Source organism: Eleutherodactylus coqui, unplaced genomic scaffold (genome assembly GCF_035609145.1).
Source record: "Eleutherodactylus coqui strain aEleCoq1 unplaced genomic scaffold, aEleCoq1.hap1 HAP1_SCAFFOLD_128, whole genome shotgun sequence".
Classification (NCBI taxonomy): Eukaryota; Metazoa; Chordata; class Amphibia; order Anura; family Eleutherodactylidae; genus Eleutherodactylus; species Eleutherodactylus coqui.
In genome coordinates this window covers 17,149-89,237 of record NW_027101878.1, presented here as the reverse complement: position 1 = coordinate 89,237, position 72,089 = coordinate 17,149, and the positions used below count along the sequence as shown (strand labels likewise).

Here is a 72,089-nt window from a genome sequence, read left to right as displayed (position 1 = left end):
CAAAAATTTGGACTTTGATATGCTAAAAGACTTTTACAGTTGCAAGCCAGCAAGGAAGAAAAGAATAAATGGACTAATATGGGAGCAGCAGAAACAGGACAGCGTGTGGTGAACGGTCAACAGTACTTGCCCACCACAGTTCCTGTATCCCATGATGGCCCAGCTGATGGACGGAAAGACCCACCTAGTAAAGCAGTAATGACGACGACGCTTGAAAGAGGATGGGCGACTTCTAGGTTCTCTGTAGCTGCTGCATCATTTGTCCGGTTTAGCATGATCTATGCCATGGGTGAGACAGGGCAGAAGTAAATTTGCCACATCACACTTGCCTAGACCACTCTACCCATTTCAGGGATTGCAAATTGACTACGTTCAGCTCCCACTTGTTGGGAAGTATGAATACGTGCTTGTTGTTGTTGATGTCTTTGCAGGTTGGAGGCTGACCCTGTTACCAAGGCAAACAAGTAGGTAACCGCAAAGAAGCTCATGAATGAGGTAAACTGTGAATATGGGGTACCAGAGGTGATTCAGAGTCAGACAGAGGTATAAACTTCGCAGGTAAATGTAACATGTCATGTCTGCTCTGGGTGTATCCCAGGCCTTTTACATACTCTACCATCTTTAGAGTAGTGGAAAGGTGGAGAGACGTAGTGGCACGCTAAAAAGTAAGATACTTAAAAATGACGCCACTTTGGAAAGACTGTCATCCAATAGCCTTATACAGTGTTAGATATGAACCCAGGGGGGATTATACATTATCTCCCTACGAGATTGTTTGGGCTAGCCCCAAGGCTAGGTTGTTACTATCCTCAGTAGTTACAATTACAATCTGATGTGTTGACTAAGTATGTGATTTCCGTTGTTAAAGAACTAACCAAAGCCTATGCACAGGTGTTCTCTTCCAGACTCAGAGGCAGACACTGGGACACATATCTTGCAGCCTGGGGATTGGGTGTGCGTCAAGAAGTTCCTCAGGAAGCACCCCCCTGAGCCCCGATTTGATGGCCCCTACCAGGTGCTTCTGACTACTGCCACAGCTGTGAAACTAGCCGAAAGACTTACATGGATCCACGCTTCATACTGTAAGAAAGCTTCAGATCCGGGAGACCAGTCTTAGTTGTGCCAAAGACATTACTCTGGTTAGGGCTAGTGAGAGAGGAGGGTAGCAACTGGAATCCTTAGTCGGAAGAATATGGGGGTATGGTAACCTTCTAGTATAACTCGTCCAATGCTCAAGTAGCCGCATATTCCTTTGACTATTGTACTGTGGTCCCGTGTCTAGGCGCAAGATCCCACCGCAGGCCAGATTTAGCTCAGTCCAGCTGGTTATATGACTTGCATACCCGGGGAATACAATATGTTTGCGCCACTGATAACGTCTGGGGAGAAGACTGCCGTTATTGGGGATTAGTGGGATGGAACGCAGGAACAGACTAGTCCTATAAACCGCGAAGTGCCTTAAATAAGAAAGATAGGAGCGGGAAATCCCTAATTAGTCGTATAACCCTCCTTGAGAGTAATAAGGACAGCAGGTATTGGAAGGCTGAACTTAGTATGCTGCTTGGTTTTAATGCGGTTGTTACACTAACCATGGGAGATCCAAGCCCGGGGGACGGAGGGACTTATAGTCTGGGGACATACCGGTACGGGAGGACAGATCCCTTAGGGAAGTTTAAAATAAGGGATATGGTAGATACAGCCGAATGGAAGCCTTCACTTAGTCCCGTGCCCATAATTTACCCCCTCCGCCATAAGATAAAGACCTTGACGAACATGATGATCATAGCCGACCCTACCTTTTGAGGAAACCTTGACAGTAGCGACTGGCTACTTTGACCAGAATCTCTGGTTGGAGTTGATGAGGTACAATGCTAACAGGAGCAACAAGTCTAACTGTTGCGTGTGCGGTAGTGCCCGACTACACTCGGGGATGGTCCCCCTAAATCTCCCTGTAGATGCTGAAGAGTGGTTTATTAGTCTCTTCACGAACATTTCCGCTAATTACACTGTCCGTGAGAAATGGAAGAAGGAATACTCTATAACTACTTAAGTGTTTTGCACCGGAGAGAGTGTTACTGACTACCCTGGAAACTACACCTGCCAGGCAATTAGGCAGGGTAGAGGGAGATTTTTGGGGAACTCACCAATATTTCCCTTGTTTAAAAAAGATGAAGAGCCAGTTCCGATAATGCCAACCACATACGCTACCAAAGAAAAGGAGAAATGTACTAGTACTGCACCTGCCCCGATCTCCTAAGATGGATTGTCAGTGGAATTCCCATTTGCCTAGGGATAGTGCAGAAGACCTTAAGTTCCGGCGAGGGCACACCCTGTGGGGTGTTAACTTGTACAGATAGAGGGTATGGATGCCCGGAAATGAGCCCAGGGAATCCATGGCCTCCCTCTGAGGTGAGGTAGGGATCCCCCCTCCTAGGAGTAGGGACTTACGGGCAGTGGGAAAACCCTGACGCAAGGGTGAGGCGACCTGGACGTGTTCACCATTAGGACTATCTCCAGGAGGGACATTGGTGTGGGTGAAGATTAGGGAGTCCCACGCCGTGCGTACCTGTGCACGCTACTAGTATTGTAACATTATACTAGAGCGAGAAGAGAGACCCCTGGTGGTAGTTTTGATCTACACGTGTACATTGACGTCATAGGATAGCCAAGGGGGGTACCTGACAAGTTTTAAAAATTAGAGACCAAGTTAAAACTAGAATCGAGTCCATTTTCCTGATCATTATGGTAAATAAACGTTGATTGGATTAATTATGTTTATTATAATTAACAGCGGTTTATAAATTATACTAGAGACGCCTTATAGGGACTAGTCGACCAATAGGACCTACCTCGACTATGACTTTTTTTAAAAAATAGAATGACCTTAGATATGACTTTAGCTAAAAAGGGGAGTGTCTGTAAGATGATAGGGGAGACTTGTTGTACCTACATCCTAGACGACACGTGACCCGTGGGTAAAGACGCAGTTGCCATTAAGAAGCTGACCGCACTAACTAAAAAGAGCTAACTTTTGGGACCAGTACTCGCCATGGATGAGCGGGTGGTAAAGGATCCTGGCACAGACGGGCGTTGCTGTTGTATGTGAACTGATGGTTACCTTTTCTGTTCTAGTCTGCTGTGTTATCCCCTGTGTCAGAGAGACCTGTGAAACTGATGCTGGAAAAGCCGCTCCCACCATGAGTTTGCTGAATGCATCCCCAGAAGGAGTGGACAAGTCCTACACCCCCTTGAAGACCCTAAAACGAACCTTCAACGCGCTCCAGTTATAGGCTCATGCGCAGAGAACTGTGAAAATTAGATAGAGAATTAGAGGATAGACATTTTAAGGGGGGATTGTGATAGACATGTTGATTATTTTGGTATAAAATGTCTATCGATTTATATAACCCAAATGTATTTTGCTGTTGTAATGACTTTTAGCTCTGGAGTTTGATCGACACACAATCTAATCATAGTATTTGCTAGACAATGGATGTCTGATGTAATGTTAGTTAAGTACATAGAAGTTACACAAGTTGCACAACCAGCCTCTAAAAGTTAAAGGGCCATAGTGTCGTGTATATCCTGTGTTTAATACTGAGTGTTTACCTAGCCCCCTTCCACTCCTCATACAAGCTAGTTAAACAATAGGTTGCCACATACACAGAAACTGCTTAAGGTTGTCTGCATGCTAAAGAAGACAAAGTCCATACTATGGCGGACGTGAGGGAGGGTGGGCCGAGAGGTGGGAGATTCTATATGATCCGACAAATGAGAATCCTATATGTTACTGATGTAATCTGTTGCACGCCCATTAAAGGCGGTTATCATGTGTTATAATAAAAAGCCTGAGCCTCTACACATTGTAGAGACTCTCCCAGTTTTAGACCAGCACTTGTGTCTGATCTGGTTCGATGATGTGTGCACACGATATAATTCGGAAGCGACAAAATACCCCAAAGCCTGCTGGAGAAAACTGTAATCCAGCACAGAAGCATTAGATCAAGATAGAAACCTTATCAAAGAAAACCAAGAGAAAATAGAACAACTAGAACTTAAATTAGAAGATCAAGAGAACAGATCTAGAAGAGCGAATCTTCGTATAAGAGGCCTGTCGGAACGCTTCACAGCACTTAAAGAAACGGCAATGAATATATTCCAAGCCTTAATACCACAGGCAAGCCCAGATCTCTTTAGAATGGACCGCATACACAGAGCACTCAACAAACCCCGTAACCCAAACCAACCCCGAGACGTGATCCTAAAATTCCATTACCCAAAAGCGCGTAACATGATCCTCACAGCAGCTAGAAACATATCTCCAATCCCGGGAGCCGAACAAGGAGTGCAATTATATGCAGACCTAGCACCATCTACCCTTGAGCGCCGACGACGATTAAGACCCATCACCTTGGCACTACAAAAGGCTCAAATAAGATATCGGTGGGGCTTCCCATTTATGCTATCCTTCCAAATTGAAGACCAAACTCATAACATTCGCACACTAGAAGAAGGACAAGAAATTCTCCAAGCCACAAATATACCAATAGAGGACCCCACAACAACCAGACAAGTGCCAGGCATGCACCGGACTATCATACATCAGGCCAGTATACAGGTGCCAGGCATGCACTAGACTGATATATGATAGTCCGGTGCATGCCTGGCACTTGAATACGGGCCTGATATATGATAGTCTGGTGCATGCCTGGCACCTGTATACAGGCCTGATGTATGATAGTCTGGTGCATGCCTGGCACCTGTATACTGGCCTGATGTATGATAGTTCGGTGCCCGCCTGGCACCTTGATATGTGAGTGAGCGGCCTGAACTAAATAAATCACCTCAGTAAAATTCAAGTTTACATTCAGTCTGATTGGTAGAAGGAAAATAAAAGCAAGCAGAGTTATTTCCCTAAATATTTTACTTCAGAAAAACATCTAACGTTTCTCGAGTCATTCCTAATTATCTCAGAAGGAAACAACATCTCACTAGAAGCCAGATCAGATAACTACTGGCCGCCATTTTGGGATCGGTTATTACACTCAGTGTCAGTGGCCATTTATCGTTTCTATGTTTGTACAGTGAAATCTTTCAGGGATCCTTCTCTATCTAATCAGTCATTTTAGCAGTATTTTAGCATTTCTATTTAGTCAGTTTTGGTCCATCGGAGCTGCATATAGCATAGCTACTTTAATATCTTCTCCCCTGTATTGCTACATACTACAAATTTACCACTACAAGTCTTATTGCAATGTCTTATACTCCTCTGTAATTGCTGTGAAGAAAATCTACCTCATGAACCGACACAAGAATCATAGTAAATGTTTGTACCTTTGAATTTGCTATCATGTCTTTATTTCATTCACACTAACAAAGGTGCTGGTGTCACAAGAGACTTTATTTTATATTACAAACCCCACTCCTCAGTTGGATCCTTTGAGTCCTGTTCATGCGGACCTACTGGCCCAGGTGTGTTACTGCCCCATGACAAAGGTAGTGACTACCTGCTCCTCTCCAGACAGCTGCCCAGTTCACACACAAGGTTTCGCACGAAGCACTATAACAATCATTATAATCTTTCCACATTGGAGAATTTGGAGTTCTACAAGGTTCTTTTTTTCTACGATTTTCCTTTAGAGTCCTTTAACCCCCTTTCCTTATACATTCTCCACATCTCATCTGTACGGATGCCTTCTTTCAACAAAACTAGGAACATATATCTTTCCTTCTTACTCTATCTGGATCCACTTGCGTTATTAGATTTGAATTGGGATTTTGATCTTGTCAGCACTCCCCCTTTTCCTGTTTTAACTCTTTCGCCAATGATCTTAGATCTAAATAAAAATCCTCAAGCCCTGAAGCAGTGGCTTGCTTTAGGAACATGTAAGGAAGGGCGCTTTTCTTGTCACAGGACTCACTACACCCCCACTGTGAAATTTCTGAATCTTTAATCATTACCTTTTGATTTTGGGACCCTTGTTTCTTATAAGTCCCCTTTTCTGGTGTACCCTCCATATGTCTCCTCTGCTCATACCATCTATTGTGCCTCTCATGGCCTCATCTTTCAATAATGCAACAAACATTTATTTTCTAGTAACCTCAGCCTTATCACCAGTACTCTGTTCCCCATCTCCTGGTAGAAGATTGCTTGGCACCCCATTCTCCTACGTCTTCTAGTTGTCTGACAGCCTCCAGGATGGCTTCGGTTTCCTGTGCAGTTTGATTGACCAATAAAGCCATAATAACAGACTTGTACACTGGCGGGGCACATTTAAATTATTTTATTCCTCACACCTCATGGAAAGGATAGGTGAATGAACTGAGATCAGAATAGCTCTCCCACAGACATAAATGGTCGGAAATAAAAAAAGGATGAAAGGGTTTGGACTTACCCGGTACTAAGTGAGGTCCCACAGTGCGGGGGCCTCACTAGTACCTCCAGGTCCAGGAGCGCCTGTAATATAGATAGTTCTTCCTCCCAATCCTCAATCAGAGAGCTGCTTGGATTCTTGTGTCCACCCAGTGACAGGGGACCCAAATATAGTACAAACAGGTGATAAAAGAAAAAATGATCCAAGCGCTTCCCGGGATAGACAGATCCTCTATATGGAAAGTTTCTCCTTAGTTTATTTGCAACGTGTTTCAGCCCATACAAAAGGGCCTTTTTCAAGCATATAACACAATACATAGCAATCCTTTATATGCCTCTCTAACTGCTTCACAGAAACATTCTGCAGATGAAGAATTAATAGAGCTTGATCAAGCTAAAACATATGGTATCTTCAACATCTCTAACCATTTATTAAAGAGGAAAGAGGTAGAATTACTGACAAAAGGGCTAGGGCATAGGCGGACCCAAGTAACATTTCTGTAGCAAAAGTATAGGCAGACCACAGTAACATTTCTGTAGCAAAAGTATAGGCAGACCCATGTAACATTTCTGTAGCAATAGTATAGGCGGACCCCATTAACATTTCTGTAGCAAAAGTATAGGTGAACCCCTCAAACCATTCAGCAGAAACTGCATAGGCGATGCACAGTAACATTTCTGTAGCAAAAGTGTAGGTGAACCCCTCAAACCAGTCAGAAGAAAAGGTATAGGCAGACTCCAGTAACATTTCTATAGCAAGAGTATAGGCGGACCCCTGTAACATTTCTGTAGCAAGAGTATAGGCAGACCCAGTAACATTTCTGTAGCAAAAGTATAAGTGAACCCCTCAAACCATTCAGTGGAAACTGCATTGGCGGACCCCATTAACATTTCTGTAGCAAAAGTATACGCAGACCCCTGTAACATTTCTGTAGCAAGAGTATAGGCAGACTCCAGTAACATTTCTGTAGCAAAAGTATAGGCAGACCCCAGTAACATTTCTGTAGCTGAAGTATAGGCAGACCCCTGTAACATTAATGTGGCGGAAGTATAGGCAGACCCCAGTGACATTTCTGTAGCAAGAGTATAGGCGAACCCCTCAAACCATTCAGTAGAAAATGTATAGATAGACCCCAGTAACATTTCCGTAGCAAGAGTATAGGCGAACCCATGAAACATTGGTGTACCAAGAGTTTAGGCAGACCCCTGTAACATTTCTGTAGCAAGAGTGTAGGCGAAACCTTGAAACATTGATGTACCCAGAGTATACGCGAACCCCTGAAAAAATGGGGTTACCAAGAGTGTAGGCACAGGCCGGAAAAATTAGTTAGATAACAGTATAGGCAAGGGGAAGAAAAACACAGGTACAAGTACAAGTGCACCCCTGAAAAATTACTCAACCACGAGGGCAGGTGAAACACATAAACATTTTTGAAAGATACAGCTCGCTGTTGCTTAATTTGTAACACAGCCTGGAAGCAGCCCTGTGAAAAAAAATTGGTGTCTGTTAAAATATCAATACTTTTGAAACATTGAAAAAGTGTAAAAAAGCTTTTAAACAGAGCCTTTTGGGCCGCGGAAAAATTGGCAGTTCAGCGTGATGACATGCTGTTTTAGGAGGAGGAATCGAAGGAGGAGGAGTAATAATATTCGAGGGTGATTGACAAAGCTAATTCCCCCTTCTTTTGTGGTGATAGAGGAGGCATTGCTCTCCTGTTGCAGTGAAAAGAATACTTAGGTTTCACTGCTTTCCGCTGGTGGAGAAGAGAAGTCTGGGGAAATCCAGCCTTTGTTCATCTTTATGAGTGTAAGCATGTCGGCACTGGCAGTTTACAGGCGGTTACGCTTATCCGTAATGATTCCCCCAGCTGCACTAAACACCCTGTCTGACAAGACGCTAGCGGCAGGGTAGGCCAGCACCTCCAGGGCATATAGCGCAAGTTTGTGCCACGGGTCCAGCTTTGACACCCAATAGTTGTATGGAGCAGCGGCATCACGGAGGACAGTGGTACGACCGGCTACATACTCCTTCACCATCTTTCTACAGTGCTCCCTCCGACTCAGCCTTGACTGGGGAGTGGTGACACAGTATTGCTGGGGAGCCATAAATCCGGCAAAGGGCTTTGGAGAGTGTTCCCCTGCCTGCACTGGACATGCTGCATGATCCCCGCTCCATCCCTGCTATTTGGCCCTCTGAACTGCATCTTCTGCCACTAGCGCTGTCAGATGGAAACTTTAGCATCACTTTTTCACCAGGGCCCTGTGGTATTGCATCACTCTCGTACCCCTTTCCTCTTCGGGAATGAGAGTGGAAAGGTTCTCCTTATACCATGGGTTGGGAAGGGTGTACACCCAGTAATCAGTGTTGGCCAGAATGCGTCTAACGCGAGGGTCACGGGAAAGGCAGCCTAACATGAAGTCAGCCATGTGTGCCAGGGTACCAGTACGCAACACATCGCTTTCCTCACTAGGAAGATGACTTTCAAGATCCTCCTCCGCCCATACACACTGAACAGATGAGAGACAAGCAGCATGGGTACCCTCTGCAGTGTGCCCAGCTGTCTCTTCCCCCTCCTCCAAAACGTGCTGAGATATAGACATGATGATGGTCTGGCTATCGAGCGACATACTGTCATCCCACCGTCTCCTGTTCCAACCACAAAGCGTCGGCCTTTATGTTTAGCAGCAAACTTCTCAGCAGGCAATGCAGCGGGATGGTAACGCTAATGATTGCCACATCGGCGCTCACCATCTGGGTAGACTCCTCAAAGTTTCTGAGGACCTGGCAGATATCTGCCATTCATGCCCACTCAGTGAAGAATTGTGGAGGCTGCTTAACACTCCACCACCCATGTTTCAGCTGGTATTCCACTATTGCTCTACGATGCTCGTACAGCCTGGCCAACATGTGCAGCGTAGAATTCCAACGTGTGGGCATGTCACACAACAGTCGGTGCTCTGGCAGCTGAAATAGACGTTGCAGGGTCCTCAGGGTGGCAGCGTCCATGGTGGACTTGCAGAAATGTGCGCAGACATGGCACACCTTGCCGAGCAGGTCAGGCACGTGGGGGTAGTTTTTCAGAAACTGCTGAACCACCAGATTGAAGATGTAGGCCATGCATTGCACGTATGTGAGGCTGTCGAGCTGCAGAGCCGCCACCAGGTTATGGCCGTTGTCACACACGACCGTGCTCGGTTGGAGACTCAGCAGCGAAAGCCAGAGGTCGGTCTGCTCTGTCAGACCCTTCAGCAGCTCAGGGGCCGTGTGCCTCTTGTCACCTAAGCTGATTAGTTTCAGCACGGCTTGCTGACGCTTGCCCACCGCTGTGCTGCCGCGCGCTACCGACTGCTGGCGACGTGTTCACACTTCTTAATTGAGAGGTAAAGGTGGCAGAGGAGGGGGAGGGTTTTTAGGAGGTGGCAAAAAACCCCACAGATACCAGCACCGAGGTAGGACCCGCTATTCTGGGTGTGGGTAGGACGTGAGCGGTTCCAGGCTCTGACTTGGTCCCAGCCTCCACCAAGTTCACCCAATATGCCGTCAGGGAGATATAGTGGCCATCATGTTTTTGAAAGCCTCCGTTTCCACAAGCCTGTACGGCAGCATCTCCAGGCTGATTAATTTGGCAATGTGCACATTTAAGCTTGTGCATGCGGGTGGGTGGCGGCGTATTTGCGCTTTCGCTCCAACGCTTGCGTTAGCGACAGCTGAACGATGCGCTGAGAGACCTTGCTGGATGGAGTGGAGGTGAGGGTGTGGGTGCAGGCCGTGAGGCGCTCGTGCCTGTGTCCGGGGAGGGGGATTGGATCTGTTTGGCAGGTTATGGCACAGGGGAACAGGCAGTGGTGTGACCCGAAGGCGGTGAATGGCCTTTGTTCCACCTTGTGGGGTGCTTGGCCATCATATGCCTGCGCATGCTGGTGGTAGTGAGGCTGGTGGTGGTGGCTCGCCGGCTGATCTTGGCGCGACACAGGTTGCACACCACTGTTCATCGGTCGTCCGCGCGCTCACTAAAAAACATCCACACTTTGAACACCTAGCCCTCTGCATGGAGGCTTGCCGCGAGGGGCTGCTTTGGGAAACAGTTGGGGGATTCTTCACTCTGGCCCTGCCTCTACCCCTGGCCACTTCACTGCCTCTTCCAACCTGTCCTGCTGCTGCACTTGCCTCCCCCTCTGAAGCCCTGTCCTCAGTAGGCTTAGCAAACCAGGTGGGGTCAGTCAGCTCATCGTCCAGCTGCTCTTCCCCTGAATCCTCTGTGTGCTCCTCCCTCGGACTTACTGCCCTTACTACTACCTCACTGACAGACAACTGTGTCTCATCATCCTCATCCACAAAAAGCTCTTGAGACAGTTGCCGGAAGTCCCCAGCCTCATCACCCGGACCCCGGGAACTTTCCAAAGGTTGGGCATCGGTCACGACAAATTCCTCAGGTGAGAGAGAAACCGTTTCTTCCCCACTCATGGCAGGGACCCGAGAACAGTTCCTGGGAGTCTGCCTCCTCAGAATATCTCATTTTCACGGAGTAAGGAGGCTGGGAGGAAGGAGGAGCAGCAGCCAGAGGATTCGGAGTTGCAGTCCCTAGGCCAGGAGTAGTGGACTGCATAGAAGACTGGGTGGTCGATACATTGCTAGAGGCGTTTTCTGCCATCTATGACAGAACCTGCTCGCACTGCTCTGTTTGTAACAAGGTCTACCACGCGGACCCATAAATTGTGATATGAAGCTGGGGAGCCTAGAATCTTGCCTCTCTCCTAATCCCTGCAGCAGCCGGCTGTGATTTACCACGACCAGGAACTCGGCCTGTGCCCACACCCTCACTTGCACGTCCGCGTCTTTCACCCTTACCCCTACTCCTCATCATGGCAGATTAAGAATAGAGCAGGGCCCAAATAAATTACTCCCCTGTACAGCACTGACAACTGTGGCTTAATTCACCGCACACAGAGACTTGTAGATAGCGGAGGCTCTATGCTGTGACTTGAAAAAATTAACCCGCTGTCTTGCACTGCTACCTGAATATACTTTGCAGTGGCCCCGGTAATATTACAGTACTGTTTAGCAGTGAGACCTCTGTCTAATGCACTGCAGACACAGAACGATATAACTGAAGTCATTTGCAGTAGGCTAGGAAATTTTAGAGTGCAGTTTCATGGTGCGAGCTGGTTGTACGGCACTGCAGGCTGAGACCGCTATTACTGAAAGGCTAGGAACAGGCCTAGATGCGTAATACAAAAATTGATGCACTACTACTCCCAGTCAGCCACAACTATAATGCACACGGTCAGATGTAGCCCTAAAAAGGACTGTTGGGGTTCTTGAAGACAGGATCCTACTCGAACACTTGCCCTATATAAGCAGCTCTTTGCCTCAACTCTGCCTACGGCACTGCAGACATAGAGCAGTATAGCTGAAATAGCCTGCACAGCCCGAGATGCTTGGGAAAAAAAATTGGTGCACTACTGCTCCCAGCCAGCCACAACAGTAATGCACACTATGAGGAGTAGCCCTAAGAAGGACCGTTGGGGTTCTTGAAGACAGGATCCTATGCTAACACTATCCCTGTATAAGAAGTAGCCTAACCCTAGCCAGCATGCGTCTGAAGCGAGCCGCAGGCGGGACCAGTTTAAGTACTCAACGGGCATCTGACCGGCCCAGCCACTCACTACTGTGGGGGGGAAGAGGGCTGGCACGTCACAGCAGGAAGTGGTAATGCCTTCCCCTCATGTCTATTGGCTAGAAAATGGCACTAAACATGGGGGGAAGGAAATGCAATTGACTCAAGTACCGCGTGTTGTTCGTCTCGAGTACCCTAATGCTCGGACGAGTGTGCTCGCTCATCTCTAGTGGTATGCAAGAATAGAGATCCACAACATCACATGCAAGCCATTCATATTCCTTTTCCCATGTGAAACCATTACACTGCTGTATGACACACTTACAGTCAATAAGGTGTCCTGGTGTTCTACGTACCACAGGTTGCAGAGCATGGTCTACCCAGACACTTAACCCCTTAGTGACGGAGCTTTTTTGCATTTTCGTTTTTTCCTACTCCCTTTTAAAAAATCGTAGTTCCTTTGTTTATCCATCGACGTCACTGAATGAGGGCTTGTTTTTTTTTTTGCGGGATGAGTTGTATTTTTCAATGGCACTATTTATTGTACCATACAATGTACTGAAAAACTTTTAAAAAATTCTAAGCAGAGATAAATGAAAAAAAGAAAAAAGACATTCCACCATCTTTCGGTGCGTCCTGTTTCTACGGCGCACAAACTGCAACAAAAATGACCTGATAACTTTATTCTATGGGTCAGTACGATTACTATAATACCAAACTTATATAGTTTTTTTTTTTTGCTGTACTAATTGTATTTTTTTTAAAGATATTTAATTTTTTTAAATTGTATTCTGTGTCCATTTTCTGCGCACAATAACTTTTTTATTTTTTGGGGACATAGTTACGTTAGGGCTCATTTTGTGCGGTACATCCTGTCATTTCCATTGGCACCATTTTCGCATACAATTGACTTTTTGATCGCTTTTTATTACATTTTTTCCCGGAGATAGGGTGACAGAAAAACTGTATTTCGGGCGTTCTTTGTTTGTTTTTTTTGGACCACGTTCACCGTGCGGGGTAAATATGTTACTTTGATAGATCGGACTTTTACGGATGCAGCAATACCAAACACATATTTGGTTTATTATTTTGATTTTTTTATTGCAAATATGGCAGAAGGGCTTTTTTTTTTTTAATAATTACTAAAACTTTATTGATCTTATTTTTACACTTTCTTTTAGTCCTCCTAGAAGACTACAACCAGCGATGCTTTGATCACTCCTGCAGTATGACATAATGCAGTTTATGAAGTCACCCTTTCAGAAGGCCCCCGGCTGCCATGACATCTGCATAGCTTCCCCGATCTCACCGTGCGGGGGGGGGGGGGGGGGTACGTTCGGGGGATTTAAATGCTGCTGTCAGAATTGACAACAGCATTTAAAGGGTTAATAGTCGCAATTGGCCAAACGGCCGATTGCAGCTATTGCCCGCTGTTGTCAGCTGTAATAAAGAGCTGATGCCCGCACTGTATGGAGGGAGATAGCAGCGGTATATCCCTCTATACACGTCCTGCAACAGCAGGATGTAAAAAGACTATAGGGCCGTCACTAAGGGGTTAAGGGGTCAGAAACGCTCTTTTCTCCTTAGGGAGAGCAACTATATACTATAAAGAGCGTTTCTGACCCCTGTCCCTGGCCTCTCACTAGCAAAAGCCAGACTCCTACTGTACACTGATGATGGGCAATAACCCGGAAACAGCTGTATGTACATGGGGTCTGGCTTTGCTTTTGATTCCCAGTCATTGTAGCAAGACTTGTATAAAAAGTCCCACTTTGACTCGAAGGAATGCTGCCTTTCAGTAGGTGGCACTGTGGAGGATTTATTCCATCTCCCTTATAAGGGGTTAAGTGCTCACAAGGAGACCCAATGCCTGCAACAATCGGACGCATAGGTGGAGGAAAAATGTTTTCATAGATTTTGGGTAATCCATAAAACATAGCAGTTATTGGGTGCTCTGGGTGTAGGAGAGTAGCTTCCTTATTTGTTAGAGCTTCCAGGGCATTGACCTTCTTCCAAAAGGTATGTAGTTTCTCCATGCATTCTTGTGTTGAATCTTCTTCGAGCCTTTCATTAGAGTTGATCATTGTCCAGCATTTTATGTATAAGATTTGAATATATTGTAGCCCATAAGAACTATATTTCCACCCTTATCCAACTTCTTTAGAATGATATTTTCATTAGCCTTTAGGATTTTCAGCATTTCGTATTGTTTTTTGATAGATTTCTGTATTTTGACTTCACTTTATGTAACTGTTTTTGTAATTCTTTTAGTTCTGTTTCCATCATTTGCTGGAAGTCCTCCACACATTTCATTCTTGCTGACAAACGGTAGAAAGAACAGTTCCATATATTCATGCTTGGTTTCTCTTTTTTATTCTCTATTTCTGTACTTGCACTCTCTCTTTCCAAATCCTGAAGATCTAGTAGTACCATTACTTCAGCAAAATGTTTTCTTTGGTATTCATTGTGTTTTGCTAATCCCTCTAGAATTAACATTTTCATTATCCATATTGGCTTCAAAGAAATGTTTTTTTGTAACTACAAGGGCTCTGATGAACCTATTCAGATGGGTAAAGGTTGGAAATAATGCAAAATCTTCACCCGGTACAAAATGTAGTCCTTTATTTAGAACCTATAGTTGTTCTTCAGATGTAACAACAGGGGTTAGAAGTCCTATGTTATTATTCATTTCCTCCCCACCCGACTCGGGTATCTCCTTTTTCTTTCTAGCTCTTCTAACCCATTTTTTGATGTTCTTGTTTTCATTTCTGATGGTGGAATCTTCTGAGCTTGATTGGTTACGGCTTCACCATTTATAATTTGTATCCCATTCCATAAAATCAGACGAGGAGAAGGTTACTCTTGTTCATGACTTGTTGTTCTGCCCTTTATCTTTCAAAATCGATTCCGGTTTCCCGTGACGGGTGTTACCTTTCCATTTGTAGATTTCTCCTCTGTTGTAATCTGTTTGGTCCCTCTCAAATTTGTGTTTCTTTATCAGCATGATGGATTCCTCCAGTTTAAATCGATTTACCTTGATCCTTATCTGCATATTTACATATTCAGTCAGACTGACTGTTTCTATAAGTGATTTCTCAGTTCCTCCAATGTTCATTTTTAGTTCTTGAAGCTCGTATTGTTCATATTTCATAATCAGCTCCAGAATCCTTAAGGAACATTCCGACAAGATATTATTCCATTTCTCTGTAAATTCTGTACAGAACACGGTTGTAGGTTTTTCTTATGTGTAACCCCTTGTGGATCATCATCAACTTGCTATACTTAGTGACTGTTTGCATGTCTCTCCATGCTTTTAGTTCTTTTCTTTATCCAAAGAGTTGAATAGAGACTTGGTTTCAGCATTAGATTGTAAGGCCTCAGGTGTAGAACTAAATACAGGTGATTATGGGCTGTATGTGTAAAATGTCAGTCTACAGCTTATCTATATATAGTTGTAGACCAGAACATTTGAATAGTTAACCTTGCAGGTGCCAATTAGCAATGAACAAATACATGCACAAAACAATTTATGTCTTAATGTAATAATAAGCACATACTGTCATTTAATTTAAGCATGAAACTAGAGGTTGCACAAATATTAGCCTGCATGGCAGGGGTTACAATTGGAAATAATTTGCAAGACCAATAAAATAGTTGTGAGCTGCGTTTTCATTGCGGCTTTGCTCAAAAAACAAATGAAGATGCTTCTGCGATTTTCATATGGGACAATTGTGTCAAGGAGAATTCTGATGAGATTCACTGCTTTGCAGAAACTTTCTCCTCCTGACAGAATCTGTCAGTCATATTCTAATTGGAAATTAAAAAAAAAATCAATAAGTAAATCTATATATATATATATATATATATATATATATATATATAAAAAGATGAAAAGCCCTCACTGACTTACTCACTCACTCACTCACTCACTCACTCGCCAAAAGTTCTCCAACTTCCCGATGTCGTAGAAACATGAATTTTGGCAGAGGCATAGATTATCTCCAAAATAGGAAAATTAATTGGGTCCCAACTCGATTATTATATTCTAGCGCAAAAGAATTAGCGTCGAAATTTAACGTACATAATCTAAATCTCTCACTTCCCAATGTCATAGAAACTTAAAATTTGGCACGGGCATTGAATATGTCATAAATAGGAAAAGCTAATGGGTCCCAACTTGATTATTCAATTCTATGCGCAAAAGAATTAGCGCCCAAATTTTATGTACGGAATGTAATTGTTTCACTTCCCAATGTCATAGAAAAGTGAAATTTGGCACGAGCATTGATTATGTCATAAATAGGAAAAGCTATTGGGTCCCAACTCGATTATTCAATTCTAGCGCAAAAGAATTAGCGTCTAATTTTTACGTACATAATCTAAATCTCTCACTTCCCAATGTTATAAAAAACATGAAATTTGCCATAAGCATTGATTATGTAATAAATAGGAAAAGCTAATGGTTCCCAACTTGATTATTCAATTCTATGCGCAAAAGAATTAGCGTCCAAATTTTACACGCGCAATCTAATTCTCTCAGTTCTTGGTGTCATAGAAACATGAAATTTGGCACGGGCATTGATTATGTCATAAATAGGAAAAGCTAATGGTTCCCAACTCGATTCTTCAATTCTATGCGCAAAAGAATTAGCGTTCAAATTTTACGTACGAAATCTAATTCTCTCATTCCCGGTGTCATAGAAACGTGAAATTTGGCACGAGCATTGATTATGTCATAAACAGAAAAAGTTAATGGGTCCCAACTCGATTATTCAATTCTATGTGCAAAAGAATTAGCATCCAAATTTTACGTACGGAATGCATTTTCCTCACTTTCCGGTGTCATAGAAACGTGAAATTTGGCACAAGCATTGATTATGTCATAAATAAGAAAAGCTAATGGGTCCCAACTCGATTATTCAATTCTAGCGCAAAAGAGCCAGCGTCCACATTTTACGTACGGAATGTAATTTTCTCACTTTCCGGTGTCATAGAAACGTGAAATTTGGCACGAGCATTGATTATAGGTAATAGGAATAGGAAAATCTAATTGGTCCCAACTTGATTATTCAATTCTATGCGCAAAAGAATTAGCATCCAAATTTTACGCATGGAATCTAATTCTCTCACTTCCTAATGTCATTTTACATAAAGGAAACGTCGCATGGTTACCTCCCGTGGTGTTTCCTGGGTAACGCAGAGAACTATGCAAAATGGGGAACATATGTTTTTCCGGTATCTCTAAAGTAACGACGACTTCATAAGATTTTCCGTGTGAAAACCAGATAAACACCAGTAGCAAATTAACTCGGGCGAAGCCGGGTACATCAGCTAGTATTATATATGTGGAACTTGTTTAAACTGTATCTGCTTGTGAGTATTTTATACCCTTTATAAAAATTGTTTTTTTTTTGTTTTTTTTATGAATAATGTCTGCATATAAGGATATCATTGGTCATATGTATATACTGAAAGGAGCTAATGATTGATAGATAAATATATTGTGTAAGATCTCTGAAATATCCCCCAGCATTTATAAGGTTAGCTGGGAGGAGGGAGGATCCCTAGTGAGCGTAATATATAAGGGCTATCAGCTGTTTTTAGAAGAACGTTTTAAATGTGTGTTCAAGCAATGGTATGTCAGATGTGACTGAGACCGCTGTGGCAGTGGAAATGTGTTACCTCTAAAGCCTGATCACAAAACTAAGGATATAGGGAATGCCTTTATACATCTATCTATACAAGTTGTAACTTTGAAGAGGTGGTACGGCACAATAGTCCATATCAGGGTGCAAACATGTGATTGTTCTCAGTTACATAAATCAAGTTACCTTGTAGATATGATAGCTTTTAATGGCTAACAAAAATATATGATGTTAAAGCGATTTTTGGACCTCTGCAGGGTCCTTCTTCAGGCTTATAATGGAACAAATCTATAGCCATATTTTCTAACTACACATGATCACATGGGAGGGCAGGAACATGGTAGAGGGTAAGAGGGCACAGACAGGTTTAGATAAATAGCATTTAGATAAAGAACATGGGAGATAACTAGAGATGAGCGAGTATACTCGGTAAAGGCAAATGCTCGAGCGAGCATTGCCTTTATCGAGTACCTGCCCGCTCTAGATTAAATGTTCGGGTGCCGGCGGCGGGCTGGGAGCTGCGGGGGAGAACGGAGCGGAACGGAGAGATCTCTCCCTCCCTCTCTCCCCCCCCCCCCCCCCGCTCTCTCCTGCTGACAGCCGCTACTTACCGCTCCCCCATGCCGGCACCCAAGCATTTCATCTAGAGCGGGCAGGTACTCGATAAAGGCAATGCTCGCTTGAGCATTTGCCTTTACCGAGTATACTCGCTCATCTCTAGAGATAACCATAACAGTAAATAATTAGTCCAGTAACAAGGAATGTGAATTTCTACTTCAGACCTGCAAACAAGGAAAATTGAACAACATCTCTGCAGTCCCACCTATTGGATGGAAGCATTCCTTTAAATTATGTATGAGGTTTTAAAAAGTCTGTAAAACAATAATTGGGAATAGCAAGCCTTCTGGGTGCTCTCCTTGGGGGAGATACTACATCATCCCCAACCCACTCACCCCCAGGTGTCTCCACTCCCCCCTTCCCGGTGCTCTTAAGGACACCCCTCTTGACCTCCTTGCAAACAATTACATTCAATCAGCGCAGAACTTGAAAATGTAAATCGCAGATCGGGCAGATATTGTCAGTACAAATACATAAGATTATACTTCTTTATACATTATAGCCATTGAAGGGGTTAATCCTCTCTCTCAGGTAGGTGATTGGCGCAGAAAACCTTTCCTACATGAGTCTTACTAGATTACGGAGATGTGTGTCCGGGTTTTGTTAGGCTTGAAGTCTAAGTAAGATCTTATGTATTTCTGTTGGCAGTATCTACCGGATTTGTAAATGTTTGCACCCTGATATGGACTATTATGTCGACCAGCTTTCCCAAGTTAATCAATTATGTAGACGGATGTCAGCAGCACACTTTCAAATGCCCGCAAGGGATGGACAAACAATGCACAAGCCACCTTAAAGATCCAGACCCGGTCAGATCCACAAGTTAGCAGGATGAAATATAAAGCGATGGCAGCATACACGGTGCTTTTTCAAAGAAGATTTCCCCTTTATTTCCTTCACAGATGGTTTACAATATTTCGACTTGCGTCTGTTTCAAGTATAAACTCCCCCCCATGCATCACACACATAACATATATATCATAACATTTAATTACATGTCCAATCATAACCTGTATTAGCGTGATCTCTCCTAATACAGATCCCGCTAATACAGGTTATGATATATATGTGTGTGATGCATGGGGGGGGAGGGGAGTTTATACTTGAAAAAGACGCAAGTCTAAATGTTGTAAACCATCTGTGAAGGAAATAAAAGGGAAATCTTCTTTGAAAAAGCACCGTGTATGCTGCCATCACTTTATATTTTATCCAGCTTTCCCAAGTTATCACTTATGTATAAAACTCTTGGCTCTCTTGAATTCTGTTAAGAGCGCACCTGAGTGTGAAACGTGTAGGTGGCTTGCTTGCGCCCCAAGTTTTGGAGTCCTGTATAAATAAAGTCTGATATGTTACACTGAAGTTGTAGAACCTTTCCCATGTGATCACAGCTGTATATTACTGTGTGCGACTCTTCCTAGTATATGACCCTATAGCGATGAGATGGAGGGGAGACGCCCTTGCTGGGCTCAGTGGTGGAATACGGTTCTTATAGTTATCATTTATGAAAGGATCATTCTCAATACCAAAAAATGTCCTAACAAACTCCACAAAGTCCGGGATCGGCAGTGATTCTCCCCTCACTACTTATACACATAATGGGTACCAGCTCTCCCTCATCTCCATCAGTTCTGAGGAAACATCGGCTAAGGGAAGAAGAAAGATCGGCCCAAATACAAACATGTAAGTTACACAAGTAAACTTTTATCAACAGTTAGAAACAAGTTTATATGCCTCAGTGTGAAATATTCTATGTACACGGGTGATATAAAGGCGGGTTATCTGGATAGTATTTGTTTCTGGATAACAGATGTTTATCAGTAATTACATACATTTCTTACTCATCACTTAGTGCCCTAAATTGCTTCCTTTTTCTTGTGTATGACATGTCAATTTACTTTTTACCTGTGTGAATTTTCTGATGCCGAATTAGCTGTGATTTAAATACAAAACATTTCCCACATTCTGAACAAGAAAACGGCTTATCTCCTGTGTGAATTCTCTGATGTGTAAAAAGGTTTGATTTCTGTGTAAAACATTTCCCACATTCTGAACACGAAAACGGCTTATCTCCTGTGTGACTTCTCTGATGTTTAAAAAGGTTTGATTTCTGTGTAAAACATTTCCCACATTCTGAACACGAAAACGGCTTATCTCCTGTGTGACTTCTCTGATGTTTAAAAAGGTTTGATTTCTGTGTAAAACATTTCCCACATTCTGAACAGGAAAACAACTTCTTTCCTGTGTGAATTCTCTGATGATAAACAAGGGTTGATTTCGCTGCAAAACATTTTCCACATTCTGAACAAGAACATGGCTTCTCTCCTGTGTGAATTCTCTGATGATAAACAAGGACTGATTTCACTGCAAAACATTTCCCACATTCTGAACAAGAAAACAACTTCTTTCCTGTGTGAATGCTCTGATGTCTTAAAAGGTGTGATTTCGTTACAAAACATTTTCCACATTCTGAACAAGAATATGGCTTCTCTCCAGTGTGAATTCTCTGATGTGTAACAAGGCTTGATTTCAGTGCAAAACATTTCCCACATTCTGAACAAGAAAATGCCTTCTCTCCTGTGTGAATGCTCTGATGTGTAACAAGGCTTGATTTCGCTGTAAAACATTTCCCACATTCTGAACAAGAAAATGCCTTCTCTCCTGTGTGAATGCTCTGATGTGTAACAAGGCTTGATTTCGCTGTAAAACATTTCCCACATTCTGAACAAGAAAACGGCTTCTCTCCTGTGTGACTTCTCTGATGTGTAAGTAGATGTGATTTAACTCGGAAACGTTTTGCACATTTTTTACATGAATACGGCTTCTTCCCTGTGTGGGTTTCTTGATGTTTTCCCCTTCTGTGACCTTTATGAGTGTGTGATGGATCAGAAGATGGGACCTGTATAAGAGGATCAGATGATGTATTTTGGCTGTGAAGGGCTGAGGGGATATCTGGGATAATGACAGGTTCTTCATATGTATCTTGTGTGATACCACAATCCTCTGCTTTAGTATCTGCAGATATCAGATCTCCCTCTGAGCTCCCGATACCGTCATCTGCAGAGAGTAAAGCTGATTATTCTTTAATACTACAAACCTTATAAATGATGCTGATATTTTATAACATTTCTATACAAATAACAAGTCATGTAGCAAAATGTAATCATCATCTAATGGTGCTTTTACACAGGCTGACAGCCACTAGAGTAATCACTGAAAAGAGCCATTACGGATGACTGTCAGCCCATGTAAACATGGATCCTGACAGAGCGAGTGAGTGAGAATCGCTCACTCATCGAAGTTGCTTGGTTTGCAGCTCACTTAAACACTAAGTGATTGTCGGTGCAGAAAACATCACCAGAAACTGCAGATGTGAATCGGGACTTACAAGCAAATTCTGGTTTTCATCAATAACATGGGGGTCCCAGGGGTCTGAAAAAGGGTCATGAAAGGTACTGGACAGCAGAGTCCTGTACAACCTCTGGGTTCCTGTTCCCGGTAGATCTCCGAGCCCATGCTACAGAAATAGTATATTCCATACAGATGGAGTTCGGCCATTTCTGCACCAAGATCAGTTTCTGTTTTTCCATTAAAAGAACTCATATAAAATCTCCCATGAAGCCGGATGTAAGGAACACACAGTATACGGCAAATATAGAGCTGCTCATCTATAAGACAGCTTAGTACATACAATAATTCTATATCCTGTCATGTCAGACCAGGACTAGGGCAGGGGGCAGGTGACAACCAAGCTGGGTTGCCCCACACATGTTTATGGCCACCTAGTTTGCCCCGATCTCAAAGCTATGGCAGCTCCTGCCGCTACTAGTTCTGACAGTCTTACTCATGGTACTGCTGTGTCCCGCTCTCTCTCACAGGCTGAAAGAGTGACCTTCCTCCCGGCTCCAGTGTTCACTGTAGTTGAGTGACCGCGTCGGGGGGAAAGAAGTGAGGTCACATTGTGAGCCGGTGAGAGAGCACACAACACAACTGAGAATGATGGGGAAAAGTGGAGGATAATGGGGTCTGTTCAGATACATTGATGAGCATGGGGGCTGTTTGGGGTACAGTGGAATATGATGTGAGCTATTTAGAGGATGATAGGGACTGTTTGCAGGACCTTGGAGGATGAGGGAGTAGTTTGGGGGACATGGAAGTATGATGCTGCCACTTGGAGATGGACATGAATTATATGGAATTAAATCTTTTGGTGTTTAAACTTTGCTCTTGGGCCCATAGGACTCTAGCTATACCAATGTTCGGAGTCTCAGAGGAAGTTGCATTACTAACTGAGGTAACATCAGGGGGCACTATTACATAAAGGGAGATCACAACAGTGGGGGGAGGGGAGGCACTATTACGTAAATGGAGATCACAACGGTGGGGGGAGGGGAGGCACTATTACCTAGTGAAACTATAGTGGGCAGCTTGATGGGGAGAGTGGGCTGAAACAAGGTTTGGCTGCAAGAAGTCATAGTAGCAGTCTGGCCCCAGAGATAAGAAAATATAATATTATATTTATCCCAGTGGGGGAGGAGCATTCTTAGTTTTGCTCTAGGTCGCCATGAAATCTACATAACTGTGACTCTTCTCTGCTGTATTTAGTGGTTACTACTCACCTGGGCGGTTACCTGTAGGAATCCCCTCTTTACACCGCTGATCGCCCCTCACATTTTTCTCTGTAGCATTAATATTGGTTAAATATTCATCCTGGAACAAAAGCTGTGAGACAAATGTTGTCAGCAGAGTCAGCAGACGGTTGGAGGAGTCATGTGGAAGGTTTTACATGACCAGAAAAGGTCACTAATCATCATGATGACCAAAAATGACCTGACAGCAGTAGTTATCAGAGTCATGTCAAAGTGGGTGCAGATTTATTTAGATTACAACTGCGCATTAAAGGGATTCTGTCACCGGGTTCATGACATTTGATTTGGAGCTCATCTAACATAGTAAAATAGTATGCTAGGCTGAAAAAAGACAAGTGTCCATCCAGTTCAGCCCATTTCCACCAACTACCGCATGTTGATCCAGAGGAAGGCGGCAAAAAAAAAAAAAAAAAAAATATGGAGGCAGTAGCCAATTTGCCCATTTATTGGGGGAAAAAATTCCTTCTCAACCCCATAGTGTCAATCAGAACAATTGCTGGTTCAATATTTGAAAAAGTTCCTACCTGCCTCTAAGATGGATAGTTGGAAGATACCCGGATCACAACCCTTCCGGTTAGTAAATGTCTATATCCTGTAATATGGTAGCACTCTAAAAAGACATCTAGTCCCTTCTTAAACTCCTCGATCGATTTTGTCACTTCCTCAGGCAGAGAGTTCCAGGGTCTCACTGCTCTTACAGTTAAGAACCCCCTTCTGAGTTGGTGATAAAACCTTCTTTCCTTTAGACGTAGAGGATCCCCTCTTGTTACCGTCGCAGTCCTGGTGTCCCTGGTTCCCAATTCTGACATGACTGGGGTCCTTAGGCCAAGTGATAACATTTTTAATTAGATACGGAGGTTATCAATGCGAAGTTGTATGTCCTTATGGAATGAAGTAAGGTTATCACCCTGGGTCATTCAGAGGTCCAAGGGAATTGTCGTATGCACTCACCCCAGGAAAATGTAGAAGCGACAGTTCTGCCCAATGAGTCTGGTACGGGTTTCCTGCATATAAATAGTGTTCAAATCAAATGGGACACATACACAAGAGCTTGGAGGTATTTAAACCCTTTCCAATCACTGACTCCCCGGGACCAGGGGTAGAAATTATAAGTGGGTCTAGAGGACCATACATTGTGAGCGCAGTTAGACTAAACTATCACTTTGAGGAAGCCTCTAATATCATTGATTGTCATCTGCTCGCCATTCTGGGACACGAGCCCTCGCCCAGAATTTCTGTTTTGCGTGCATGGTTTAAGTGGTCTGCCCTGAGTATAAAGGCAGGATTGTATGTGTGTGGAGTACCTACAGCTGGCTATAATGCATATGTTGGGGGTTGGCTGTGCTTTTGTGCAGGCTACTAATGTATTTGTATTATATTGGGAATGCATCACACAAGAAGGTAGACCCTCACTCTCACAACAGGCGAGGATCCCAAAGTTGGCATTTCTGGCATATCCTGTGCACACGTAGTGGCTGTAGCACTTCCAAAAACTGCACTGCCTTGTCCGCTCCTATGAGTCCCATAAACTAAATTTAAGGACTTATAGGAGCTGAAGCGCTGAATCCAGCGATGCAAGTCCTATACTTACTCTGCTTGGTATTCCCCTGCTGTCCGCAGGTATGGCAAGGAGAGTAAGCATATGCTCACTTTCACATGGTCAAGAAAATCACGAGACTTGTGCCGTGCGGGAAGGGAAAATAAAATCCCTGCATGTTCTATGTTTTTTAGAGATGAGCGAGCGTACTCGTCCAAGCTTGATGCTCGTTCGAGTATTAGGGTACTCGAGATGCTTGTTTCTCGAGACGAGCACCATGCGATGTTCGAGTTACTTTCATTTCCTTCCCTGAGAAATTTGCGCGCTTTTCTGGCCAATAGAAACACAGGGAAGGCATTACAACTTCCTCCTGTGACATTCCAGCCCTATACCACCCCCCTGAAGTGAGTGGCTGGGGAGATCAGGTGACACCCGAGTATTAAAATCTGCCCTGCCTGCGGCTCGCCACAGATGCACGCTGAGAGAGATCAGGGAAAGTGCTGTCTTGCTGTAGCTGCTATAGGGAGAGTATTAGGTGTTATATTCGTCTTCAAGAACCCCAACGGTCCTTCTTAGGGCCACATCTGACCGTGTGCAGTACTGTTGAGGCTGCTTTTAGCAGTGTTGCACAAATTATTTTTTTTTGTCTATCGGGCGTGCAGACCATAGCGTCCTCAGTCTGCAGTCATTTTACAGAGTATAGGGGCAGTACTGGTGAGGCAGGGAAAGAGGTATACAGGCCATATAGGCAGTGGGCTTTTTCCCAAAAAGTGGAAAAAAATACTATATTTGGCCTGCCTATCACGGTCTTCAGTTTACTGCGTCTCTGCTGGGGGGGAGTAGTTGGTGATTAATACCCAGCCTTGCGCATAATTGTTTCCTGGCTCTGCTGTGCGTTCCGTACGCAAAGTCAGCCTCCAACAGGGAAATCGAAATACAGTGTATATCACAGGCAGTGTGGTTTTTCCCAAAAAGTTTAAAAAAAATACCATATTTGGCCTGCCTGTCACTGTCTTCAGTTTACTGCGTCTCTGCTGGGGCGAGTAGTTGGTGATTAATACCCAGCCTTGCGCATAATTGTTTCCTGGCTCTGCTGTGCGTTCCGTACGCAAAGTCAGCCTCCAACAGGGAAATCGAAATACAGTGTATATCACAGGCAGTGTGGTTTTTCCCAAAAAGTTTTTAAAAAATACTTTATTTCGCCTGCCTGTCACTGTCTTCAGTTTACTGCATCTCTGCTGGGGGGAGTAGTTGGTGATTAATACCCAGCCTTGTGCATAATTGTTTCCTGGCTCTACTGTGCGTTCCGTACGCAAAGTCAGCCTCCAACAGGGAAATCGAAATACAGTGTATATCACAGGCAGTGTGGTTTTTCCCAAAAAGTTTTAAAAAAATACCATATTTGGCCTGCCTATCACGGTCTTCAGTTTACTGCGTCTCTGCTGGGGCGAGTAGTTGGTGATTAATACCCAGCCTTGCGCATAATTGTTTCCTGGCTCTGCTGTGCGTTCCGTACGCAAAGTCAGCCTCCAACAGGGAAATCGAAATACAGTGTATATCACAGGCAGTGTGGTTTTTCCCAAAAAGTTTTTAAAAAATACTTTATTTCGCCTGCCTGTCACTGTCTTCAGTTTACTGCGTCTCTGCTGGGGGGAGTAGTTGGTGATTAATACCCAGCCTTGTGCATAATTGTTTCCTGGCTCTGCTGTGCGTTCCGTACGCAAAGTCAGCCTCCAACAGGGAAATCGAAATACAGTGTATATCACAGGCAGTGTGGTTTTTCCTCAAAAGTTTAAAAAAATACTATATTTGGCCTGCCTGTCACTGTCTTCAGTTTACTGCGTCTCTGCTGGGGGGAGTAGTCGGTGATTAATACCCAACCTTGCGCATAATTGTTTCCTGGCTCTGCTGTGCGTTCCGTACGCGAAGTCAGCCTCCAACAGGGAAATCGAAATACAGTGTATATCACAGGCAGTGTGGTTTTTCCCAAAAAGTTTTTAAAAAATACTTTATTTCGCCTGCCTGTCACTGTCTTCAGTTTACTGCGTCTCTGCTGGGGGGAGTAGTTGGTGATTAATACCCAGCCTTGTGCATAATTGTTTCCTGGCTCTGCTGTGCGTTCCGTACGCGAAGTCAGCCTCCAACCACAGGTCAATAAGCGGCACATTTAATTACAGCGTTCTGTTTCTTCTCTACTCGTAATACACCATGCTGAGGGGTAGGGGTAGGCCTAGAGGACGTGGACGCGGGCAAGGACGCGGAGGCCCAAGTCAGGGTGTGGGCACAGACCGAGCTCCTGGTCCAAGTGTATCGCAGCCGACTGCTGCGGGATTAGGAGAGAGGCAAGTTTCTGGGGTCCCCAGATTCATCTCAGAATTAATGGGTCCACGCGGTAGAGCTTTATTAGAAAATGAGCAGTGTGAGCAGGTCCTGTCGTGGATGGCAGAAAGTGCATCCAGCAATCTATCGACCACACAGTCTTCTACGCCGTCCACAGCTGCAACTCTGAATCCTCTGGCTGCTGCTCCTCCTTCCACCCAGCCTCCTCACTCCATTAAAATGACACATTCTGAGGAGCAGGCAGACTCCCAGGAACTGTTCTCGGGCCCCTGCCCAGAATGGGCAGCAATGGTTCCTCTCCCACCGGAGGAGTTTGTCGTGACCGATGCCCAACCTTTGGAAAGTTCCCGGGGTCCGGGGGATGAGGCTGGGGACTTCCGGCAACTGTCTCAAGAGCTTTCAGTGGGTGAGGAGGACGATGACGATGAGACACAGTTGTCTATCAGTGAGGTAGTAGTAAAGGCAGTAAGTCCGAGGGAGGAGCGCACAGAGGATTCGGAGGAAGAGCAGCTGGACGATGAGGTGACTGACCCCACCTGGTTTGCTAAGCCTACTGAGGACAGGTCTTCAGAGGGAGAGGCAAGTGCAGCAGCAGGGCAGGTTGGAAGAGGCAGTGCAGTGGCCAGGGGTAGAGGCAGGGCAAGACTGAATAATCCACCAACTGTTTCCCAAAGCGCCCCCTTGCGCCATGCCACCCTGCAGAGGCCGAGGTGCTCAAAGGTGTGGCAGTTTTTCACTGAGAGTGCAGACGACCGACGAACTATGGTGTGCAAGAATTGTCGCGCCAAGATCAGCCGTGGAGCCACCACCACCAGTCTCACCACCACCAGCATGCGCAGACATATGATGGCCAAGCACCCCACAAGGTGGGACGAAGGCCGTTCACCGCCTCCGGTTTGCACCACTGCCTCTCCCCCTGTGCCCCAACCTGCCACTGAGATCCAACCCCCCTCTCAGGACACAGGCACGACCGTCTCCCAGCCTGCACCCACACCCTCACCTCCGCTGTCCTCGGCCCCATCAAGCAATGTCTCTCAGCGCAGCGTCCAGACGTCACTAGCGCAACTGTTTGAGCGCAAGCGCAAGTACGCCGCCACGCACCCGCACGCTGAAGCGTTAAACGTGCACATAGCCAAATTGATCAGCCTGGAGATGCTGCCGTATAGGCTTCTGGAAACGGAGGCTTTCAAAAACATGATGGCGGCGGCGGCCCCGCGCTACTCGGTTCCCAGTCGCCACTACTTTTCCCGATGAGCCGTCCCAGCCCTGCGCGACCACGTCTCCCGCAACATTGTACGCGCCCTCACCAACGCGGTTACTGCCAAGGTCCACTTAACAACGGACACGTGGACAAGCACAGGTAGGCAGGGCCACTATATCTCCCTGACGGCACATTGGGTGAATTTAGTGGAGGCTGGGACCGAGTCAGAGCCTGGGACCGCTCACGTCCTACCCACCCCCAGAATTGCGGGCCCCAGCTCGGTGCTGGTATCTGCGGCGGTGTATGCTTCCTCCACTAAACCACCCTCCTCCTCCTCCTCCTCCTATGCAACCTCTGTCTCGCAATCAAGATGTGTCAGCAGCAGCACATCGCCAGCAGTCGGTGTCGCACGGCATGGCAGCACAGCGGTGGGCAAGCGTCAGCAGGCCGTGCTGAAACTACTCAGCTTAGGAGAGAAGAGGCACACGGCCCACGAACTGCTGCAGGGTCTGACAGAGCAGACCAACCGCTGGATTTCGCCGCTGAGCCTCAAACCGGGCATGGTCGTGTGTGACAACGGCCGTAACCTGGTGGCGGCTCTGCAGCTCGGCAGCCTCACGCACGTGCCATGCCTGGCCAACGTCTTTAATTTGGTGGTTCAGCGCTTTCTGAAAAGCTACCCACGCTTGTCAGACCTGCTCGGAAAGGTGCGCCGGCTCAGCGCACATTTCCGCAAGTCCAAGACGGACGCTGCCACTCTGCGGACCCTGCAACATCGGTTTAATCTGCCAGTGCACCGACTGCTGTGCGACGTGCCCACACGGTGGAGCCTGGCCCACATGTTGGCCAGGCTCTATGAGCAGCGTAGAGCTATAGTGGAATACCAATTCCAACATGGGCGGCGTAGTGGGAGTCAGCCTCCTCAATTCTTTACAGAAGAGTGGGCCTGGTTGGCAGACATCTGCCAGGTCCTTGGAAACTTTGAAGAGTTTACCCAGATGGTGAGCGGGGATGCTGCAATCATTAGCGTCACCATTCCTCTGCTATGCCTCTTGAGAAGTTCCCTGCAAAGCATAAAGGCAGCCGCTTTGCGCTCGGAAACAGAGGCGGGGGAAGACAGTATGTCGCTGGATAGTCATAGCACCCTCATGTCTATATCTCAGCGCGTTGAGGAGGAGGAGGGGGAAGAGCACGAGGAGGAGGGGGAAGAGACAGCTTGGCCCACTGCTGAGGGTACCCATGCTGCTTGCCTGTCATCCTTTTAGCGTGCATGGCCTGAGGAGGAGGAGGAGAAGGAGGATCCTGAAAGTGATCTTCCTAGTGAGGACAGCCATGTGTTGCGTACAGGTACCCTGGCACACATGGCTGACTTCATGTTAGGATGCCTTTCTCGTGACCCTCACGTTACACGCATTCTGGCCATTACGGATTACTGGGTGTACACACTGCTCGACCCACAGTATAAGGAGAACCTTTCCACTCTCATACCCGAAGAGGAAAGGGGTTCGAGAGTGATGCTATACCACAGGACCCTGGCGGACAAGCTGATGGTAAACTTCCCATCCGACAGCGCTAGTGGCAGAAGGCGCAGTTCCGAGGGCCAGGTAGCAGGGAAGGTGCAGAGATCAGGCAGCATGTACAGCAAAGGCAGGGGAACACTCTCCAAGGCCTTTGCCAGCTTTATGGCTCACCAGCAAGACTGTGTCACCACTCCCCAGTCAAGGCTGAGTCGGCGGGAGCACTGTAAAAGGATGGTGAGGGAGTACGTAGCCGATCGCACGACCGTCCTCCGTGACGCCTCTGCTCCCTACAACTACTGGGTGTTGAAGCTGGACACGTGGCCTGAACTCGCGCTGTATGCCCTGGAGGTGCTTGCTTGTCCTGCGGCTAGCGTCTTGTCGGAGAGGGTGTTTAGTGCGGCTGGGGGAATCATCACGGATAAGCGTACCCACCTGTCAACCGACAGTGCGGACAGGCTTACACTCATAAAGATGAACAAAGCCTGAATTTCCCCAGACTTCTCTTCTCCACCAGCGGACAGCAGCGATACCTAAACAATACGTAGGCTGCACCCGCGGATGGAAGCATCGTTCTCTATCACCATAAAAAACGGGGACCTTTTAGCTTCATCAATCTGTGTATTATATTCATCCTCCTCCTCCTCCTGAAACCTCACGTAATCACGCCGAACGGGCAATTTTTCTTAGGCCCACAAGGCTCAGTCATATTACTTTTGTAAACAATGTTTATACGTTTCAATTCTCATTAACCCTTTCCAATCCACTGTCTGACGTCTAAAGACATTCTGATTGAAGACTGTACAGCTCCGATGTCGGAAGACGTCCGACAGGGTGGTATTACTGTACATTACTGGGCGCCCTGTTGTCGTGGGCCTCTCCAGCATGTCCCATACTGCAGTACTGGCTCTAGCCAGCAGATGGCGCTATTGTATAATGGCAGAAAGAGTAATCCCCATAGGAAACCTTGAATCGAAAATTGGATTGCAAAGGGTTAAAGCGTTGAAACTTGCACCTGAACCATTTTTTATTTTAACTGGGCTGCCTCCAGGCCTAGTTACAAATTAAACCACAGTAACCAAAGCGATTAATGGGTTTCACCTGCCCTCTTGGTTGGGCATGGGCAATTTTTCTGAGGTACATTAGTACTGTTGGTACACCAATTTTTTTGGGTCATCGCCTACAGTGTAATCCTAGGAATTTTTATGGGCTTCGCCTGCACTCATGCTACAGCAAGGTGTGTGGGGTTGGCCTACACTTTTGCTACATAAATGTAACTGGGGCCTTGTCTATACTGCAACTACTGAAATGTGAAAGAGACTGTTATCTCCCTAAACTGCTGCAACGGGAATTTTACTGTGGCCTGTCTTGAGTGCTACTATTACTGAAATGGAACTAAGACTGTGCTCCCCCCTATACTGCTGCTTCAGAATTGTTACTGGGGCCTGTCTTCACTGCTACTATTACTGAAATGGAACTAAGACTGTGCTCGCCCTATACTGCTGCTTCGGAATTGTTACTGGGGCCTGTCTTGAGTGCTACTACTACTGAAATGGAACTAATACTGTGCTCCCCCTATAATGCTGCTAGTGATATGTTACTGGGGCCTGTCTCTAATGCTACCGCTGAAATGTTACTAATTCTGGGCTCTGCCTATACCGCTGCTAATGCTATGTCACTGGGGTGTGAAAACGGAGGCTTCCCAAAGACATGATGGTGGCGAGGCCATTTCCCACCAACGCGCTTACTGTTAAGGTGCATATAACCACGGACACGTGGAGAGGACACGTAGTGCCTCAAAAACATCCCCCTCCTCCTCCAACAATGAAAACATTCTTCGCAAATACCTTTGCATTGGTCCGTCTGGTGGCAGTCCCAGAATTTCACCTTTACCGACACAACAAGAGAGCCCCCCCCACCATTCCCCCGCCACGGCCCACTTAATCCTGGCCACATTCCGAAAACCAACTAAATAAAACCGCGCTACTAGGTCCGCAGTCGCCACCACATTCCTACCAATGTGGTTACTGTTAAGGTACATATTAGCAGTCTGACTGGGGCATGCACTGTGGCCCGAAGCCCACCTGTATTGTATCTGACGTTAGCTCTGCTGTCCAGGGCACTGCAATGGGATTTGTTAATGTACCGCCGGTGGGTTCCAGGGAGCCACCCATGCTGTCGGTCCACACAGACTTCACATTAGGGATTTGTACCTGCCTGTGCCTATGTATTAAAAACCCCGGTCAGACTGGGGCATGCAGTGTGGGCCGAAGCCCACCTGCATTCAATCTGACGTTACCTCAGCTGTGCTGGGCACTGCAATGGGATTTATTTATGTACCGCCGGTGGCTTCCGGGGACCTACCTATGCTGTCAGTCCACACGGAGTTGTAACTGCATGTGTCTACTTTTTTTTTTTAACTTTGTCTTTATTGAACAGGTTGAAACATACATTCAGCGTTTTCACAGTTTTGCAGGGTTTTTCTTTGTGTAAGTATGGCTTGTCTCAGCCTGCATTTTTTGTATTAATTATGTAAAACATAAAATAAAACATTAAAACAAACAAATTACATACATTAAATCAAAACTTTGACCCATTTTGACCACAGATTTTTTTTTTTTTTGGTCTACTGACCTGTATGTTGAGGATCTTCCAAATTTTTGGAGGCCCCGCACGGCTACGGCACGGTCCGTGTTTCACCCTAGATAGGTGTGTCTCCTATTGCCACCTGTTCCTGGAACCAGCAAGTGTAATAGAAGCAGTTTCTCAATCTATCTTTTACCCTTTGTGGTAGTAGTTGAATAAAACTCCCCCAGGTTTCGAAGAAGGCTTGTACCTTTTTTTCTTTAAAAAGTGATGTTTCTGCCCAGTCCATTTGGAACAGAAACGCTAGCTTGTCCAGGAACAGTCTGAATGGGGGCCCTGTTGGTTGTATCCATGTCTGTAAAATGGCCTTTAGTCCTGCTGCTGCTATGAAGTGTAGTAATTTTCTGACACCCCTTGAGCAGTGATAGATTTCGGGGTCTAAGTAGCCAAGTATTGCCCATGTTGGTTCTTGTGGGCAGAAATTCGTCAGGTGTGTTTTTGTGTAGTCGCCTATTCGTGTCCAGAAATCCTGTATTGAGGGGCATGTCCACAAACTGTGGTATAGGTTTGCGTGTGGTGCTTGACATTTGAAGCAGTTTGGGGTATCGTAGATTCCTATGTGATATCCTCTGCTTGGAGTTAGGTATGACCTATGGGCAATTTGCAATCTCATCTCCAGGAACCTAGCCGATGGTAAGTACCTATGTGCCGAGGTTAGAGATTTCATTATCAGTGTCGGTGTGAAATCGGGGTTGTCCGTGGCCCATTTGCCCACCCCCGGATCAATGTCCTCCTGCTCTCTTATATTTCTTATTGCCCTGTACAGCTTTGAGATCATGCCCCGCGGACCCGTTTTCCTGGTCATCCATGTGTCACCTGTTTGTACCCAATCAGGTTCTTGTAATCGTGGTATGAGTTCTGTGATGTAGTGTCTGACTTGCAGGTATGAGAATAGTGGAATTCGGAGTTCGGGGTATTTTTGTTTCATTTCGTCGTATGTTAAAACTCGTCGTTCTCTTATGTGTAATAGTTTATCTATAGTGTGTATTCCTTGGGCCCCCCATTCCATAAATATATTGTGTGGATTACCGTCTTGGAAGTTGGGGTTGTTCATTAATGACAAATATGGTGATGTTTGTGGCGATGTTTGGCTATCTTTGCGCAATTTATTCCATGTTTTCCAAGCCACCAGTATCAAGGGATTCTTTTTAGTTTTTTCTGGGAGTTCCGCATATGTGTGGTGGAGGATGTTCTGGAGTCGTGTTGCGCCGACCATTTTCTGTTCAAGTGGTCTGTTTGTGAAATGTGACTTATCGTGAATCCTGTCGTGGATGATTCGCGCCTGAGCTGCTAGATTGTAGTCTCTGATATTAGGTAGGTTAGTTCCTCCGTTCTCTCTGTTTGTGTAGCGCTTTGAGCGCGATACGCGGTCTTCTTCCCCCCCATATGAAGTTCCTGTACAAGTAGTTTATTCTTTTTATATCTTTTAATTTTAAAAGTATGGGTAGTGAGTGTAGGATGTATAATAAGCGGGGAAATTCTATCATTTTTATTAGACTTATCCTTCCCAAGAAAGAGATCGTAAAGTTTTTCCATGTGTTTAGGGTAGTTTCTAGTTTTTTGATGTGGGGTTCTATGTTTGTATTATATAATTTGAGTGGGCTTCTTGTGATTTGTACTCCCAAGTATTGTATAGCGTGTTTTTCCCACTTGAATGGGTATTGTGTTGCCCACGGGAGTTTGGCCGGTCCTCTGAGAAGCAAAGCCTCTGTTTTGTCTAGATTTAAAGTGTAGCCCGAGAGTTTACCGATTTTCTTGACGTCTTGTAATATGGGGGCTAGTGTTTCCCTAGGGTTGTTTATCACCAGTAGGAGATCGTCTGCAAATGCTTCAACTTTTATCTTGGTACCCCCACAGGTCGCCCCTGTAAAGAGTGTCGTTTGTGTCAAGTGTCTAAGTAATGGGTCTATTGATAAATTAAATAACAGTGGTGAGAGAGGGCAGCCTTGTCTGGCTCCTCTAAATAGGTCTATGTTGGGGGTGTTAAGGCCGTTGACTGTGAGGGTCGTAGTGGCGTTTGTTTGCGTCGTGTCTATGTAATTCGCAAAGATCTGTCCAAAACCTCTTTTTTCCAGTATTATGTTTAAGAATGGCCAGGCCATCTTATCGAAGGCTTTTTCTGCGTCCAGACTCAGTAACATCGTAGTCTGGCCCTCGGGGTTTTGTGCTGCGACCGTCGCCGCTATGGCGGCTCTGATGTTCTTTAGAGCACTTCTCCCCTGTGTGAAGCCTTTCTGTGCTGGATCTAGTATGGATGGGAGGATTAGCTGGAGTCTGTTGGCTAGTATCTTGGACAGAAATTTGTAATCACAGTTTAGCAGTGCTATTGGTCTGTAGGATCTTGGGTCTGTCAGGTCCTTGTTTGGTTTAGGGAGCAATATCGTTCTCGATGTTCCAAAGTCTTCTGTCTGTGTGTTGTTTGTGTATATTGTGTTGTAGAGTTGGGTCAGGACTGGCACAATGTCTGCTATTAATATTTTGTAATATTCTGTCGAGAATCCGTCGGGCCCGGTGTTTTTCCCCCTTGTGCTGTTGTGATCACCTCTCGTACCTCTTCCTCCTGTATGTCGGCGTCTAGTAGGGATTTTTGCCCTTCTGTTAGTTTTGGTAGGTTCACGGATTCTAAGAAGTTGTTTATGTCTTGTATATTTGTTGGTTCTGCCCTATATAAATTTTCGAGATATTCGTGTAGTATTTGAGCCACCTCTTCTTGTTTTGTTGTAAGATGATCCCCATTAATGTGTCTTAAGGTCAGTATTGGTTTGTGTGGTTGTCTTTGTTTGGTCAAGTTGGCTAGCAATCGTCCCGTTTTGTTACCCCACCTGTAGAATTTGTTTTTTGTTATTTGGTTTTGCCAATGTGCGTGGGTATGTACAAACGTATTTAGTAGGTGTTTCGCTGTGAGAAAGGTTTGGTATGAGTTGTCATTGTGGGAGTTCGTATGTTCTTTTTGTGCTTCTAGGAGGGAGTGATGTAATGCCTCAAATTCCGTTTGGAATTTTTTCCTCCTATGGGACAAGTAGCTTATGATGTGGCCCCTCATCACTGCCTTTGAAGCCTGCCAGAATAGGTTTGTGTTGTCAATGTGCGCACTATTGTCGTCTGCATAGTTGTTCCAGTGGATTTTCAGGTATGCTCTAAAGTCCTCTGATTCCCATAGGAATGAGGGGAAGCGCCATATTTTGGTTAGCCTTTGTGGGGTTCTCAGTTGTAGTCTCATTACTATCGGTGCGTGGTCGCTAAGGGATATTGGGTGGATTTCCGATTGGTGGTGGTACTCAAAGATGCTGTTCGATATTAAGAAAAAGTCTATGCGTGAGAATGAGTGGTAGGCGTTAGAGCAGCATGTGTATTCTTTGCTAGTGGGGTTCAGGAGTTGCCATGGGTCACATACACTGAGTTGTTCTTTAAGTGTTAATAGTGCATGTGTGGTTGAGGTTGCTTGGGTAGATGGTCCCGTTCTGTCTAGTGTTTCGTCTTGTATGCTGTTAAAATCACCTCCCAGAATCACTCTGTCGCCTAGATATGGTTGTAGTTTCTCTATTAGTGTGGCATAAAATGTTGGTTGGTCAGTGTTGGGGGCATAGACGTTCACCAAGGCGTACGTTTGTTCATCCATTTTGATTCTCACTATTAGGTATCTTCCCTCTGGGTCCGCTATGCTTTGCAGTATTGTGTGTGACATGTTTTTTCTGGTCAGGATAGCTACCCCTCGTGATGCTGATGTGTGTGAGGCCGTGTAACATGCGTCTATCCATGGTGCTCTCAGTTCTCCCTTCCCCTCTTTTTTCCAATGTGTTTCCTGTAGGAACACTATGTCTGGTTTATATCGTTTCAGGTGTGTCAGTACTTTTTTCCGTTTAATGGGTGTATTAAGTCCGTCTACGTTCCAAGATAGTGTTTGTATTGTGGTGGGTGTTTGGTATTCTGTTGTTTCTAAGTCTCTAGGCATGTTGGTAGGTGTGGTTTGGTCATAATTACCGTAGTTTTTGCCTCTTTTTTTTTGTCGCATCCCTCGGTCCCAGCGAGCCGCGGATGCAACTGGGTGTTAATCGTGCCGTGCCTGCGGGGCCTCCTGATCCTCCTAGTGGTCCGTTTTTTAAAGGTCAGATGGGTCGGAAAAAAAGAAAAAAAACATGAAAAATGTGAGAAACATAGTAATAATGAACATGTAAACTTTAAACATCTATTTCGCCTTTTCTTTTTGCGTGGCGAGCGCCACATCCACTGTGTTTGGAACAGGATTGTAGTAAAGAGCAACAGTACAGTTCCTTTTTCCATTCTTTTTCAGCCTTGTTCTCCGTTCTCTTCCATCTGTAGGTGTCTTCTTGCTTCCTCCGGGGTATTGAATATTAGGGATTTGTTACCGTCTTGTATCCGGAGTTTTGCTGGGTACAGCAATTGGAAGCGTGTGTTTCGTTCGTGCAAGCTTTGGCAGATCGGGGTGAACAGTTTGCGCTTCTGTGACACCGCCACCGAGAAGTCTTGGAACAGCAGGATCTTTGCCCCTTGTATTATCAGTCCTCCTTGTCGTCTGTAGGCTCCTAGAATTGCTTCTTTTGTTGTCCAGTGCATATATTTTGCTATCACTGGGCGAGGTCTGCTTCTGTTGTTACGCCCATCCCCTGGTGGGCCGATTCTGTGGGCTCTTTCTATTGTTAGGGGGTCATTGGGTATATCGATCTGTAGCGCTTGCGGTAGATCCGTGGTTAGGTAGGCTATAAGCTGGCTGTTAGATACTGTCTCCGGTATTCCCACGAAGCGGAGGTTATTGCGACGATGTCTATTCTCCAGATCGTCGACTTTTTCCCGGAGCATTTCAGTTTCTGTCTGGCTTCTTTGTAGCGCGGTTTCTAGGGTTGTGATGGTCTGTTCTGTGTTCTGGTTTTTTGTTTCTAGTTCTGTCAGTCTTTGGGTGTTATCTGTTATTTGTGACATTGCTGAGTTTATGGATTTGTGCAACGCCTCAAGTCTGTTATCAAATAAAGGGAGAAGCATTTTTGAGACCTCTTGTGCCACTAGTGTCGCCTGCGTCATTTCTGCACTGTTCGTTGGTTGTTCATTAGTTTGTATAGAAGAAGTGTCCATTGCTTCGTAGTCAGAGCTTGGTGAAACCGCAGCGCGTGGTGGAGTATTTTTTAGAGGGGATGCAGATTAATGCGCGGTCTTACTCTCTTTTTCCTTGATGTTTTTGACGGGTTTACTTTTTTGTTTTCCACCTGTGGTTGTTTTGTCTATGTCTGACTGGCGCGTTGCTCGTGCTGGGGTGCCTGCACTTCTTTCGTTTAGATATTTGTCCATTTTTCTTTAATGACTTCTCGGTGTCAAGTGTTTTGTGCGAGTTTGTTGTATTAGAAGTTGTTTCCTGTATCCGGGTTGTTGGTGTTTTGTTGCGGTTTATTTTTTGTTGTGGATGTGGCTTTTTGTCCTGGATCTATTTATTCATGTCTTTTTTGTTTAGTGTCTTTATGTCAGGTCCCGGCTTTTCCTTTGCTATTTCTGTCTTGTTTTCCTTCTTTCCCACTTTCCCAGTGTTTTTTGTTTTGTTTGGGTATTGTTTGTGCTTAGAGTGGGCTTCGGGTGGGTTTCGGGGGGAGGGCTATGTTTTCCTGTAGTTTTTTGTTTGTGTTCCCGGTTTTGGGACCCTTTCTGTTATGCCTGTTATGGTGCTTGGGGTTTTCCCCTACTGTGGCTTCTGTTTGGCTCCTCCCCCTGACTCTTATGGTGGGCGGGGTTTGTCCCTGACGTCACGGCCACAAATCTAGGCCGCGGCTTCAATCGCCGCTAGGCCGCAATGTTCCGGCTGTTCCCCTGCAGGGTCGCCGCTGCCGGGATGTCTCTTGGGCCGTTCGGAAGCCTCCCAGGGCTTCACTTCCTGCCTGGCGCTGAGTGGGGGCCTTGTCTGTTGGGGTGTGGGGTCGCGGCCTCTATCGCCGCCCGGCCTCTACCGCCGTCTGGCCTCGGCTCTCTGGCGGCCCCCCGATGTGTCACTTTACCCTCGGTGGGGCTCCCGTGCCTCTCAGCTGCTCCCCAAGGCTCTCACCCTCCTTGCGGCCCGGTCGGCGGTGGTCGCGGTTCTCGCGGCCGGAAATCTAGGCCGCGGTCTCAGGTGCGGCCTATGTCGCGGCGTCACGAGTGCTCCCGGTGCGTCTCTGGAAGAAGTCGGCGGGTCTGCGCGCCTTACCGGATACCTTTCAGGCAGGTAAGGGCCCGGTGGCTTTTGGGGTCGGGATCCCACTGTTCTTCCCGGCCGCGTCCCGCTCCTTCTTTCTTTTCCCCGCGGGTCAGATCGGGTGGTTCGCCGGGGGCTTTCCGAATACCCCTCGGATGTGGGGGTCTTCCGCCTAGCAAGCGGGGGTGAGGTCTGTTCCCCGCAGCTGCTATTTTTCGGGCACTAGAGGGTCCCGATGGCTCTGGGATGTAGTGTCGGCAGGAGCTCTTTGGGGCACGTCCTGCTCCCTCTATGTCTTGTGCGGAAGTCCATGTGTCTACTTTTAAGGAACCCCAGTCTGACTGGGGCATGCAGTGTGGGGGACGAAGCCCACCTGCATTCAATCTGACGTTACCTCAGCTGTGCTGGGCACTGCAATGGGATTTATTTATGTACCGCCGGTGGCTTCCGGGGACCTACCTATGCTGTCGGTCCACACGGAGTTGTAACTGCATGTGTCTACTTTTAAGGAACCCCAGTCTGACTGGGGCATGCAGTGTGGGGGACGAAGCCCACCTGCATTCAATCTGACGTTACCTCAGCTGTGCTGGGCACTGCAATGGGATTTGTTTAATGTACCGCCGGTGGGTTTCAGGGAGCCACCCATGCTGTGGGTGCACATGGAATTCCCATTGCAGAGTTGTACCTGCCTGTGACTATTTATAAAAAACCCTGGTCTGACTGGGGCATGCAGGGTGGGCCGAAGCCAACCTGTATTTAATCTGACGTTAGCTCTACTATCCGGGGCACTGCATTGGGACAAACTACAGGAGCAATACAGCGGTAATGAGACGTGCACAGCTACGCTAGCATTCAAGTCCGCTGTAGGCCCGCGATTGCTGAGGGTTTGTGCAGAGGCCTATGTCCTGGGTGCAGTGAAAGTCCGCTTCCTGCCTAGGATTGCTGAAGCTGTGGGACGAGGCCTATGTCGTGGGCGCGGTGCAAGTCTGCCATGTTTGGCCGGTCAGATCAATTTTTGGTTCATGTCTTGGGTTTCCTAGGACCCACCTATGCTGTTGGTGCAAACTTAGCTCCCATCACGGTGTTTGACCTGTCTGGCACAAAGACACTGACTGACTTGGGTAGGGGGCAGAGCGCAGACGGCTTTCCCCTTGCAGTGTCGATTGAGCTATGCGACACCTTGACAGAATGAATAGTGTGTGGCACATGGGTTCCCCATTGCTATGCCCACGTGTGCAGCTCCTGATGGAGGTGGCACAGGATTGGATTTCTCATGGCTTCTGTACAGCATTGTGGGCTATCGCCCCGCCCCTTTTAAAGAGGGTCGCTGCCTGGCCCTGTCAACCCTCTGCAGTGTGTGCCTCCGGTTCCTCCTCATGGCAGACGCACTTATAAATAGACATGAGGGTGGTGTGGCTATGAGGCCAGCGTCTGGCATGAGGGCAGTTGAAGGCAGCGCAGGGAAACTTTGGTGTGCGCTGTGGACACTGGGCCGTGCGGGGGGGGGGGTTGGGCAGCATGTAACCCAGGAGAAGTGGCAGCGGTGTGTCCTGCAGGCAGTGATTGTGCTTTGTTGGAGGTAGTGTGGTGCTTAGCTAAGGTGTGCCTTGCTAATGAGGGTTTTTCAGAAGTAAAAATTGTTGGGAGGGGGGGCCACTCTTGCCGCTATTGTGGCTTAATAGTGGGACCTGGGAACTTGAGATACAGCCCAACATGCAGCCCCTCGGCTGCCCTATCCGTTTCTGTGTCGTTCCCATCACTTTCTTGAATTTCCCAGATTTTCACAAAATGAAAACCTTAGCGAGCATCAGCGATATACAAAAATGCTCGAGTCGCCCATTGACTTCAATGGGATTCGTTACTCGAAACGAACCCTCGAGCATCGCGGAAAGTTCGACTCGAGTAACGAGCATCTGAGTATTTTGGTGCTCGCTCATCTCTAATCTTTTTGCTTTCCTCAGAGCACATTGCTTATGGTTTTCAATGACACAGGAAACTACATCCCACGGCATGCGATGCAATGCTTCCCACTGAAAACAATGGAAACATTTGCCGATCGCTACTTCCCAGAAGTGATGGGAGGCGTTTTTGCCATGAAAATGCCTTGCATCTGCAGGTAAAACGCATCATCTCTGTATCTTAGATTACTGATGGTTCTTCCATCTATTTTCAACCCAATACCCTGATCATTTATGTCCAGCCACCTCAGGATCACTGCCGCATAGAGACAAGACAGGAAAGACAACAAAGATTTCCTGAACGCCCGATGCAGGAGCCTTGAATTGGCCTTTAAGAAGGGTCAAACAAGGGAATTATTTGCCATTTTGAAAAAGATGAAGAAGCCTTTCTCTGCCTGCCAAGCAGCCATAAAGGACCACGATGGGAATGAAATCCGTGACCAGTAAGACAAGAAGAAGAGATGGAAAGAATATACAGAAGGACTATAAATCAGCGCCGCAGTGACCATGCAGAGGAACATGGGAGCCAAGAGGATCTGGAACCAGACCTGTGGGAAAGTGAAGTGGGCGATGAGGCAGCTACCAGACAGCAAAACATCTGGCATCAATAGAATCATTGCAGAGCGCTCTAACCAGTGTATATGGCCAAAGGATTGGGAAAGATCAGTTTCATCTCACTGCCTAAGAAGGGTGATGTCAAGGTCTGTAGATACTATAGAACTATCTCTCCGATTCCCCATGCTAGCAAGGTACTTCACAAAATCATTTAGGGGCATTTAGACAATATAATTGACCAGTAAATTCTTGATATAAAAGCTGAATTCTGCAAGGGTAGAGGGACCCGTGACCACATCACAAAACTGAGGTGGATCATGGGAAAGGCAAGAGGCCATCAGTACAAACAGCAGTATCATTCACTAAACCGCACAGCTTTGCCAGTCTGAACAAATGGCCGATTTGTGGTAAACCCATGTCAGAATGGTATTTTGTTCCCCTTGCAGCCACCCTGTGGCTGATACATGTGAGCTCACCCTTCAGAAGGTTCCTTATGGCATTCAGTTTGTGAGAAGAAGAACTATGAAAAACTATAGATCCCAACACCCCCAAATGCAGACCCTGTGCCAGACCCTAACCTAAATAGAGACCCAAGCCTAGATCCACCCTAAACACAGATACCAAGTCTGACTGTCTCGTAAAAAAAGACCCCAGGTCAAGGCCTTCTTGAATGAAACCCCCCTTAAATACGGAACCCAGTCCAGATCCCACCTAAATACACAGCAATCTAGACCCTCCATAGCCCTTTAGGGTATGTTCAAAAGGCAGAATTTGCAATAGAAGTTCCAATAGATGGCCTGCATTATTTTATTCCTTCATTGGCACAGGGAAAATCAGTTGATGTAACATCTACTTTCCAAGAGAAAACAGATGCAAAATAGTAATTGAATAGTTCAGCCTTCTCAACGTCATTTTAAACCAATTCTTTAAACCCGACACTTTTACTGAACCCCACCATACTTCTGGGTGACGTTATTTTGGCTGGCTGCCCATAGAAGGTCCAGTAGGAAACCCCTTGTCTGAGTGGGTTATGTTCTAACTACATAGCTGCAGGTCTAGAAACCGGACATACAGCAGATATTAGATGGCAACTCAATGATACCCTCAGGTACATCATTCACATGTATATTTAACATGGCTAAACACACTGCATGTTATGCGGCTTTAATTCTGAACATCTCAGATTTACTGTGCTTTATGTTCCTCTCAAAAAGTCAGTTTTACAGTAAGCATAATTCTTGTGTGATGGACCCTACCAGACAAGCTCTTTAGAGGGGGATACGGAGACTCCTATCACAGTTACAGCTGATGATTAGCAGTTCTTGTCAAACATTTATAGTGAAAGAGATGACAGTTCAGCCACCTGACTGTATACTCATGGTCTATAGGTTACTTAGGTGAATGCAGAAGTTAATAATATCACCTCCCAGCAGGCAGAGATGGTACTAACTAATCATGTAATATTGATGCACCATAGGATTGATAGCTTAGAAGAGTGGAAGACAAAGCAGGGGCAAATCTTAACATCAGAACAGTGCCTGGTAAGTAGACAGAAGACTGCACTGCATGGAAGTAACGGCAATGTATAGGAAATATTCAGAGACATTTAGAACACAGCAGAAAAGCAGAGGAGGGGTACAGGGATGGGAAAATGTGGTTTTTGCCAGAGTGGTGCTTTAGCCCCATAGTGACGAAGCCTGTTTGCGCCTTAGTGACGGAGCCAAATTTTGGAAATCTGACATCCATCACTTAACATATCATAACTCCGTAAAGGTTTTGCATATCCCAGTGATTCGGATATTGTTTTTTCGCCACATATTATACTTTAATTAGGTGGTAAAAATAGACCCAGAGAATATTTTTTTTCACATTTTCAACTGTAATATCTCAAATATGTGCAAACATACTGTACAAATTTTTGCTAAGATATATATTTCCATCTCTTTACTTTATTCTGGACGCACGTTTGAAAAACGTTCATTTTTTTTAACCATTTAGGAGACGTACAAATTTAACATTAATTGTCAACATTTTGAGGAACACTTTATTTTTCGGCACCAAGCCAAGATTGCAAAGGCTCATAGGTGTCAGAATTATAGATAACCCCACAAGTGACCCCATTTTAAAAATTACACCCCTTAGTGTATTCACTGAGGGGGGGTCAGAAGTATTTTGACCCCACAGTTTCTTTTAAGGAATTAATGCAATTTAGAGTAGGAAAAATAAAATTTCACATTTTTGCAAATACATAATTTTTAATACAAGATTTTTTTCTATAGTGCACATGAAAATAAGGATTTATACCTCAAAATGCATACCCCCGTTTGTCCTGTGTTCAGAAACATACCCATTGTGGCCCTAATCTTCTGTCCGTATGTACAACGGGGCCAAAACCGAAATGAGCAGCCAGTAGCTTTCAGATCAGACATTTTGCTTGAAGGCGTTTTAGGCCCCATTGCTTACTCGTAGACCCCTTGAGTGGCCAAAACGCAGAGGACCCCCACAAATGACCTCATTTTGGAAACTAGACCTCTTAGCGCATTAATCTAGGGGTGTACTGCGTATTTTGACCCAACAGTTTTTGAGTGAATCAAGGCAAAGCAGACGTAAAAAATTACGATTTTTTTTAAATCAATTATGTGATTTTAAAAACAGTCTTTTTTGGACAGCAAACATACGCATGGAGGCCTTCACCCAAAAATGGATACCCCCGTTTGTCCTGTGTTCAGAAGCATACCCATTATGGCCCTAATCTTCTGTCCGTATGCACAACGGGGCCCTAACTGAAAGCAGCAGTTGGTGGTTTTCAGAACAGACATTTTGGTTGAAGGTGTTTCAGGCCCCATTGCACACTGGTAGACGCCCTGAGAGGCCAAAACGATAGAGAACCCCCACAACTAGACCCCTTATCGCATTCATCTAGGGGTGTACTGCATATTTTGACCCCACCGTTTTTAAATGAATCGAAGCAAAGCAGAAGGAAAAAATTACGATTTTTGTTTTTTTGGCAATTATGTCATTTTAAAAATAGGTTTTTTTGTACAGCATACATAGGAATGAAGACATTCACCCCAAAATGTATGCCCCCATTTGTCCCGTGTTCATAAACATACCCATTGTGGCCCTAATTTTCTGTCTGGATGCACTTGGGGAATAGTGACCACAATATAATCAACTTTCAGCTGTCAATCAATAGGAAGCCTTATCAGGGAGTGACAAAGAAACTAAACTTTAGTAAAGCTAAATTTGATGTGGCCCGCAGTGAAAAGGAGTTTGACACAACTGATCTAATGTCTCTGGTCAGCAGTAATCCTGCCATCTCCACCGGCCTCATCACACAAAGAGAAGACATCTAATAAGACTGAAGACAAGAGCTTCACAGCCCTTCTACAGATCAGAGGGACATCTCCATCTACCTGATGATCCTGTGGAAGAAGAGGATGGGGACATCTCTCTGGTGGGCTTCTCTTACTGGATGGAACTGGAGGAAACACAGACACTGAAGTAATTCTTTACATACAGATAATAAAGTCCCCGTGTATTTAGTCCTGTCTATTACCTGGTGATGGGAGCGGCTGGCGGGTCACCATCATGGCCTCCTTGTACAGATCCTTGTGTCCTTGTAAATACTCCCACTCCTCCATGGAGAAATAGACAGCGACATCCTGACACCTTATAGGAACCTGACAACACAATATACAGTCATTACCCAGAAGCCTCCAGTGCGGTTACTGTATAATGTCCCAGCATTCCCTGCAGTGTCACCTCTCTGGTCAGCAGCTCTATCATCTTGTTGGTGAGCTCTAGAATCTTCTGTACATTGATGTCCTCATGTATCAGGGGGTGAGGTGGGGGCCCCATTATTGGGCTCCGGGGTCTTCCCCACCCATCACACACAGGGGCCCGACAGCCATCACTAGAGGTCTTCTTCACTACTGTGTAATCCTGTATGTGGGGAGACATTAATAAATATCACTACAGACATTTCCAGAGTCCATCACCTCTCCAGTGACATCATCTGTTATTATCATAGATAAGAATATGATGTGATGTGACATCATCAGAATCTCTCCCCTCTTCAGTGACATCATCTGCTATTACCATAGATAAGAATGATGTGATGTGACATCATCAGAATCTCTCCCCTCTCCAGTGACATCATCTGTTATTACTATAGATAAGAATGATGTGATGTGACATCATCAGAATCTCTCCCCTCTTCAGTGACATCATCTGTTATTACTATAGATAAGAATGATATAATGTGACATCATCAGAATCTCTCACCTCCCCAATCAGCTGGAAGAGTATCTCTAGGGTGAGATTTAATACACTTTCTGCCGTGTTGTTTCTGTCCTTCTCCATCTTTGATGAATCAATCTGGTAGGAACTTGAATGAAAAGAATATGAACCAATGTAAAAAACACAAAAAACATAAGAAACTAAATTTACTGGAGATAATAAGGCCTCCTTCCCACGAGCGTGACGGGCTCCGCAGCGTAATATTCCGCTGTGAAGCCCGTCACGGCGCCCCCCAGAGCCCCTATACTTACCTGCGGGAGATAGCGTGAAATCGCTTCCCCGCCCACCACCGCCGCGTCACCGCTCGTCACCGCCCACCGCTCTCGCGTCACCAGCCGTGTCACGTGACGCGGCCGGACCGCGTCATTTGGCGTCATATGACGCTCGGCGGTGGGCGGGAAAGCGTTTTTTCACGCTATCTCCCGCTGGTTACAGCGGGAGATAGCGTGAACGGACGGCTTCCATTGACTGCAATGGAAGCCGTCAGTGCGTACAGCCCGTCGTCACCCGCAGAAAATAGAGCATGCTGCGGGTGAGGACGGGAGAAATCGCGGTGCGTAATTCCGCGGTGGAATTACGCATCGTGAGCATGGAGCTATTAGGTTCAATAGAACCTAATAGCTGCGTGCAACGCAGCGGATTTTCGCCGCGAATTACGCGGCGGAAATCCGTTCGTGGGAAGGAGGCCTAAGGGAAAACATTTAGAAGTATTTTCCCATTACTTAAAAAGTGATTGGCTGCAGCAGTCACATGTCCTGGTCAGCAGCAGCCAGGAAAGATGGAGCGGTTATGAAGCAAGTCATAGGTAAACCCCGATAAGGAGATATTAAAATGAACCTGCCAGAGTTTTATGAAGCCCGAACTACAGGCAAATCAAATTCCAGACAGGGTTCTCCCCAACCCAGATTAGGTCGACTGATAGCCGACCCAGGCAGGGAGAAGTCGGCAGCGACCGCCCCACTGACTCTTCTCCAAGTTCAGAGCTGCTTTTTCCAGGGTTTTCTCTGAAGCACTGCGGGGTTTTAGAGCACAATATACATGTCTACAATGTACATGCGTGTTGGGATGTATGTGTGACAATATACATGTCTGCAATGTACATGCGTGTTGGGATGTATGTGTGACAATATACATGTCTGCAATGTACATGCGTGTTGGGATGTATGTGTGACAATATACATGTCTGCAATGTACATGCGTGTTGGGATGTATGTGTGACAATATACATGTCTGCAATGTACATGCGTGTTGGGATGTATGTGTGACAATATACATGTCTGCAATGTACATGCGTGTTGGGATGTATGTGTGACAATATACATGTCTGCAATGTACATGCGTGTTGGGATGTATGTGTGACAATATACATGTCTACAATGTACATGCGTGTTGGGATGTATGTGTGACAATATAGATGTCTGCAATGTACATGTGTGTTGGGATGTATGTGTGACAATATACATGTCTGCAATGTACATGCGTGTTGGGATGTATGTGTGACAATATACATGTCTGCAATGTACATGCGTGTTGGGATGTATGTGTGACAATATACATGTCTGCAATGTACATGCATGTTGGGATGTATGTATGACATCGGCAGCAGAATCCTCCTGACAGCTTCCCTTTAACCTCTTCTTACAGACATTTTTTCCCTACCACCCAGGGGCAATTGCTTATTTTCTGGTAAGAGAACAGTATGCGAGCTTCTCTGGAGGAACAAGCAGTCTTTTTTTAAAGCATCATTTAACATACGGAGAACTTTGTAAAATATTCTATTAGAAGATCATTTATTAGGAAATGTTTTTAAAAATTGTGCTGGAATTATTTAAAAACGTAATTGGGCCATAGTTCTTTTTTGTACATCGCTGTGCAGTAAATGGACACGTTCTTCCTATTTCAGTGTGCCGGTGAGAATACGGCGATGACACATTTCTATAGTTTCGGTTATCTTTTACTTCTTTTTAAAAAATTACCCTTTTTTGATTAAAGCTGCTTTCTGTGAAGGAAACTGTATTTTGTATTAATGAGTTTGTTTTGTGTTTCAGTAGAACAGCGCTTCTGTAAGACATACGGAGAAGCAAGCAGGATGTTCTACAGCCCCCCCTCCCCCGGAGGGTGCGGACCCTCTAGTGCTTATCTAGTGATAACAGGAGTACCAGTGATGTCAGGATGATGTGGCCCCTGTAATATACGGCTGTTACACCCGCCACATACAGCCATTTGTATTCTGCTATAAAACCCACCTAGTAAAGCGGAGACTCAGCCCACGTAACACATGACGTGTCCATAGAGTGATTCCGAGCTCCAACCAACCTCACCCAATTAGTCACCCGCATTATATCTAACACTCCAGATTCTGAACCCCAGAACTTCTCATATTCATATGATTTTATGCTCGTTTTAAAGCCCATAATGTGGAATGTTGGTCCTGGCCACAATACAGCCTGAGATACAGAAGGTGGAAGTGGGGAATGAAGTGACAGCTGCACAGACCTGCAGCTCTCAGTCTGGTCATTCCTGGGTTTCTATAGGCTTTATCTCAGGCTGTGTTGCACATAGAGCATCCATCATGGCCTTGTTTTACATCCAAAAGTTTTAGCTTCAAAAAACGGTCCCATTTTTCTATCTGCTACACAACCTGAGGTAGAGAAAGTGGAAATGGTGCCAACCTCTTTAGTCAGCTTTTAGTTTAAGGGCCCTCTTAGAAGGAAGGATTATCATTTTAAAAAATTGTTCAAATGAGCGAAAGGGTGTACTAGTTATTGTGGCTGTAGTAGAGCTGTATGTGTGTGTTGAGCATTTAGAGAACTGCGTGCAACATGCATATAAATGTGCTGTATGTGTGTAATGTACACGCTCCTGTACTGTATGTGTGTTGTGGATGTAGCAGAGCTGTATGTGTGTAATGTACATGGTCCTGTACTGTATGTGTATTGTAGATGTAGCAGAGCTGTATGTGTGTGATGTACACGCTCCTGTACTGTATGTGTATTGTGGATGTAGCAGAGCTGTATGTGTGTAATGTACACGCTCCTGTACTGTATGTGTATAGTGGATGTAGCAGAGCTGTATGTGTGTAATGTACACGCTCCTGTACTGTATGTGTATTGTGGATGTAGCAGAGCTGTATTTGTGTAATGTACACGCTCCTGTACTGTATGTGTATTGTGGATGTAGCAGAGCTGTATGTGTGTGATGTACACGCTCCTGGACTGTATGTGTATGGTGGATGTAGCAGAGCTCTATGTGAGTAATGTACACGCTCCTGTACTGTGTGTATTGTGGATGTAGTAGAGCTGTATGTGTGTAATGTACACGCTCCTGTACTGTATGTGTATTGTGGATGTAGTAGAGCTGTATGTGTGTAATGTACACGCTCCTGTACTGTATGTGTATGGTGGATGTAGCAGAACTGTATGTGTGTAATGTACACGCTCCTGTACTGTATGTGTATTGTGGATGTAGTAGAGCTGTATGTGTGTAATGTACACGCTCCTGTACTGTATGTGTATGCTGGATGTAGCAGAACTGTATGTGTGTAATGTACACGCTCCTGTACTGTATGTGTATTGTGGATGTAGCAGAGCTGTATATGTTGTGAGGGATTAGCATTTAGGATCGGTAAGCAGTCAGAGACAGTGACACTTGCGATAAAGTCTTTAGTCCAGGCTTGGCCTGGGTTTATTTCCAAGCAAAACAAAGCAAAATACAGGCCTTAACATCAGGCAAACATAAAGTAAATCCTGCTCGTCCGAGCACTTACTAAACATGTAGCGTCCCTGTCTACGTACTAGTAAACAAATGGCTCCTGCACAGAGCCAGCCAGGACTCTCAGACCTGCAGAGGTCTCAGCTCTCTCCTAGGCCCTGTAGGCCCAGGCTTTATAAGGCCTGGTACCAGCCCCACCTGGTACGTGGGAGTGACCATCCCACCCTTCACTTTGGTCACTCCAGGAAAAGCCGGGCCGGATTATGTGGCTTGGAGCCACTTACATACTACAACATGTTAGTGGCTTAATGCTACTAACACTATACTGCCGGCTTCCTCCACCGAGCCCAGGCTGCTCGGTGGCACATATCTGCCCAAGCGCTCCCCAAGGCAGCATAGGAGAGCATCCTAGGCGACACATACCTGCCCTCCTGCACCTTCCCGGTCACCGTCTCACATACCCTCCCCCTCTGTTCGAGCCTGTGGGGGTCGGACACCTTTTGCCGTCATGCAATGCATCCTTGATAAGGCATCGGCATTGCCCTGTAGCTTTCCGGCCCTGTGCTCTACCGAAAAACTAAAATTTTGAAGGGTCAGGAACCACCTAGTGACTCTGGCATTTCTTTCTTTTGCCTGTGACATCCAGGTTAAGGGGGAGTGGTCTGTGATCAGCCTGAAGTGCCGACCTAGCAGGTAGTATTTTAGGGATTCCAGGGCCCACTTGATGGCTAGGCACTCCCGCTCAACGATACTGTAATTTTTTTCCGGTGGCGTGAGCTTCCTGCTCAGATAAATTACGGGATGTTCCGCTCCCTCTACTTCTTGGGACAGGACTGCTCCCAGTCCCACATCGAACGCGTCTGTTTGGACAATAAATTCTCTTTTGAAATTGGGTGTGACTAACACTGGACGTCTACAGAGGGCCCGTTTTAATTCTTGGAACGCCTTTTCTGCTTCAGGGTTCCACTTGACCATGACTGACTTACTGTTCTTGGTCAAGTCTGTGAGGGGCGCTGCTATGCAAGCAAAGTTTTTCACGAACTGCCTATAGTACCCTACAATGCCTAAAAAGGCTCTCACCTGCTTTTTAGTTGTGGGTTGTGGCCAGTCCTGAACGGCTTCAACTTTATTGACCTGGGGTTTTATAATACCTCTACCTATCTAATATACCCCAGGTATCGTGCTTCTTCAAGACCCAGAGCGCACTTCTTTGGGTTTGCTGTGAGCCCTGCTTTTCTAAGGGAGTTCAGTACTGCCTGTACCTTGGGTAGATGGCTGTCCCAGTCTTCGCTAAAGAAGATGATATCATCTAAATATGCTGACGCATACTGACGATGGGGTTTGAGTATGACATCCATCAATCTTTGGAAGGTTGCTGGGGCTCCATGCAAACCGAAGGGTAGGCAGATGTACTGAAACAACCCTTCTGGTGTGGCAAACGCGGTCTTTTCTTTCACGTTCTCTGTAAGGGGAACCTGCCAGTAGCCTTTAGTAAGGTCGAGAGTGGAAAAGTACCTGGCATGACCCAGTCTCTCAATTAACTCGTCCACTCTCAGCGTTGGGTATGCGTCAAATTTTGACACGTCATTTAGCTTCCGGAAGTCGTTACAGAAGCGCAGAGAGCCATCAGGTTTTGGTATCAGCTCGATAGGGCTGGACCATTCGCTTTTCGACTCCTCAATTACTCCGAGGTCTAGCATTTTCTTGACCTCCTCTGAGATGGCTCGTCTGCGGGCTTCTGGAACCCTGTACGTTTCAACTGAACCTTTACCCCTGGTTCAGTTATAATGTCGTGTTTTATGACACCAGTACGCCCTGGTATATCAGAGAACACATCTGAGTTACGTTGTATAAATTCCCTCGACTCTTGTTGTTGGGATTTGGACAGGGACCCTGATACACACACCTCTGGGACCCCACCATGGGGGGTGCTCACTGTGGTCAGGGCTTCTCTGTCCTTCCATGGCTTAATTAGGTTTACATGGTAAACTGTTCTGGTTTCCGCCTACCTGGCTGGTATACCTTATAATTTACCTCTCCAACTTTCTCAATTATTTCATAGGGCCCTTGCCATTTTGATAGGAATTTACTTTCTAGGGTGGGCACCAACACTAGTACCCAATCCCCAGGGTTGAAGGTTCTCACCTTGGCGGACCGGTTATATACCCGGCTTTGGGCTTCTTGAGCCTGCTGTAAATGTTCTCTAACAATGGGCATGACCGCAGCAATTCGATCTTGCATGAGTGAGATGTGTTCAATAACACTCCTGTAGGGGGTGGACTCGTGCTCCCAGGTCTCCTTAGCTACATCAAGGAGCCCTCGGGGATGTCTACCATAAACTAATTCAAAGGGAGAGAACCCAGTGGAGGATTGTGGGACTTCACGGATTGAGAACATTAAATATGGCAGCAGACAGTCCCAGTCCTTCCCATCCTTATTGACTACCCTTTTTAGCATGTTTTTTAGGGTCTTATTAAATCTCTCAACCAGACCATCCGTCTGTGGGTGGTACACAGACATCCGTAAGTGCTTAATATTCAGCAGCTTACACAATTCCTTCATGACCTTTGACATAAAGGGGGTACCTTGGTCCGTCAGGATCTCTTTTGGTATGCCCGTGCGGGAGAACATGTGAAGTAGTTCCTTTGCAATACCCTTGGATGACGTATTGCGTAAAGGAACAGCTTCGGGGTAACGGGTGGCATAGTCTACAACCACTAATATATGTTGGTGACCCCGGGCAGACTTTACCAAGGGCCCAACCAGGTCCATAGCGATCCGCTCAAACGGCACCTCTATGATGGGCAAGGGCACTAAGGGGCTCCAGTAGTGGGGCATAGGAGCTGTTATTTGACACTCCGGGCACGACTCACAGTAACGTTTTACATCACCATGTACCCCCGGCCAGAAAAACCACTGAAGGATGCGTTCCCTAGTCTTTTCGCTCCCGAGATGACCTCCCAGCACATGCTTGTGCGCCAGGTCTAAGACCATCCTACGATAAGACTGAGGTACCACCAGCTGTTCCACAACCTCCCCACGGACCTTGTCAACCTGATACAACAATTCCTGGGTGACTGCCAGGTGTGGAAACACAATATCAGCCCCTGGAAATTAAGGCTCCCCATTTATCACTAACATTTTCCCTGGCTTTTACTAAGGTGGGGTCTCGGAGCTGCTCAGTTCCGAAGTTGGCACGTGAGACCTCTAAGTCAGGCATAGCAACTACTTCATCCTGTACCTCCGTCTCACCCGCCAATACGGTTAAGGGAAAGTTATCCTCATTCTCTTGGGTCACCCCTACTGCTGGAACCGTACCCTCAGGGTCAAACGGTTCGGGACACACATCATACACATTTGCATCATCATGAACCTTATTTGCAGACGACCCTCGGTGTCGCCACAAGTCCCAAAATAGGGGAAAGTCTGTCCCGAGGATCACGGTGTGCATTAGGGATTTTACGACGCCCACCTCATGGGTGGCAAGTCCACACGGAGTCTCAAGTCTTACAAGGGCAATAGGATACTCCTTGGTGTCCCCATGCACACACACAACCCCCATGCGACGGCCGGTGAAGGTTGTGGGATCGACCAGGCTGGAGTGCACCAGCGTAACCAAGCTCCCTGAGTCTAGTAGAGCTGTTACAGCAAAGTCATTCACTTTTATGTGACATAATGGTCGATCAGTCTCTGACGCAGTCTCTGCAGAACATACTGGCCGTGCGAACATCGACCTCCGCCGGGCAAAGTCACAGTCCATGGGTTCCACAGTAAGTGGATAGTGGGCGGCAACATGCCCGGGCTCACGACAGCGCCAACATAGTATGGGGCCCCGGTCCCCTTGGGGTTTTACCCGGGACCGGACTGTCCCGTTGGGACTCCTCTTCTGTCCCACATGATCCCCCTCTGAGCCGCCTCCCTTTGGGTCATTTTTGACACCCCTTACATACGGAACAGTCTTAGCAGGTGCTCCGGCCGACTTGCTGTTCCCGGGGTTGGAACGTCGAGGAGGCACGGCTTGCAGTAAGTCCTCTGTGGCTTTATACCTCTCGACGAGGCTCACGAGTTGGTCCACGTCCTGGGGACCTCCTTGTCCCACCCAGCGCTGGATTGCGGGGGGCAACGAGCGTATAAACTTATCCAGAACCACTTTCTGTACGATCTCTGCCGGGGACTCCTCCGGCTGCAGCCACTTTCTCACCAGGTGGAACAGGTCGTACATCTGGGAGCGAGCTGGTAGGTCGTCCGTGAAAGTCCAGGCGTGTACTCATCGGGCCCGCACATGGGTGTCCACGCCCAAGCGTGCCAGGATCTCACCTTTGAGCTTAATATAGTCCTTGGCATCCTGCTCACCGAGGTCAAAATAGGCCTTTTGGGGTTCTCCTGTCAGGAAAGGCGCTACTACCTCAGCCCACTGAGGCGCCGGTAATTTCTCCCTCTCGGCCACTCTCTCAAAGACCGCGAGATAGGCCTCGATGTCATCGGTGGCCGTCATCTTTTGTAAGGCCGCCTGTACCGCGGTACGGGTGGTGGGGAGCGAACCAGACGACCTCTGCACACTTTGCGCCACCGCCAGGACTTGCTCTTGCAGCTGCTAGTTAACCCGCTGTTGCTCCTGCAAGGCTAACCGATTGGCTTCCGCCAGGAGAGCATTAGTCTCGGCCTGAGCTCTCATGGCCTCCTCATGGACCTTTTGCTGGGTCGCCGTCACTTGTTGCTGCTGCACGTTCATTTGCACCAGCTGCTTTATAAGTTCTTCCATCTTGGCCATATCTGATGGCTGTGCCGTTGCAACTTTCACCCAGGACATGGGGGTTACAGCACTCTCCAGTCAATCTCTCTTGGGCGGTTGCCCTTAACAACGATTCTCCAGCTGCTGCAGCAAAATGTCCATTAATTGGTGTATGTCTCTTTAAGACCGCTGCCCGCATCCAAACACCATATGTGAGGGATAAACGTTTAGGATCGGTAGCAGCCTGGGCATAAGCAGTCAGAGACAGTGACACTTGCGATAAAGTCTTTAGTCCAGGCTTGGCCTGGGTTTATTTCCAAGCAAAACAAAGCAAAATACAGGCCTTAACATCAGGCAAACATAAAGTAAATCCTGCTCGTCCGAGCACTTACTATACATGTAGCGTCCCTGTGTACGTACTGGTAAACAAATGGCTCCTGCACAGAGCCAGCCAGGACTCTCAGACCTGCAGAGGTCTCAGCTCTCTCCTAGGCCCTGTAGGCCCAGGCTTTATAAGGCCTGGTACCAGCCCCACCTGGTACGTGGGAGTGACCATCCCACCCTTCACTTTGGTCACTCCAGGAAAAGCCGGGCCGGATTATGTGGCTTGGAGCCACTTACATACTACAACATGTTAGTGGCTTAATGCTACTAACACTATACTGCCGTCTTCCTCCACCGAGCCCAGGCTGCTCGGTGGCACGTATCTGCCCAAGCGCTCCCCAAGGCAGCATAGGAGAGCATCCTAGGGAACACATACCTGCCCTCCAGTACCTTGCTGGTCACCGTCTCACAGTGTGTAATGTACACGCTCCTGTATTGTGTGTATTGTGGATGTAGCAGAGCTGTATGTGTGTAATGTATACGCTCCTGTACTGTATGGGTATTGTGGATGTAGCAGAGCTGTATGTGTGTAATGTACACGCCCCTGTACTGTATGTGTATTGTGGATGTAGCAGAGCTGTATGTGTAATGTACACGCTCCTGTACTGTATGTGTATTGTGGATGTAGCAGAGCTGTATGTGTAATGTACACGCTCCTGTACTGTATGTGTATTGTGGATGTAGCAGAGCTGTATGTGTGTAATGTACACGCTCCTGTACTGTATGTGTATTGTGGATGTAGAGAGCTGTATGTGTGTAATGTACACGCTCCTGTACTGTATGTGTATTGTGGATGTAGCAGAGCTGTATGTGTGTAATGTTCACTCTCCTGTACTGTATGTGTATTGTGGATGTAGCAGAGCTGTATGTGTGTAATGTACACGCCCCTGTACTGTATGTGTATTGTGGATGTAGCAGAGCTGTATGTGTGTAATGTACGCACTCCTGTACTGTATGTGTATTGTGGATGTAGAGAGCTGTATGTGTGTAATGTACATGCTCCTGTACTGTATGTGTATTGTGGATGTAGCAGAGCTGTATGTGTGTAATGTACACGCTCCTGTACTGTATGTGTATTGTGGATGTAGCACAGCTGTATGTGTGTAATGTACACGCTCCTGTACTGTATGTGTATTGTGGATGTAGCAGAGCTGTATGTGTGTAATGTACACGCTCCTGTACTGTATGTGCACTGTGGATGTAGCAGAGCTGTATGTGTAATGTACACGCTCCTGTACTGTATGTGTATTGTGGATGTAGCAGAGCTGTATGTGTGTAATGTACACGCTCCTGTACTGTATGTGTATTGTGCATGTAGCAGAGCTGTATGTGTGTAATGTACACGCTCCTGTACTGTATGTGTATCGTGGATGTAGCAGAGCTGTATGTGTGTACTGTACACGCTCCTGTACTGTATGTGTATCGTGGATGTAGCAGAGCTGTATGTGTGTAATGTACACGCTCCTGTACTGTATGTGTATTGTGGGTGTAGCAGAGCTGTATGTGTGTAATGTACACGCTCCTGTACTGTATGTGTATTGTGGATGTAGCAGAGCTGTATGTGTGTAATGTACACGCTCCTGTACTGTATGTGTATTGTGGATGTAGCAGAGCTGTATGTGTGTAATGTACGCGCTCCTGTACTGTATGTGTACTGTGGATGTAGCAGAGCTGTATGTGTGTAATGTACACGCTCCTGTACTGTATGTGTATTGTGGATGTAGCAGAGCTGTATGTGTGTAATGTACGCGCTCCTGTACTATGTGTATTGTGGATGTAGCAGAGCTGTATGTGTGTAATGTACACGCTCCTGTACTGTATGTGTATTGTGGATGTAGCAGAGCAGTATGTGTGTAATGTACACGCTCCTGTACTGTACGTGTATTGTGGATGTAGCAGAGCTGTATGTGTGTAATGTACACGCTCCTGTACTGTATGTGTATTGTGGATGTAGCAGAGCTGTATGTGTAATGTACGCGCTCCTGTACTGTATGTGTATTGTGGATGTAGCAGGGCTGTATGTGTGTAATGTACACGCTCCTGTACTGTATGTGTATTGTGGATGTAGCAGAGCTGTATGTGTGTAATGTACACGCTCCTGTACTGTATGTGTATTGTGGATGTAGCAGAGCTGTATGTGTAATGTACACGCTCCTGTACTGTATGTGTATTGTGGATGTAGCAGAGCTGTATGTGTGTAATGTACACGCTCCTGTACTATGTGTATTGTGGATGTAGCAGAGCTGTATGTGTGTAATGTACACGCTCCTGTACTGTATGTGTGTTGTGGATGTAGCAGAGCTGTATGTATGTAATGTACACGCTCCTGTACTGTATGTGTATTGTGGATGTAGCAGAGCTGTATGTGTGTAATGTACACGCTCCTGTACTGTATGTGTATTGTGGATGTAGCAGAGCTGTATGTGTGTAATGTACACGCTCCTGTACTGTATGTGTATTGTGGATGTAGCAGAGCTGTGTGTGTGTAATGTAGACGCTCCTGTACTGTATGTGTATTGTGGATGTAGCAGAGCTGTATGTGTAATGTACACGCTCCTGTACTGTATGTGTATTATGTATGTAGCAGAGCTGTATGTGTGTAATGTACACGCTCCTGTACTGTATGTGTATTGTGGATGTAGCAGAGCTGTATGTGTGTAATGTACACGCTCCTGTACTGTATGTGTACTGTGGATGTAGCAGAGCTGTATGTGTGTAATGTACACGCCCCTGTACTGTATGTGTATTGTGGATGTAGCAGAGCTGTATGTGTGTAATGTACACGCTCCTGTACTGTATGTGTATTGTGGATGTAGCAGAGCTGTATGTGTGTAATGTACACGCTCCTGTACTGTATGTGTATTGTGGGTGTAGCAGAGCTGTATGTGTAATGTACACGCTCCTGTACTGTATGTGTATTGTGGATGTAGCAGAGCTGTATGTGTGTAATGTATTCGTTCCTGTACTGTATGTGTATTATGGATGTAGCAGAGCTGTATGTGTAATGTACACGCTCCTGTACTGTATGTGTATTGTAGATGTAGCAGAGCTGTATGTGTAATGTACACGCTCCTGTACTGTATGTGTATTGTGGCTGTAGCAGAGCTGTATGTGTGTAATGTACACGCTCCTGTACTGTATGTGCATTGTGGATGTAGCAGAGCTGTATGTGTGTAATGTACACGCTCCTGTACTGTATGTGTATTGTGGATGTAGCAGAGCTGTATGTGTAATGTACACGCTCCTGTACTGTATGTGTATTGTGGATGTAGCAGAGCTGTATGTATGTAATGTACACACTCCTGTACTGTATGTGTATTGTGGATGTAGCAGAGCTGTATGTGTGTAATGTACACGCTCCTGTACTGTATGTGTATTGTGGGTGTAGCAGAGCTGTATGTGTGTAATGTACACGCTCCTGTACTGTATGTGTATTGTGGATGTAGCAGAGCTGTATGTGTAATGTACACGCTCCTGTACTGTATGTGTATTGTGGATGTAGCAGAGCTGTATGTGTGTAATGTACACGCTCCTGTACTGTATGTGTATTGTGGATGTAGCAGAGCTGTATGTGTGTAATGTACACGCTCCTGTACTGTATGTGTATTCTGGATGTAGCAGAGCTGTATATGTGTAATGTACACGCTCCTGTACTGTATGTGTATGGTGGATGTAGCAGAGCTGTATGTGTGTAATGTACACGCTCCTGTACTGTATGTGTATGGTGGATGTAGCAGAGCTGTATGTGTAATGTACACGCTCCTGTACTGTATGTGTATTGTGGATGTAGCAGAGCTGTATGTGTGTAATGTACACGCTCCTGTACTGTATGTGTATTGTGGATGTAGCAGAGCTGTATGTGTAATGTACACGCTCCTGTACTGTGTGTATTGTGGATGTAGCAGAGCTGTATGTGTAATGTACGCGCTCCTGTACTGTATGTGTATTGTGGATGTAGCAGAGCTGTATGTGTAATGTACACGCTCCTGTACCCCTCAGTTCGGTTTTTCTGCATCGAGGACAAAGCGTTGTATAGCTCTCCATGAACACGCACTAGCACACCACGCACACAACGACACGTACCGTATGCACTCCATACACATGCGCACATGCTAGCAGACTCCATAATCCTCACCATACAGGCCCTCATGCAGGAGAAAACCTGCAAATATCCAAAAATGAGCCTAAAGTTCCTGTAGATTCCTCCGGCCGCAGGCAGCAGCTTACCTAGATGCACAGCTGTAACTGTATCTGCCTGCACACTGTGTACCACGTGGGGCCCAACAACCAATGAGGCGGCTGGATTAGTCAATGCTACTGAAGTGTGGTGGGAAAGAAATCTATGTCTCTCATACCTCCACCGGGGTAGATGCTGGAATGGAGGGGCTCCTAGGAGGTCTGCGGACAGGAAGTCACATGGTCTGAGGTCACATGACTGTAAGGGGAGGGGCTTACTAATACTGTAGGCATATTTCCCTTTTCAGCCGCAGTTCTCCGGCGCGGAGCATTCAGCCAATCAGCTGGCTGGAATCGGCACCACATGACCACACACCGTGCACGGGGATTGCCTTCAGCAGCCGTGTGCACTACACACTACACTTAAAGGGGTTGTCCCGCGATAGCAAGTGGGGTTATACACTTCTGTATGGCCATATTAATGCACTTTGTAATATACATCGTGCATTAAATATGAGCCATACAGAAGTTATACACTTACCCCCTCCGGTGCTGGCGTCCCCGTCTCCATGGCGCCGACTAACGCTGTCTTCTCCTTCCATTAGACGCGCTTGCGCTGTGCGGTCTTCTGCTCTGTTCAATGGGCCTATACCTAACCCTAGGTCTTCTGCGCATGTGCAGACCAACTCTCCGGTGTGAGCACGCCGGAGCAGCCCCATTGAACAGAGCAGAAGAACGGGAAATCTAAGCAGAAAAAGTTGTACTGCGTATAACCGCCTGTGTGAGTACGCAGTTATGTGCAGAACATTATGCAGCACCACGGCCGGCCTTACAGCTGGGATCCGCTACGGGCTTCCACAAGCGGATTCCACATATAGCCGTGTGAGCCCGGCGTTATTCACATCACTTTGTGTAATACGTCATTTACAAGAAGCCCCGGGAACGCTCGCCTTCCTGCAGTTCCCGGAGCAGCTTGATGAACGCCTTCTGTGTGAGACCGCCGCACCTCAGCAAGATTAGGAAGACTCACAGAGCGCCACTTTTACACATCCCTGCCACTGGGGTCAAGAAATACCCCCAAAAAAGTGAGGAGGAGGGATGTCTGATATTGTTGCCCCATGTGCCCATCCCAACCAGGCCCCCTAATTACCCCCGTCTCCGGACATACCACACAGTTTACATTATTACTTTAATCTAAGATTAATTTTTAAGGACTCCACTTTTTTTTCTGCACAAATGAGCAATGGAGACTGGAATGAATTCAGTTCTGCCCTGAAATCCAAAGGGTGTTCCCTCTTAGCTCGTTAAGGACCAGGCACAGTAAATTTACAGTGCCTGGTCCTGGGCTTATAACACCGCCGATAGCAAAATTATGGAAGCACTTTAAGCCTCATGGCTCTGCAATCAATCAGAGGCAGGAATCAGTTATCAGCTGTTAGTAACAGCTGATAACCCAGTGGAGAAGGCAGAAGGGGTTTTTAACCCTTCCTGCCTTCTGCTTCCCCGAGTACACAGCGCTTAATGAGCACTGTGTACTAAAAGTGAAAGTAACATGTAACTTTCACATCGGGAGTCGGGGGTCATGTGACCTCTGAGGTTCCCTGCTATATCAGAGCTGGAGGGTCAAACTAGACCCTGGATAGCTCTGCCAGTGACTAATATCACTCCAGGGGTTGTTTCTCCTGTAACTGTGGCTCCCATGCATGCCCCAGCTACAGTGGGAAAGTGTCAAATATAAAAAAAATAAATGCATGAAAAGACCAGAGGTCTTACATGATGTCATGGGGGACATAGTACAAAACATTATTACATACACGAAGAAAACAATATTACTGAATTAACCCCTTAACGACCAGCCCATAGTGTTTTTACATCCTCCCGAAGTGGGCTTTATTCTCTGAGGACGTAAAAACATGTGTCCTGCAGAGAATAAAGCCACGTGGGCTCTGGACGTGACAGCTCCATGCTGTTGGTGTCCGCAGGTCGCCGACAGCATGAGCTATCATCCCGGGCTGTACGGAAACCCCCCCCCCCCCCCCTGGCATTGCGATTGGCGCTATCCAATGAATAGCGCCGATCACAAAAAAGCAAATAAAACTGCAAAAAAAGTTAAAGATTCAGCTGCCCTGAAGGAGGGATCCATCAGGGCAGCTGAAATTACTCACCGAGGTCCGCCGCATGGCTCCCCGCTGTCCCGATGCTCCGGGCCCCGTAGCCGTCCTTCTGCGCATGCCCGCCAGGCGGCATTACGTCAGCCACATGTGCAGAAGGCCCAGCGGCGCGGGAAATTTAAAATCTCCTGGCTCCCGGCTCCTGTAACCAATGGATAACGGCGATCGCGGAAAAGTGAAAAAAAGTGTAAAAAAAGAAAAGTTTCACCTCCGCTCATGGATCGGATCCATGAGGGGAGGTGAAAATACTCACCTCAGGTCCACCGATGTCCTCCGGCCGGTGTCGGGACCCCCGCTGGCCCGGCAAATCCAAAATCTCCCTGCACCCGGCTGTCACAGATAGCCGAGTGCAGGGAAATGTGACTGGGGACCGCTGTATGCGGTTTCCAGTCATATGATCACCGTTATCCATCGGATAACGGTGATCATATAAAAGTTAAAAAGTAAAAAAAAAAGTTAAAAAAAAAATATAAAGTTTCATCTCTCCGTAAGGGGGGATGAAATTACGTACCCAAGGTCCCGGATTTGTTCCCTGATGGGATGTTGATCCGCGGACCTTACCCCAGCTTCGGGCGCATGCGCCCGTCAGCATGATGGCGGACGCATGCGCAAAAGTGAAATATTGCCCAAGAAATGTAAAATCTCCCTGCTCCTGGCTACCAAAGGTAGCCAAGAGCCTGGAGATGTCACGGGGAGCCGCGGTGAGCGGTTACTGGTCACGTGATCGCCGTTATCCAATGCATAATGGCGATCACGTAAAAGTTCTTTAAAAAGTGGAAGTTTCATCTTCCCTCACCGATGCGATCGGTGAGGGGAGATGAAACATCTTCTCGGAGGCTTCCGCATTTGAATCCAGATGTGATTATCCTCCATGGACCCTTCCGGCTGCTGCCCATGCGCTCGCTGGCAAAATGCCGGACACATTCGCAGGAGCCGGGGAGCCCAGGAAATTTTAAATCTCCTTGCTCCCAGCGGCCATCGGTCGCTGAGTGCTTGGAGTAGTGACCGGAGGCCTCATTGAGCGGTCCCCGGTCACGTGATAAAGTCGTGATCTAACATTAGGCCGGTCACGCATGACTGGAGAGGAATTACGGGTTCTGCATGCGTTTGATCAGCGGTAATCCACGGATCAATCACATGCATTGGATTACACAATTCCCCCCAATTAGCGGGTCGGAATTACATAATCCACTCGCAGAAACAGAACACAGCATGCTATATTTTACCGCGAATATCCGCGACCTAGAGCCCATTGTACTCTATGACCGCGGATATACTCGCAGCCCATGTGCACATACATTGTGTACGGGCTGCGGGTACCCGAGTCATCTCTAAGCGACGGCGCGGGAAATGCAAACAAAAAAAAAGTACTGCGCATGACCGCCTGTGTGAGTAGGCTGTTATGCGCAGTACATTACGCGGCCGTACGCAGGGTCACAGCCGGGCTCACAGCTGGAATCCGCTGCGGGCCTACGCAAGCGGATTCTGCATACGGCCATGTGAGCCCGGCGTTATTCAGACCGCTACCTGTAATCCGTAATTTACAAGAAGCCCCGGGAACGCTCGCCTTCCTGCAGTTCCAGGAGCAGCTTGTTGAACGCCTTCTGTGTGAGACCGCCGCACTGCAGCAAGATTACAAAGCCTCACAGAGCGCCACTTTTTACACCCCATCCCCGCTGCTGAGGTCACGAAATACCCCCCAAAATACATGAGAGGAGGGGGATACCCGATTTTCTTGCCCCATGTGCCCATCCCAAGCAGCCTCTGTAATTACCCCTGTCTTCGGACATAAAATGCAGTTTATATTATTACCTTTATCTAATATTTAGGGAATGCCAAAAAATGGGGATGACGGGGGTGGGGGATTATTTTTAGGAAGTCAATTTTTTTCCATATAAGTGGGCAATGGGGCCTGGTATTTATTCAGTTCTGCCCTGAAATCCAGCGGGCATTCCCTCCATTATGGGCCTAGCCATGTGTCCTGTAAGTAGATTAGGGCCACAAGGGGTATATTTCTGAACACGGGACAAACAGGGGGATCCATTTTGGGGTGAACGTCTTCATTCCTGTGTACACTGTACAAAAAAACTGTTTTTAAATTGACAAAATTGACAAAAACTGAAAATCGTAATTTTTTGCTTTTGCTTTGCTTAGATTCGTTCAAATACTGTGGGGTCAAAATACGCAGTACTCCCCTAGATTAATTCGTTAAGGGGTCTACTTTTTTTAAATGGGGTCATTTGTGGGGGTTCTCTATCGTTTTGGCCGCTCAATGGCTCTACAAGTGGGCAATGGGGCCTGGAATTTATTCCGTTGTACCCTGAAATCCAATGGTTGCTCCTTCCATTATAGGCCTAGCTATGTTTCCTTTAAGTAGATTAGGGCCACAATGGGTATGTTTCGGTACACGGGACAAACAGGGGTATCCATTTTGGGGTGAAAGTCTTCATTCCTATGTACACTGTAGAAAAAAACTGTTTTTAAATTGACACAATTGCCAAAAAAATGAAAATCATATTTTTTTCCTTCTGCTTGGCTTAGATTCATTCAAAAACTGTGAAGTCAAAAAAGTCATCGTACCCCTAGATAAATTCGTTAAAGGGTCTACTTTTCAAAATGGGGTAACTTGTGGGGGATCTCCATTGTTTTGGTCACTCAAGGGCTCTACAATTGGGCAATGGGGACTAAATCTCCTTCAAGCAAAATTTCCGTTCCGAAAGCCACCGGTTGCTCCTTTCATTTTGGGCCACATTGTGCATACAGACGTAATACTAGGGCCACAATGGGTATGTTTCTGAGCACAGGACAAACAGGGGTACCCATTTTGGGGTGCAAGTCTTCATTCATATATGTGCGGTACAAAAAAAACTGCTTTTGAAATGACAGAATTACCCAAAAAATGAAAATCGTTATTTTTTTCCTTCTGCTTGGCTTAGATTCATTTAAAAACTGTGAAGTCAAAAAAGTCATCGTACCCCTAGATAAATTCGTTAAGGGGTCTACTTTTCAAAATGGGGTCACTTGTGGGGGTTCTCCATCGTTTTGGTCACTCAGTGGCTCTACAAGTGTGCAATAGGGCCTAAATCTCCTTCAAGCAAAATTTCTCTTCCGAAAGCCACCGGTTGCTCTTTTCATTTTGGGCCCCATTGTGCATCCAGACGTAAGATTAGGGCCACAATAGGTATGTTTCTGAGCACGGGACAAACAGGGGTATCCATTCTGGGGTGCAAATCCTAATTTTCATGTGTACTATAGAAAAAAGTCCTGTCTTTAAAATGACATATTTGCAAAAATATGAAATTTTAGTTTTTCTCTTCTAAATTGCATTGACTCCTAAAAAAAAACTGTGGAGTTAAAATACTCACGACACCCCTCAGTGAATACCTTAAAGGGTGTAGTTTTTAAAATGGGGTCATTTGTGGGGGTATCTATCATTTTGACTCCTATGAGCCTTTCCAATCTTGGCTTGGTGTAGGAAAACAAAGTGTTCCTCAAAATGCTGAAAAGTAATGTTAAATTTGTACGTCTCCTAAATGGTTAAAAAAACAAAAGTTTTTCCAATGTGCGCCAAAAATAAAGTAAACGGATGGAAATATAAATCTTAGCGAAAATTTCTATATTATGGTTGCACATATTTGAGATATTGCAGTTGGAAATGTGAAAAAATGACAATTTTTTTTCAAAATTTTCCCTTTTAATAAATAAACACAAATTATATCGGTCTTTTTTTTCCGCCTAAATGAAGTACAACATGTGGCGAAAAAACAATGGCAGAATCGCTTGGATATGCAAAACCTTTCTGGTGTTATTCCATGCTAAAGTGACACATGTCAGATTTGCAAAATTTGGCCTGGTCATTAGGGCGTAAACAGGCTTGGTCACTAAGGGGTTAAACAACAATATATACATTAAAAAAAGAAAACAACTCAAAGCCGAAGCCAACCAAAACTGTATGTGCCCTGTAAACCAAAACCATACATACTATATATCAAAACGGCCAAAACAAATAGAGGAACCCGTTCCCATACTTTATTTTTAGCATAAATATACTAAAAAACAAACTATTAATGTTAAAAAAATCATTTTTTTAGCATTTTACCCCCAATAAAACTAAAAAACAGAAAAAAGTCAGTGAAAAAGGTATTTAAAAAATCGCCCTATATGTCACGGGGAAAAAAACACATAAAAAATAATTTTGGTAGTTAACCCCTTAACGACTGCCCCATCGGGAAACTACGTCCTCAGAAAGTGGGCTTTAATCCTAGAGGACGTAGTTTTATGCGTCCTCTTTGGATCAATGCCCACTTGCCTGAGAACGTGAGAGCTCCATGCTGTCGGTGCCTGCAGGTAGCCGACAGCATGGAGCTGTCATCCCAGGATGCGGGCAGTCCCCCGCGGCATTGCGATCGACGCAATCCAATGGATAGCGCCGATCGCAAAAAAGTAAATAAAACAGTAAAAAAAGTTAGATATTCAGCTGCCCTGCTGGATCGGATCCACCAGGGCAGCTGAAAATACTCACCCGCCTTCTCCCCGCTGCTGGCTGAAGATCGGGTCCTCCCGGACCCGCCGCCGGCCTTCTGCGCATGCGCGCCAGACGATGACGTCACGCGCACGCGCAGAAGGCCGGGGGCCCCCGGCAAGTTTAAAAACTCCGGGCTCCCGGCTCCTGAAGGTAGCCGGGAACCAGGAGGTGTTACCGGGGACCGCTGTGAGCGGTCCCCGGGCACGCGATCGCCGCTATCCATTGGATTGCGGCGATCGCGAAAAAGTTTTAAAAAAGTAAGTTTCACCTCCCCTCATGGATCGGATCCATGAGGGGAGGTGAAAATACTCACCTCGGGTCCTCTGCGATGTCCCGGGACCCGAAGTGCCCGTCTGCGCATGCGTGTCCGATGATTTACATCAGGCGCGTGCACAGAGGGGCTCGAGCCCCGGGAAATTTAAAATCCCTCTGCTCTGGGCTGCCATGTGTAGCCCAGAGCAGCGGGATGTCACTGGGGACATGATCACTGTCATCCAATGGATGACAGTGATCATGTAACGTAAAAAACAGTGTAAAAAGTTAAAAAAAAAAAAAGGTAAAAAGTTAAAAAAGCTTGCATTTCATCTCCCCCCACGGATCATATCCGTGAGGGAGGATGAAATGGCGGACCTTACCCCAGCTTCTGCGCACGCCGCCGTCGCCACAATGGCAGGCGCATGCGCAAAAGCTGTGCTAATTTAAAATCTCCCTGCTCCTGGCTACAAAACTTAGCCGAGAGCCTGGAGATTTCATGGACAGCTGCGGTGAGCGGTTCCTGGTCACGTGTTCACTGTTATCCAATGGATAATGGCGATCACGTAAAATAAAAAAAAAAGGTGAAGGTTCATCTCCCCTCACTGATGCGATCGGTGAGATGAGATGAAACTTTTTACCGGAGGCCTCCGTATTTGCACCCCAACGCGATCTTCCTCCGTGAACTTTCCCGGATCCTGCGCATGCGACCGCCGGCAAAACACCGGACACATGTGCAGGAGTCGGGGAGCCCAGGAAACTTAAAATCTTCTTGCTCCCAGGTGACCAATGGTCGCCGAGAGCCTGGAGCAGTGACGGGTGGCCTCGTTGAGCGGACCCTGGTCACGTGATAAAAAGGTAGCTATCTACCTTAGGCCGGTCTCACATGACCGGATAGGAATTACGGATTCCGCATGCGTCTGATCCGCGGTAATACGCAGATCAATCGCATTGGATTACACAATTCCGCTCACATTAGCGGGTCGGAATTGTGTAATCCACTCGCAGAAAAGAGAACGCAGCAGGTTCTATTTTACCGCGGATAGCCGCAACATAGAGCCCATTGTGCTCTATGTTGCGGATATACCCGCAGCCCATACGCAACTACGCCAAGACGTTGGTGAGTTTGTTCATTTGCCACATCGTTAGACTACATGGTTTGCCAGAGAATATAGTCTCCGATCGCAGCGTACAATTTGTGTCTAGCTTTTGGCGAATAGGCTGCTCTCGTTTCGGTGTCCAGCTTTCGTTTTCCTCGGCATACCATCCTGAGACCAATGGGCAAACGGAGAGGTGTAATCAGAACCTGGAGCAGTATTTACGTTGTTATGCCTCGGAAAATCAGGAAGACTGGTCGAAGTTCTTACCACTAGCCGAGTTTGCTCTAAACAATAGACCACTGGAGGCTACGGGGACCTCACCGTTCTTTTGTAACTACGGAATTCACCCATGTTTTGGCCCCCTTTCCAAGAGGGTTTCGGAGGTACCAGGAGCAAATGAGTTTTGTTCCGATATTGAGGCCGGGTGGGCAGAGGTCCAGAAAGATTTACAGCGATCTGTTCGGCGCAGCAAGCGAGTTGCAGACAGTCACCGCTCTGAGGGGGTGGGATTCTGTGTTGGAGACTTGGTATGGTTGTCTACCAGAAATATAAAACTCAAACAACCATCTGCTAAACTGGGCCCGCGATTTATCGGTCCGTTTAAAATAATTGAAAAGATTAATGCGGTGGCCTTCCGGTTAGAAATTCCCAGCACGATGAAAATCAACAATGTGTTCCATAAGTTTCTGCTCAAAAGATTTATCGATTCTGGGAATGACTCACCACCCCCGGCCCCTGTGCTAGTGGATGGGGAGTAGTTTGTAATCAGTTGCATTCTGGACTCCCGTCTAGTCAGGAATTCCCTGTAGTACCTGGTGCACTGGCGCGGTTATGGCCCAGAAGAGAGGTCATGGGTTCCTGCAGCGGATGTTCATGCAGATCGGCTGGTAAAAAATTTTCATAGATCAAACCCTGGTCGTCCTGGTCCTAAGGGTCCTGGGGCCCCTTCTAGAAGGGGAGATACTGTTGCAGCCATTCTGAGGCCTGCACCGAGCTTGCAGGCCAGATCAGGTTTTGGGTGTGCTCTTGCTTCTCCTGGAGCTGAGGGGCGTGATAGTTGTAGGAGTAACGTCAGTCAGCACCTGGTGCTGAGTAGCTTAGCTCCTACTTAAACAGTGCCAGCATGATCTCCTGTGCTGGTCAATCCTTCAGTTACCTTTTGGACAGCGACGGAGGAACACACCTTGGCTGAAGCTCCTAGCCAAGTTCTTTTATGCTTTGTTTGGTTTTTGGTTTTGTCTTTCTGTTGTGCCAGGGCTCCCCTATAAGGACTTGTCAGTGGCCCAGGCACGCGTGCGGGCTCGCAATTGTCAGAGCGGTCGGTCCGCCGAGTAGGCAGGGCCCCCTCCCGGGTTAGGGGACGATAGGGAGAGCATTCCCCATTAGTTTTTTTTTTCCTTTTTTGCATGGTTGTGCCTTTTGTTTGTGTTTTTGAGGTTGCATTTCTGGAGGACGCAACAGGCATAGGGCGAGAAATTGGATCGGGTAACTGCTGTATTAGGGCCATATGTTCTTGCGGGGTCCATGGTTTATATTCTGTCACTTCTTTTAAGACTGTGGTTGGCATTTTTATTTGGCTTTGTGTTTTTCCCGTAGCTTCTGACACTGCCATATTCTTAGTAATCACAGGGTAAAGTCCCTTAGGCATAGGGGCCAAAGGTTCTTCACCTGCTGCTTCCTGCTTTTTATCTATAGACACGCTGAGAAAAGAGTTATTGCTGTGCTTTTGAGAGAGCCATCTGCCTGCACCACAGTGAGTAACTTTTCTTCAGTGAGTAACTTTTGATTAGAATCATAGGGTGGTGGATTTTGTATTTTTGGGGCGTAATACATTATACCCTTATATTCTTTTTGTTGAAAATTCATGTCTTCGATTGTTTTACTTATTTTTGTCCAGCTTTTAATACCTCATACAAGTTTTTGTCTGCAATCCACCCCCCCTGGCAATTCTGGAGACCCTCTCTCATCTGTACCAGATCCGCACTCCTGTGGATGGGTTAGAGCAGTGTTCCCCAACTCCAGTCCTCAGGGACCGCCAACAGGTCATGTTTTCAGGATTTCCTCAGTGTTGCACAGGTGATGTAATTATTGTCAGTGCCTCAGACATTGCCAGAGGTGTTCTTACCATAGGAAATCCTGAAAACCTGACCTGTTGGTGGTCCCTGAGAACTGGAGTTGGGGACCACTGGGTTAGAGGGTAAGTGGGGGAAGGGAGGAGAAGAATGGAAAGGAGTAAGGAAAAGGGGGAGAACAGAAAATGGAAAGGTACTTATGAAAAATGCACGTGAAAGTAAAACAGTTCTATTTCAAAGTTGGGATAGAGATCTGTTGAACACCAGACCCCCACCAATGAGAAGGGAGGAAAGAGAACAGCTCTGCAAGGCAGTAGAGGGCTGTCAATTTCACTGAGCCTGAACTAACAGGCACTCTCAAGGACACAGAGGATTAGGAACATCAGAAACAGTAAAACACTCCATCCGTGGAGTACAACGGAATATAGAAGGGAACATAAATTGAATTTTTAAACTACGTAAATGTATTATTATCGGTACGGGAAAGTTTCATTCCCCCCACAGAGCCTAGGGGGTTAAATGTCTGCAGCTGGGCGCCCACCAGAGAGGAGAGATCAATGTGGCACCCGAGCTCCAGCACCCCCCCATCCTCAGAGAACCAATATTAACAATTATTCAATGGCATTTAGGAATTAACGAGCCAATAATCAGGGAGGCTGGAGGAGCCCAAAAGTCAGGTATCACCGGGCACGCCATCTTCCCTGCTCTTCTTTTTCTTTCCTCTTGGCGACTTGGCATTTCCCGCCAGCTGCCACCTCTCCAGAGGAGCCAGTCCTGAAAATCGCAGCATTTCCGGCAGCGGTAGCCAACTCGGAATATCTATTGGCTCGAGATCAAGGTGCTGCCAGACAGCCTGCAGATCCTCAGGAGAGCGGATATCCAACCGGCAACCCCTATGGGTTATTCCCAGCCCAAAAGGTAATAGCCAGGCCTATTTTATGTCTTTGGTTTTTAGGACTTCCAGTAATGGACGCAATAATCAGCGTTTAGCCAAAGTGGATGGCACTAAGCCCTGAAAGATTTGTATCGGGGTATCTGCATATTTAACCCCTTAGTGACCAAGCCTGTTTGCGCCTTAATGACCAGGCCAAATTTTGCAAATCTGACATGTGTCACTTTAACATGGAAAAACACCAGAAAGGTTTTGCATATCCAAGCGATTTTGACATTGTTTTTTCGCCACATGTTGTACTTGTGTTTATTTATTAAAAGCGCAAAATTGGGAAAATTTTGAAAAAAATCGTCATTTTTTTCACATTTCCAACTGCAATATCTTAAATATGTGCAAACATAATATAGACATTTTTGCTAAGATATATATTTCCACCCGTTTACTTTATTTTGGGCGCACATTGGAAAAACTGTCGTTTTTTTTAACCATTTAGGAGACGTACAAATTTAACATTACTTTTCAGCATTTTAAGGAACACTTTGTTTTCCTACACCAAGCCAAGATTGTAAAGGCTCATAGGAGCCAAAATGATAGATACCCCCACAAATGACCCCATTTTAAAAACTACACCCCTTAACGTATTCACTGAGGGGTGTCATGAGTATTTTGACCCCACAGTTTTTTTTTCAGGAATTAATTCAATTTAGAGGAGAAAAAGTAAAATTTCATATTTTTGCAAATCTGTCATTTTAAATACATATTTTTTCCTATAGTTTACATGAAAATGAGGATTTACACACCAAAATGGATCCCCCTGTTTCTCCCGTGTTCAGAAATATACCCATTGTGGCCCTAATATTATATCTGAGTCCACAACGGGGCCCAAAATGAAAGGAGTAGTCAGTGTCTTTCAAAACAGAAATTTTGCTTGAAGTCCTTTTAGGCCCCATAGCACACATGTAGAGTTCTTCAACGCCCAAAACCATAGAAACCCCCCACAAATGACCCCATTTTGAAAACCAGACTCCTTAACGAATTTATCTAGGGGTGTACTGTGTATTTTGACCGGAGCAGTTTTTGAATGAATTCAAGCCAAGCAAAAGAAAAAAATTGTGATTTTCGTTTTTTTGGCAATTCTGTCATTTTAAAAACAGCTTTTTTTGTACAGCACACATATGAAGGAAGACTTGCACCCCAAAATGGATACCCGTTTGTGCTGTTTTCAGAAATATACCCATTGTGGCCCTAATCTTATGTCCGCATGCACAACGGGGCCCAAAATGAAAGGAGTAATCGTGGCTTTCAGAACATAGATTTTGCTTGAAGTCCTTTTAGGCCCCATTGCCCACTTGTAGAGTTCTTGAGCGCCCAAAACCATAGAGAACCCCCACAAATTACCCCATTTTGAAAACTAGACCCCTTAACGAATTTATCTAGAGGTGTACTGTGTATTTTAACCATACAATTTTTGAATAGATCTAAGCAAAGCAGTAAGAAAAAAATTACGATTTTCATTTTTTGGGCTATTGCGTCAATTTAAAAACATTTTTTTTTGTATAGCACACATATAAATAACGACTTTTACCCCAAAACGGATACCCCTGTTTGTCTCGTGTTCAGAAACATACCCATTGTGGCCCTAATAGACCTAAAGGACACATGGCTAGGCCTACAATGAAAGGAATACCCGTTAGATTTCAGGGTACAACTGAATAAATTCCAGGCCCTATTGCCCACTTATAGAGCCATTGAGCGGCCAAAACCATAGAGAACCCCCACAAATGACCCCATTTTGAAAACTAGACCCCTTAACAAATTCATCTAGGGGTGTACTGCGTATTTTGACCCCACAGTATTTGAATGAATCTAAGCAAAGCAGAAGGAAAAAGTTACGATTTTCAATTTTTTTGGCAATTTTTTAAATTAAAAAGCAGTTTTTTTGTACAGGGTACATAGGAATGAAGACATTCACCCCAAAATGGATACCCCCGTTTGTCCCGAGTTCAGAAACATACCCATTGTGGCCCTAATCTACTTACAGGACCCATGGCAAGGCCTATAAAGGAGGGAACACCTCTTGGATTTCAGGGCACAACTGAATAAATCCCAGGCCCCATTGCTTATTTGAACGGAATAAAAATAGACTCCCTAAAATTTACCCCCCCCCCCTCCCTCCCCACACTCCGCGCCCTTTTTGGCGTTCGCAAATCTTAGATAAAAGTAATAATGTGAACTGTGTAGTATTTCCGAAGACAGGGGTAATTACGGAGGCTGGTTGGAATGGGCCTATGGGGCAATAAAACCGGTATCCCCCCTCCTCTCATGCTTTTTGGGGGTCATTTCTTGACCTCAGCGGCGGGGATGGGGTGTAAAAAGTGGCGTTCCATGAGTCTCCGTAAGCTTGCCGAGGTGCGGCGGTCTCACATAGAAGGCGCTCAACAAGCTGCTCCTGGAACTGCAGGAAGGCGAACGTTCCCGGGGCTTCTTGTAAATTACGGATTACAGGTAGCGGTCTGAATAACGCCGGGCTCACGCAACTGTAGGTGGAATCCGCTTGCGGAGGCCCGCATTGGATCCCATCTGTGAGCCCGGCTGTGACCCTGCGTACGGCTGCGTAATGTACTGCGCATAACTGCCTACTCACACAGGCGGTCATGCGCAGTACCTTTTTTTGTTTGCATTTCCCGCACCGTCGCTTACGGGTGCCCGCAGCCCGTATACAACGTAGTTGCGTATAGGCTGCGGGTATATCCACGACCATGGAGCACAATAGGCTCTATGTTCCGGATATCCGCGGTAAAATAGAACCTGCTGCGTTCTCTTTTCTGCGAGTGGATTACGCAATTCCGACCCGCTAATGTGAGCGGAATTGTGTAATCCAATGCGATTAATCTGCGTATTACCGCATGCGGAAGAGGAATCCTAGGGGGTGAAAGACTGGGACCC

At 46.1% G+C, this 72,089-nt stretch overlaps 1 protein-coding gene across 1 annotated transcript; it reads right to left on the bottom strand.

The window, feature by feature from the left end:
- Positions 1-19,979: 19,979 nt before the first annotated feature.
- On the bottom strand, positions 19,980-58,333 carry LOC136593127 (oocyte zinc finger protein XlCOF22-like). The gene is made up of 7 exons (XM_066588640.1): positions 58,311-58,333; positions 45,114-45,216; positions 44,592-44,771; positions 44,386-44,509; positions 44,243-44,307; positions 22,871-22,973; positions 19,980-21,308 (listed from the first exon to the last, which is right to left on the bottom strand). The coding sequence occupies exons 2-7, from the start codon at positions 45,189-45,191 to the stop codon at positions 20,146-20,148; spliced, it is 1,713 nt and encodes a 570-aa protein (XP_066444737.1). The 5' UTR covers positions 45,192-45,216; positions 58,311-58,333; the 3' UTR covers positions 19,980-20,145.
- Positions 58,334-72,089: the final 13,756 nt, after the last annotated feature.

Coding starts and splice junctions, on each gene's coding strand:
- LOC136593127 (XM_066588640.1), bottom strand. CDS start 45,191: ATGGAGAAGGACAGAAACAACACGGCAGAAAGTGTATTAAATCTCACC. Junction 44,772..45,113: donor TCTTCCAGCTGATTGGGGAG/GTGAGAGATTCT, acceptor CCCCACATACAG/GATTACACAGTAGTGAAGAA. Junction 21,309..22,870: donor TCCTACAGGTAACCGCCCAG/GTGAGTAGTAAC, acceptor TACTCTCTGCAG/ATGACGGTATCGGGAGCTCA.